A 72,089-nucleotide genomic window follows, 5' to 3' on the forward strand; every position below is an offset into this window, starting at 1 on the left:
AGCTATTCAATTAGTTTGGTTTAAACTCTATTTATTTAAAAGATGTTTAACTATTCAAAAAATTCAACTATTCTACAAACTGGAAGTACATATCACAAGATTAGACCAGATCATATGCTCCTGAGGGATATCCCCAAGGCCCTAGGAAAGGGAGGAGTGTATCACAGCAAATGCTTTCCCCCCAGAACATCCATATTATTGCTGTGTCTCAGATATTTCTAATACTATTGGCTGCTGAGTCAGTATGGACCTGCTGAAGAGTTCTTTCTTGTTCTGAGACCCACTCAAAATTTGTATTCTTCTCCCATTTGAGTAGGTCTATCTGTGTATAGTATCTTTTCAACTTTGTAGGATTTTAAGATGTTTGGAAATAAATTCAAACAAGTGCTTGAATTGCTGTATCACAGTGTTAAGCTACGATTTAGATAATAAGCCATATATCACATTTTTTCTGACCAAGATGATTAATTAATAGTAGTGGTAGTGGAGAGTAAACAATGTTTTAATATTATTAATACATAAAATTAAAAATTTTAATCCCATTTCTTTAGTCTAATTCTTTTTGAATTTCTCTTTTCATGTTTTATAATGCATAATATTTTAGTATAGTGGTACACCTATCTAATTTGTAGGTAAGAGTATATATATTTAGGACATACTACCAATGATCTTATTAGTATCAATGTACACCAAAATGGTTTGAAATATCTCCTCTACCGAAGCCATCAGCAGATGAAAGGTAGTTGAAAACAAAAGAGCAGATGAGCTAATATGGGGAAAAGTCTAGAATGAAAGAAGAGGGAGGTCAAGGATACAGTCAGAAAGGAGCATCATTCAGGGCAAAGAGGGAAACATGTCCTAGTGTAAAACACTGAGATGCAGCAATCAAGGACAGAGGCAGAGAGCATTACCGTAAGAAACCAGAGAAGACTTTAATAGTACCAAACACTACAGTTGGTTAGGAAAATAATTAGATATTCTTTGGAGGTGGCATTTAAAGTTGGTTGTGTCCTTGAAGAAGGTTTTAGTAAACTGGCAGAGCAGAGAAAATAAATGATAAGGAATCAAATAGGACAATTTCCAATCTATTTTTCTTTTCTTTTTATATTACCTGTTGGGTCTCCTTGTATTATGTATGAGTAAGCTTCAGCCACTCCAGTTTACTGTCCCTTTTTAAAATTAGATCTGACTGTTTTCCGAGTCCAGGCTTTTATACATGGCTCCCTCAACCTATTGGTTTGCCTCGTTCTTCTCCAATTATTATCCTGATAATCCTATAAAGTTAGGATTATACTTGGAATTATACTTCCACTTGAAAACCTTTCTTTCTTCCTCCTGGTCACCATTCCCTTCCCTCAGTATATTTTTATATAACATGTTTACACTTTTTTTAGTATTACAGCCCAAATTGCACACTAGTTATCAATGAAAGTGACTTTCCTTCTCCCCACTAGATGATGAGCTTCTTGTAGGAGCCATATATAAAAACTAAGAACTTATCTCCACCATTTTCACATCCTGTGCCACAGTCCCCATTGTCTTTTCCAATACTCTACATACAGAAAGTACTTGATAAAAGTTGAACAGAATGGAAATGTTAGCAGTTAGTGCAGCAGGTATTGAAGATCTAACTCAATTTGTTGATAGTTTCTCAAAAAGGTTCATGACATGATTGGTGACAATACATGGAACCAATTCAATGCAGAGTGAAGGACTGATGTGAAGGAGTTGTTGAGCCTAGCTAAACACCCCACACATTTTTTTTCCTCTCTAAATGCTAATCATCTTTATAAACCATATTAATCTCTCCAATAACTGTCCAAACTAACCCAAGACTCTCTTTGGCTTATTTTACATTTTATGCACGGGATAATGAACACCATTCTAAACATGATGTAAGTTACATAAGAATCAGCAAGGTGATCATCAAATGACTTAGTGACTTTAGCAAAGATCATTTACTTTAACCTCATTGTCTCACAGGTCATCTTTAATTTATGTCACAGAGTTAATATGTTTTGGGAGCTGAATCTCCCCATAGAAATATACTGACATCATCGTAGGGAAGTCCCATAAGCATTTGATGGAAAAGTTTAGTTTTGCATTATAAGAAACATAATTATTGACACTGACTTCTTAGTCTCCTAGATTTTCATTCTTTTAATCCCAAATGTTTTTGAGACTATAGTTAATATCTTGAAATTCTACAAGATATACCACCATTTAAAAAAAAAAACCTGATATTGTAAGACTCTTCTCAGAGCACTCAGGTAAAGGAAGTATTCAAATTTATCTTTACCTTTACTATTAGCATCCATAAGTATTGATTAATCTGAATTAGTTAGCCTATATACATTGTTCTCCGCTTTCAACTTCTCACCTTTCTAGCTCTTCTCACAATTGAAGGCTATTTTAACTTAGTTTGTTTAACTATTTAAACTAAGTTTATGGTGACTTTTCCTGGATTATAAGGTATATCTTCAAAACATACAGTTAAGAATGCAGTTTAATTCAGAAACAATTCTAGATTGTTGTGCGTATATAGGGTATGCTTGAGAATGCAGGAAGTAAAAATCAGTGTGGTCTGGTGCATTTAGTTAAAACTTTCTTAAGTAACATTGTATGTAAACTTTGCTCTACATAAAGAAGAAGAGGACTGAGATATCTGGGAAAATAGACAGGAATGATGGGGTGGATAAAATCAGTTTTTATAGAAATGGATCTGAGGTGAAAATATACAGACATTTACTTCCTTGGAGAACCAAAGTAATTTTCTTAAAGGATGAAAGTCTTATTCTTAAACTTTTGTGATCTTCATACAATTCCTAAGATAGAAATTTAATACTTGTTGAATGTTATTTTCAGGCATTCACTCCACCAGGAGAGTATATGGAATCTTTGTGCTCAATTACAAAAATGTGTATACATGAAAATTGATGGTAAATTTATTTTAAGGATCCTTAATACAAAAATTGAAACTGAAATTCTTTGTCATCAATGAACCAAATATGAGTATGCAAGATTTTTACACTATTCATACATGAATTCATGAAGACAAATATTTTCCATCGTAAGCATTCTTCTTGCAATTACAAAAATATTCATGGGAATGTTGATTTTCAGAATTGAGGTTATAAAATGACATGTTAGGGGAATGACTATCCCCTAGAGGTTTGTGTGCCTGTATCCAGAGATAGTAAGGGGAGTTTGGAGAAGCTTCTCTCTTTGCTATAAAAAGAAAAATTTGGAAATAAAGTTATACACATTCTAAATTAGAATCTTACATCTCCAGAATTCCTATCTCAACAGAGAAGGTGGATATGACTGAAAATAACTACTCCTTGACCACCGAATTTATCCTCATAGGATTTACAGATCACCCAAAGTTGAAGAGCCTCCTGTTTGTGGTGTTTCTCACTATCTGTGTGATCACTATGGTGGGGAATCTGGGCCTGGTGGCATTGATTTTTATGGAGCATCATCTTCACACACCAATGTACATCTTTCTGGGCAACCTGGCTCTGATGGATTCCTGTTGTTCCTGTGCCATTACCCCCAAAATGTTAGAGAACTTCTTTTCAAAGGACAAAACAATTTCCCTCTATGAATGCATGGCACAATTTTATTTTCTCTGCCTTGCTGAAACTACAGACTGTTTTCTCCTGGCAGCAATGGCCTATGATCGCTATGTGGCCATATGCAGCCCACTGCAGTACCACACCATGATGTCAAAGAAAGTGTGCATTCAGATGACCACAGGGGCCTACATAGCTGGAAACCTGCATCCCGTGATTCAGGTAGGGTTTCTATTTAGGTTAACTTTCTGTGGGTCAAATCAAATTAATCACTTTTTTTGTGATGTTTTTCCATTATACAGACTTTCCTGTGTTGACCCTTACATCAATGAATTGATGCTATTTATCTTTGCAGGTGCAGTTTTAGTCTTCTCTGTTATCATAGTCCTAATCTCCTATCTCTGCATCCTTTTCATGATTTTCAAAATGAAATCCAAAGAGGGAAGAGGCAAAGCCTTATCTACTTGTGCATCCCACTTTCTCTCTGTCTCAATATTCTATGGTTCTCTTCTCTTTGTGTACATTCGACCACATTCAGTTAAAGAAAAGGATGAAGATATACCTGGTGCTGTTTTTTATACTCTAGTGATCCCTTTATTAAACCCTTTTATTTATAGTCTAAGAAATAAGGAAGTAATAAATGCTATGAAAAAGGTTATAAAGAAAATTTTATAAAATTTTAAAGGAAGAATCATCCCCTGTGGAAAATTAATTTAAATTTGAAAAAAATGATTTTCAAAATCATGGAATATTGAGAAAGTAAAAAAGTACCACTTTGTTCATAAAATATTCAATTACAAATACAAGTAAGTATAGGAGTCAAAATATTCAATTACAAATACAAGTAAGTATAGGAGTCAAATAAATAAGTTCTGCAAGGAGAGATTCTGCTACACTGTATTCCAAAATCTTAGCTACTAGCTCCCTTTAAGAATGAATTAAATAATTATTCTTGAGGTCACAAAAAGATTAGCTAAACTATTAACTAATTCCTTCAAAGAGTAATAAGTTATAATTTTCAACAAATACAACAAATATTAGGGATACAAGTGAGTATATGTAAAGATCACCTCCATTTAATATTGTTGACAAATTTCTGGAATTCCAAAGCATAATCTTACAAAGTCTGGTACATTCTATGTTCTCAAGAATTTATCCCTTCTTAAACTACAACATCTGTCAGATGTACACTGTATGTATTTGATTCCCAATTTTCTTTGAGTCTTTTTCATGAGAGTATATTTGAATATTAATTCACATGGAATATCTGCTCTGAAAAAGAATATTTTCATCCTTGTGGCACCTGGGTGGCTGTCAGTTAAGCCTCTGCCTTTGGCCTGGGTCATAATCTCAGGGTCCTGGGATCAGGCCCCACGTCATGTTCTCTACTCATCAGGGGGCCTGCTTCCTTCTCTCTCTCTGCCTGCCTCTCTGCCTACTTGTGATCTCTCTCTCTCTGTCAGATAAATAAATAAAATCTTTAAAAAAAAAAAAGAATATTTTCACCCTTAAAAGGAGAAATTTTGTTATACATCATTAGCCACAATTAAAATTATTAAAGACAAGAAAAGAATACTACTAAAGATTTATAATTAAAAGAGACTACTTTGATCTTTAGTGTTCATCAATTTTACTCTCATCTTTTCTGAAGTAGTGTGTCTGTATACTTGTGATTTATCAATCTCTAGATGAAATAGATGGTATTCATCCAGAAATCCTTATAGATTTGCATATTTTTATATAGTTTGATTAGGTGTCCATCAAAAATGAAGTGCAATTTTGAATACATTGTACATAATGTAGGTACTTATTCCAATGTAAACTACTGATACATTAATAGCATTAAGAAAAAGTTGGAGATGCTGTAAGCATAAATGAGGCACAAAATAGTAAAAATTCTAAATATCTAAACATAAATATTTATTGATCACTTTCATTTACAAATATAAATGAAGAAGTAATTTACTGAAAATGTGTTTTCTGCTAGGCACATAGCTACACCTTAAATAGATATTACCTATTACCTATCAACTTGTTAGATATAATTTTTCATGAATTTTCTCAATAAAAATCCTCATACTTTGAAACATTGAGTGACTTGCTCAAGTTCAACCAGGTGATTCAGACTGAGCTCGAATTTGTATCAGTGTTGCTTGGAACTTTAGGAAATGGGGAGCCTTGTTACATGGGATATTTCGTCCGTATGCAGGATCAGAAGTAAAATGTGCTTTAGAAGTGATTTGTAGAAAATAATGTTTGGAGGAAAAAAGGAACGAGTATGACCACAGTCAATATTTATGGAAATAAGTGTGACAGTGGGAACTGGGAAGAAGGAGGTGAACCATGGACAGAGTCACAGAGCTGACAAAACTATCCTTAACAGGTGTTGTGGAATATGGGAAGTAAGGATGGAAGGGAATTAGGTTACTGAGAATCTTAAATGCCAACCTAAGGAATCTGAATTTATCTCAGAGGCGTCTGATACTGAATTCTTCCTAGAACCAGGTAATATGACTCTATTTTTCAAGAAAACTAATCTGGCAATTGATTGGGAAGGAGGCTAGAAACAATGAGGCTAACTGCCAGAATTCATATATTAGATGATGAGAGCTGACACTGGAGGATGAAAGGGGAGGAGGGCACAGATATAAGCAACATTTTAAAGAAAAAATAGCAAACTGTGACTACCCAATAATAAAATGAAGGCCTGTCTTCTTCCTGTGAGTACCAACCTAGTTATGACTGATTTTCTATCACTAATACTCAAAAAGATACCTGACGCATTTGGCCATTCATTAGCCATTTCTGCTAATATATTTTAATATAATCATTTAATTTAATATATGACATGTCTGTTATTTTTATTTTTAAATAAGTCAGTGAATATTTTTAATTTCTTGGTTTTAATTTCTAATATTGTAAATACTTTTAGCTGTAACTCACAAACACAAAGCTCTACAGGGTCTTAAATACATTTTTAAAAAGCATTAAAGGAATCCAGATACCTGAGTTCAATGAATGCTGTTTCTTTGTATCCACTCTCTGTTTTAGAAGATACTTTTGGTTATCAGATTCACATTCTTTGGTCCCTTTCCCTTTTCAAGGGGTACCACAAATTCTGTTTATGTATTTCTGTGCCACCTGCTTCCAACCCTTACCAACACTGAAGCCTAGAGGTCTGTTAAGGGAAGAGTTGGTGGCTTACTTGGGCCCAGTGCGTCAACAGAGGTAATTTTGTGAAAGTTTCTGGGTTATATGTTTCCTTTATTTTAAAAGAGATCTACAAGAAAAGGTAGTCTTTCTTCCTCTGAATGTCATGCTGTGTGGATATGAAATCTGGCACAGTCCAGAACCATTTTGCTATCAAAAGAGAAACCAGCCTGGACACACACAAGTCAACACACAAATGAGGGCATAACTGAGGGAATCACAGAGAAGCAGACCCAGGGCCTCTGGAATTAACTATCCCTTCTCATTTCAAAGTCCAGTAGATCTTCTTACCATTAAACTTGTTAAAAAATGCTTTTATTACAATTGAATAAATATTAATAGACACATTCATGTCTCTTGCCTCATCTGTCATTTTTGCTTTATTTCAAATTAATTCACAGACACCCTTTTAACTTGAAAATAACTTTTCATCAGTATCCATTTAACTACTCAACATATCTATCACATTTTTTACTTTTATTTCTATATTTTAATTTTCTACAACCCCACAGGAAAATGGAGAACAAAGAGGTTTCAAAATTTGTCCACAGAAATATTAAGGCAAGCTCAGGGATCAATTTAGAGATCAAATTGCCTTTTACAAAATCCATGTTCTTAACCACTAAGTCATGTTATACACAACATAGAGAAGTGAAAGTAGCAAGAGAGGAAAAATTACAAGAAACTAAGCTGTTAAGTGGATAGAGAAATAGGGCAGAGGATCCAGAAAAATGTGAATCAGTGACATTTTCCTCCAGATTTTTTTTGAAAAATTTCAAACCTACAGAAAAGTTGAGAGAATGTACATGAATTTTTCTAAATCAAGATGATTAATTGTTAAACTTGTACCACTTTTGCCCAATAATACATCTGCAAATGTGTATATACATGTATTTAATATACATATTTATGTCTATACATATAAATATAAGATTATGACAATTTATCCATTAATTCTCAAACGTACATCTCAAAATAACAAAGAGATTTCCTACATTGTCCTATCATTTTTTAAAGGATTTTGTTCATTTATTTGAGAGGGAGAGAGAGAGAGAAAGAGGGAACACAAGTGGGAGGGGGCGAAGCAGGAATCCTAGTGCTTGGAGTCTGATTCCAGGACTCCAGGATCATGACCTGAGCTGAAAGCAGACCTTAACTGACTAAGCCATCCAGGTACCGCATCATATCATTATTATCCTTAAGAAATTTAGCATCATCTAATATGATGTTCATATTGAAATTATTCCCAATTTTCCCAAAATTATCCTTCCTAGCGATTTATTTTTTCATCAAGAATTCAATTAAAGGCCATTATTTGCTTTATTATCATTCTTTAATCTCCTGTAATGTAGAACAAACTTCTTGCCTTTTTTTTTCCTTTCATGACATTTAAAAATTTTTAAATATTTGTGTCAGACATCATTTAAAGTATCCCACCATCTCTATTTTTGTGATGTATCCTCATGATTAGATTAAATTAAATAATTCAGCAATCACGGGTATACTGTTTTCTTCTCCCATCATGAGGCCTATCACATCAGCTTTTCTTGTTAACTGATGCTGTTCACCGGTTACTTCAGTTAGGTGGCACCCTCAGCAATAGGATAAAGATAACTATTTCCTTGCTAATAAAATCTAATCTTTAGGGTGATACATTGAGGTCATATGAATTTCTTGTTCCCTAATAATTTTTCATCAACAGTTTTAGCATCTCATGACTTTAATTTTTTGAATCAATTATTTTCATTGGAAGAAGAAAACTGGTGATTGTTTTCCCCCAAGTGTTCTCTGGATTCATTCTGAGAAACAAAAACTTTACCTCAAAGATTCTCATTCATTTTTAAAAGTTTTTCAAACAATATTGATTTATAGAAAGTAATATAATATAGAGAATTCCCATATATGACATACCCACTTTCCTATGTCATTAATATCCTACATTAGTATGGTACTTTTGCTAAAATTAATGAGCCAATATTGATACATTGTGATGAAGTGAAGTTCATACTTGATGCAGATTTCCATAGTTTAATCTAGTGTCCTTGCATTGAGAATCCCATTCAGCATGTCACTTTATATGTAGTCATCATGACCATTTAGTAATCAGGTGTCTGTGATAGTTTTTCAGACAATCCTTGTTTTTGATGTCCATGATAAGTTTTGAGAAGCACTAATCAGGCATTTTGTAGAATGTCCCTGAACTGGGATTCTTCTGACGTTTTTCTCATGATTAGACTGGCGGGGGGCGGGGGGTAGCTTTTTAGGAGAAAAGCCACAGAGGTAAATCACCATTTTCTTTACATCCTACTGGTGGCAAATACTGTCCTCATCACTTGTAACTCTTTTGATGTTGAACTTGACTACCTGGTTGAGGTAGAGTTTGCCAGGTTTCTCCATGGTGGAACTGCTCTTTCTCCACCTTCTCTTACTGTGTTGGGTAAGGAAGAAGTCACTATCCACAGCCCACACTTACAGAGAAGTGAGAGATGGATCACCTCCATGGGGCAAAGTGTCTATATAATCTGGAATTCTTCTGCATGGAAGATGTGTCTATTCACCTCACTTATTTATACATTCAATCCTCTATTTACATGAGTATAGAATCATGGATATTTATTTTATACTTTGATAAAATTAAATACTACTCCATTAATTCTGGTGCTCAAATCATTCTAGCTTTGGCCACAGGGAGCTCTTTCCATGGGTTCCTGTGTCCCTTTGGCATACATCCATCACTGTGTATGCAGGGGAAGTTTTGTGTTTGTTCTTTAGCTTTGATTTTTTCCTCTTCCCTCCCTCCTTCCCTCCCTCCCTCCCTCTCTTCTTCTCTCTCTCTTTCTCCCTCCCTCTCTCTTCCTCCTTCCCTCTCTTTCTTTCTTTTTTTTATTTATTTATTTATTTATTATTTATTATTATTTTTCTCTTCTTTTTTCTATTTTCTGGCATTACAAGATGTTCCAGGCTCATCCTGCATATTTATTTCCTACCCTAGTCACCACATCAGCTATTTCTTCAAGTAGACTCAATTCCTTTCATTGGAAAATGGTATTAAGAACCAAATTCTGAGACATAGGTATGCTAATTGTTTCTGCAATGTCACTGCTCTGGGTCCTGTCAGCTGGCAGAGTTGGGTATGTGTGTGTGTTCCTATCATTCCATATTCTTGCCAACAACTGGTATCTTTTATCTATTTTTTAAATTTCAGATTTCTTTTATGTTATGCCCTTTATAGTTTTAATTCATAATTCCCTATGGCAAATAATGTGGAGCATATTTTCATATGCTTATTTACCATCTGTATTTCTTCTTTGGTAAAATGCTTGTTCAGGACTTTTGTCCAATTTTTATTCGATTCTTTGCTTTTTGTTCATTGTTTATCAACAAACAACAAACAACTTGGATTTTCTTATATAAGTCTTTTATTAGAAATGTGTTTTTCTGGAACTCCCAGAAGCCCATGCTGATGCACTTACTGCTGGCTTTATTTCTCTGTGGGTCTGTGCATTTCTTCTCATTCTCTTTCTCCTTCATCCTTTGGATTGCATACTCTCTGTTGATATAACTTCAAATTCACCAATCTTCCGGCTATCAGTTTAAATCTACAGTTGAACTTCTGTGATATTTTTTAAATTTTAGTTGTACTTTTCAATTACAGAATTTCCACGTTTCTTTATACTTTCTCTTCCTTCATAGTCTATTTCACATAACATTGCATTCATACCTTCCTTATTTAATTTAATCCTGGTTTCCTTTAGTTCTATGAACACATTTATCATGATTATTTATTTTATTTTTTAAAATTTCTTTTCAGCAAAACAGAATTCATTGTTTTTGTACTGCCTCCAGTGCCCCATGCAATACGTGCCCTCCATAATACCCACCACCTGGCTCACCCAATTTCCCACCCCCTGCCCCTTCAAAACCCTCAGATTGTTTTTCAGAGTCCATAGTCTCTCATGGTTCACCTCCCCTTCCAATTTCCCTCAACTCCCGCTCCTCTCCATCTCCCCATGTCCTCCATGTTATTTGTTATGCTCTACAAATAAGTAAAACCATATGAAAATTGACTCTTTCTGCTTGACTTATTTCACTCAGCATAATCTCTTCCAGTCCCATCCATGTTGATACAAAAGTTAGGTATTCGTCCTTTCTGATGGAGGCATAATACTCCATAGTGTATATGGACCACATCTTCCTTATCCATTCGTCCATTGAAGGGCATCTTGGTTCTTTCGACAATTTGGTGACCGTGGCCATTGCTGCTATAAACATTGGGGTACAGATGGCCCCTCTTTTCACTACATCTGTATCTTTGTAAATATCCACTATGCAATTTCTCGGTCATAGGGAAGCTCTATTTTTAATATCTTAAGGAATCTCCACACTGTTCTCCAAAGTAGCTGCACCAACTTGCATTCCCATATTAAGTTTTTTTTTTTCCTGTTAAATGCAATATATTAGTACCCTTATAGGCAGTTTATGTTCTCTGCTAATTTTTCAGTATCTCATGACTTTTTTGTTGCTGTTGAGAACTTGACATTTAAGATAATATACACTGTAGAACTCTGGATATTCATTCATTCTTGGATCTTGTTATATCTTTGTTTATTTTTTTAGGAATTGGGTAGATATTTTGTGTGTGTGTGTGTGTGTATGTGTGTGTGTGTGTGTGTGTGTGTGTGTGTGTGTGAAGTCCATTTCTCTGCAGTGTAAAGACTCCAGTGTTGCTCTTAGAGGATGCAGTATGCACACAGTCCCTTGGGATGACCATGGTTTTATCATAGGTCCTCTTCTATCTTTCTTTGACCACAACCAGCTGTTAGGTCCCATTAACTCCTAGCAATAGAACAAATAGAACAAGCACTCTCTTCCTCTCTCTCAAATGACTTGGGGAATAAGTTGTTCTACATTCATAAGCAATTAAATTTGGGCCCCTTTGAAGCATGGTTTGTGAGGATAATGTTTGAGAGTCTTTCTAAATAGAAGCAAACTCCTCCCATTTGCTCTTGCATTTTTCCAGGCAAACCAGCAGGATGTTTCACCAATGGTTCCACCAATCTTCTCCTAATCATCTTTTGCCAATAAAGTTACTTTCTTTGAGGGACACATTGGCGGTTGCTATACTTGACTAATGAATCATTGAACACTACGACAATAACATGATGTACTACATGCTGGCTAACTGAACATAATAAAAAATTTAAAAAAAAAGAAATGAATCTCTTCTGAAAGGATATAAAAATATTTATTCACATTATTTAATGAGATAAGGAATCATTAAATTAAGATGTTCAAACATGTTTCTCAAATTACCATAAAATTCATACTTAGAAAAATCTGAAAATTATGTTTTAACTTTGGGGGTTGCTATCAAAGATTAGGTGAAAATAAAATTACAAAATTTGATTTGAAACTGATTTTCTACTATTAGTTTTAATAAAAAATAGTCAAATATCAGCAAATTCATATGGTTCTACCTAATTAGAAGCAAGAGACAGCTGGAAAACTAATTTTCACACCAAACGAAACAACCCACCCCATGTGTTGTAACAAATAAAATCTTTGCAAGAGAGGATGACTTCAGCTATTGTGATATGTGATATGAAATACCAACCACAACATATATTAAACATGAGGATTTATAGTGCCAGCATTCCATGCTTCAGGTTGCTACCAGTAAGGCTGTAACTCACGAGGTCCAATATGCCTGACTTTCCACAGTGCATATTAAAGGCTGATGTTGGACTGACATTCACAGACAGTTTGCGGGTTACAAGGGGTAGGGACATTGTCCTAAATAAATAACTTCCTAATACAAAAATTCCATGTTAGTAACTTTAAAACCCCATGCCCAAGTGCTTTGCATCTTTGTTTAGGTTTTCTGCCTTCCATGGAAGGTAATGAAAGGCATGATACTTGAAGAGTGAGGAAGAGGCAGAAAAGTGAGTAAGCAGCAACTGCATAGGCAATAATCAGCTGCAGAGGAGTACTGGCTCTGCTGTAAGTCAGAAGCAGACTTAACTATTTCTGTGCTATAGAACACAAACATCCATAGCCTTTATATGACTTTTTAAAAAACTAGCCACTTTAAATAGGACACACAGGGTCATAAAACTCCCCTGAAAACATGTTTTTAAAACTCTGAAACATAATGGATAAAGAGGCTCTTCTTTTCTTTTTTTTTTTTTTAAGATTTTATTTATTTATTTGACAGACAGAGATCACAAGTAGGCAGAGAGGCAAGCAGAAAGAGAGGAGGAAGCAGGTTCCCTGCTGGTCAGGGCTCAATCCCAGGACCCTGGGATCATGACCTGAGCAGAAGGCAGAGGCTTTAAGCCACTGAGCCACCCAGGTGCCCCGGCTCTTATTTTCTAATGGGGCAAGGAGTTCCCATATTTTTTGGTAGATAAAACAGAGACTCCAGAAACAAGGCATTTTCTGAAGAACCACAGAGACACTCGTTCAGAATCCTGTACTTCTTTATCCTAAAATATTGAGATTTAAATCAACTCAGATGCGATATATTATTGAGTTTCTTCTTATTTTTTTATTTTATTTAAAAAAAGACAGATTTAGGATATTATAATAAATTATTAAATTTCATTTTTTAAAAATCTGTCAAGTCTACAGTAGTGGAATAAATAAATAAGAATTTTAAAAATTCAATGTTTATAGACATTTTATTAAAAAATAACTGAATTAAAAGATATTAAATAATGTTGATACACACCAGGAAGGAATTTAGACAAGGAAGGCATGTCATTTCACCACAAGAAATAAAAACCTTAGTTGTAAATCAATGAGAACCCAAAACTTTAGGTCTTTTGGTAGGTTTTCCAAGCTCCAGAGGGTCATTATGGAGGAAACTTCTTAATGGTACTGAGCTAGAATAAATAAGATAGGAGTTGGAAAATTTTACTCTGTGACCCCAAAGTAGTTTTGGAAAGAAAGTACTCTTAATGAGCCTGATGTGTGAGGAGGCAGGGAGCAAAAATCCAAAATGGTTTGGTTGTACTGAAAATCCTACTGATGTTAAGGAAAGCTAAGAAACAAAAAAACAAAAAACAGAAAAAGTGAAGTAAAATAAGGTTAATCCTCTTCTTTGGCTGAATTGGAATTCTTACAGTTTACAAAGTTAAAATTTCAAGTAAACACTGTATTTTTCACTTCCGTTCTTGTAGACAGACACAGTTTGGTTAAACAGCTGCCATACTTCACCTTGAATAAAGCTGTATGCACATATTTGGGGAAAAGGATCTTAGATAATCTCCTTATTTTATATTGCTTAAGTCTTTGAAAAGAGCATTAATGCTCTGGTTGGCTGACTATCTACAATGGCAAAGTGACCATAGGTTCTGACAACAATAAGAGGTTTCTCAGAGACACTAAAGAATTTCTAGTTCAACAGATAGTTATTTACTGAAAAGTCTAACAGACTTCAGTAGACGTTTTTGGATCAATCTCCCACTATCGGTTTTCTTTCACAAATGTGTGGCAAGTGTCTACCCATTTTTTGCTGTCTGGACTCTAAACCCAAATTAGTTTGTTTAAAAGATGGACTTATTTGGAATAATCCACATACATTTTAGTGGTATTAAGAAACAAATGTCTGTGAATAAATAGAATGGATTTTCAGGATAAAATAGAATATCCACAAAGAAAAAAAATTAAATTAAAAACAATGGGGGGGAGACAAAGGGAAATATTAATATTGAGAAATAACAAAAATGGCAGTTGCAAAGCAGGCAGCTTCCCACCCATTCCACATGAAATGCTTTCATTAAGGTTTACTCTTTCCTGTTGGTATGAGCAACCCAGATGAAAAGAGCAGAAGCCATGAACTGTAAGGGAGCTGAGACGCAAGCCAGGCAGAAGAACCATTCAAATTCCCCAGACACCTTCTCAGACAGCTCTAGCTTCTGGTGGAGTAGTTCAGTTCCAGCATCATAACATCTTACTGAGCCCAGTGTAAACAGATGTTGTAGGAAAACAAAACATAACTAGGTAAGAGCATAGTAAGAGCTTTTCAAGCGACAGAGCAGGGCATCAATATGTGATTGTTTAAGAATTATGACTCTTTGTCTCTATGGAAACAGGAAGAAGATAAAAGGTTTGTATAATGACAAGACTCACCTGCAATAAGATGGAGAATGCCTGTGGCAATGGTGGGATACCAACTCTGGCAAATGCAAGCACAAAGTCCAGTCACAGCCCTAAAGCACATCAAATCTAGATTAAAAATGGTGAAAGGAACTGGAAATGCCAAAGATCTGATTTTGAAAAAGAGAAAAGAAAGATGTTACCATGATTTCAGACAGTTTTTTCACAATGACAGTTTCATGGGCTAATTAGATCTTTTCTCAAGAAGTGAGAAAGGAAGGGCCCCTTGATGGTGCAGTTGGTTGAGCATCTCACTCTTGATTTCTGCCCAGGTGATGATCTCAGGGTCCTGAGAAGAGCCCTGTGCTGGGTTCTATGCTTAGCGGAGAGTCTGCTCAAGATTCTCTCTCTTTTTCCCTCTGTCCCTCAACCTGCTCATGCTCTCCCTTCTTCTCTCTTTCTCTCTAAAATATTTTTTTCAGCTACTGATCTTAAGTTGTTTTTTTTCTTTAATTTAATTTCTTTTCAGTATAACAGAATTCATTGTTTATGCACCACACCCAGCGCTCCATGCAATACGTGCACTCCATAATACCCACCACCAGGGTCCCCCAACCTCCCACCCCCACCCCCTCAAATCCCTCAGATTGTTTTTCAGAGTCCACAGTCTCTCATGGTTTATCTCCCCCTCCAATTTCCCTCAACTCCCTTCTCCTCTCCATCTCCACATGTCCTCTGTGTTATTTCTTATGCTCCACAAATAAATGAAACCATATGATAATTAACTCTCTCTGCTTGACTTATTTCACTCAGCATAATCTCTTCCAGTCCCGTCCATGTTGCTACAAAAGTTGGGTATTCATCCTTTCTGATGGAGGCATAATACTCCATAGTGTATATGGACCACATTTTCCTTATCCATTCGTCCATTGAAGGGCATCATGGTTCTTTCCATAGTTTGGTAACCGTGGCCATTGCTGCTATAAACATTGGGGTACAGATGGCCCTGCTTCTCACTACATCTGTATCTTTGGGGTAAATACCCAGGAGTGCAATTGCAGAGTCATAGGGAAGTTCTATTTTTAATTTCTTGAGGAATCTCCACACTGTTCTCCAAAGAGGCTGCACCAACTTGCATTCCCACCAACTGTGGAAGAAGGTTCCCCTTTCTCCACATCCCCTCCAACACATGTTGTTTCCTGTCTTGTTAATTTTGGCCATTCTAACTGGTATAAGGTGATATCTCAATGTGGTTTTAATTTGAATCTCCCCGAGGGCTAGTGATGATGAACATTTTTTCATGTGTCTGATAGCCATTTGTATGTCTTGATTGGAAAAGTGTCTGTTCATATCTTCTGCCCATTTTTTGATATGATTGCCTGTTTTGTGTGTGTTGAGTTTGAGGAGTTCATTATAGGTCCTGGATATCAACCTTTTGTCTGTCCTGTCATTTGCAAATATCTTCTCCCATTCCGTGGGTTGCCTTTTTGTTTTTTTTACGGTTTCCTTTACTGTGCAGAAGCTTTTGATTTTGATGAAGTCCCAAAAGTTTAGTTTCGCTTTTGTTTCCTTTACCTTTGGAGACAGATGACATGATTCTTTATATGGAAAACCCAAAAGACTCCACCCCCAAACTACTAGAACTCATACAGCAATTCAGCAATGTGGCAGGATACAAAGTCAATGTGCAGAAATCAGTGGCTTTCTAATACCCTAACAATGAAAATACAGAAAGGGAAATTAGAGAATCGATTCCATTTACTATAGCACCAAGAACCATAAGATATCTGGGAATAAACCTAACCAAAGAGGTAAATGATCTGTACTCAAGGAACTACAGAACACTCATGAAAGAAATTGAAGAAGACACAAAAAGATGGAAGACCATTCCATGCTCTTGGATAGGAAGAATAAACATTGTTAAAATGTCTATACTGCCTAGAGCAATCTATACTTTTAATGCCATTCCGATCAAAATTCCACCAGTATTCTTCAAAGAGCTGGAGCAAATAATCCAAAAATTTGTATGGAATCAGAAGAGACCCTGAATCGCTAAGGAAATGCTGAAAAACAAAAATAAAACTGGGGGCATCACGTTACCTGATTTCAAGCTTTATTACAAAGCTGTGATCACCAAGACAGCATGGTATTGGCATAAAAACAGACACATAGACCAGTGGAACAGAGTAGAGAGCCCAGATATGGACCCTCAACTCTATGGTCAATTAATCTTCAACAAAACAGGAAAAGATATACAGTGGAAAAAAGACAGTCTCTTCAATAAATGGTGCTGGGGAAACTGGACAGCTATATGTAGAAGAATGAAACTCGACCATTCTCTTACACCATACACAAAGATAAACTCAAAATGGATAAAAGACCTCAACGTGAGACAGGAATCCATCAGAATCCTAGAGGAGAACATAGGCAGTAATCTCTTTGATATCAGCCACAGCAACTTCTTTCAAGATATGTGTCTTCAATTTCTTTCATGAGTTTCATTGTCAATTTGGATACCTTTTATTCTCTTTGTTGTCTGATTGCTGTTGCTAGGACTTCTAATACTATGTTGAACAAGAGTGGTGAAAGTGGGCATCCTTGTCTTGTTCCTGATCTCAACAGGAAGGCCGCAAGCTTTTTTCCCATTGAGAATGATATTTGCTGTGGGTTTTTCATGGATAGATTTTATGAAGCTCAGGAATGTTCCCTCTATCCCTATACTTTGAAGCATTTTAATCAGGAACAGATGCTGGATTTTGTCAAATGCTTTTTCTGCATCAGTTGAGAGGACCATGTGGTTCTTTTCTCTTCTATTATAGATTTGTTCTGTCACATTGATTGATTTGCGAATGTTGAACCACCCTTGCAACCCAAGGATGAAATCCACCTGGTCATGGTGGATAATCTTTTTAATGTGCTGTTGGATCCAAATTGCTAGGATCTTGCTGGGAATCTTAGCATCCATCTTCATCAGGGATATTGGTCTGAAATTCTCCTTTTTGGTGGGGTCTTTGCCTGGTTTGGGGATCAAGGTAATGCTGGCTTCATAATAAGAGTCTGGAAGTTCTCCTTCTGCTTCAATTTTTTAAACAGCTTCAGCAGAATAGATGTTATTTCTTCTTTGAAAGTTTGGTAGAATTCCCCCCCGGAATCCATCAGGTCCCAGGCTCTTGTTTTTTGGGAGGTTTTTGATCATTGCTTCAATCTCATTACTAGATATTGGTCTATTTGGGTTGTCAATTTCTTCCTGGTTCAATTTTGGAAGTTATAGTTTTCCAGGAAGGCATCAATTTCATCTAGGTTGCTTAACTTACTGGCATTAAACTGTTGATAATAATTTCTGATGATTGTTTCTATTTCCTTGGTGTTAGTTGTGATAGCTCCCTTTTTGGGGTAGCAATTCTCATATCAGATAAATTGGGTTTTAACCTAAAGACTGTAGTCAGAGATACAGAAGGACACTACATAATTCTTAAAGGGATGTCCACCAAGAAGATCTAACAATTGTAAATATTTATGCCCCCAATATGGGAGCATCAATTACATAAGAAAACTGTTAATCAAAATGAAGAGTCATATTGATATGAATACATTAATAGTAGGAGATCTTAACATGTCACTCTCGGTAATAGACATATCATACAAGCAGAAAATCAATAAAGAAACAAGAACATTGAATGACACATTGGACCAGATGAACCTCATAGATATATGGAACATTCCACCCCAAAACAGCAGAATACCCATTCTTCTTGAGTGCACATGGAACCTTCTCCAGAACAGACCACATACTGCATCACAAATCAGGTCTCAACCTATACCAAAAGATTGAGATTATTCCCTGCATATTCTCAGATCACAATGCTTTGAAGCTGGAGCTCAACCAAAAGGAAAAGTTTGTAAAGAACTCAAACACCTGGAAACTAAAGACCACCTTGCTTAAGAATACTTGGAGCAACCAGGAGATCAAAGAAGAACTTAAACAATTTATGGAAACTAATGAGAATGAAGACACTTTGGTCCAAAACCTATGGGATACAGCAAAGGTGGTCCTAAGTGGGAAATACATAGCCATCCAAGCCTCCCTCAAAAAAAGAGAAAAACCCAGAATACACCAACTGTCTCTACACCTTAAAGAACTGGGGAATCAACAACAAATTAAGCCAGCTCCACACAAAAGAAGGGAAATAATCAAGATTAGAGCAGAGATCAATGAGATAGAAACTAGAGATACAGTAGAACGCATCAATGAAATTAGAAACTGTTTTTTTTTTTGAAAGAATCAATAAGATTGATAAACCATTGGCCAAACTAATCCAAAAGAAAAGAGAGAAGGTGAAAATTAATAAAATAAATTTAAAATCTTTTTTTAAAAAAAGTGAGAAAGGAATACTTTAATATTGGGGATTCTTTTTTAAAGCACTTTGTTCAAAAAGATGCTACCCGATAAAAGTAAAAGCACACTAACAGTTAATAATTACTGAGGCTCACTGTGTCAGGACTGTTCTGCACATGCTTTGTGTATTAATCCTCCCTGAAGCTCTATGAAGGATTTATATATTTTATAAATGAGGGCACTGAGGCAAGAGATACAAATAACTTGTACAAGGTAACACAGTAAGTGGTATATCCAGCATTTGAAGTAAAACCTTCTGGCTCCACTTGCAAATAAATCTATATCCTTATAGGATCTCAAGGCAGGAATAAGAAGTTAATGAATGGTGATTATAAAAATTCTGTTGAAAGAATATACATAGAGCATAAAGCAGAGGATTTCAGCACTCAATAAGTGGCAACTTTAATTACCATAATTTCCTCAAGAACATGGGAAGATAGCTGATGACTTTACAAACCAACCCCTCCCATTTTTACATTATTTTAATTATTAGAAATGTCTTAATATCAACTCTAAACCAAATTTGATTTTCTAGGCCTCATTTAACTTTTTTGGAACTACACAAGTCTTTTCTCCAGTTTCCCTTCAAACTCTGTCAATAATAAACTTCTTCTTATATACTTGCAATACAAAATTGAATACCTTGAATAACATGGTTTAAGTGTACAGGCTGACATATATGCAGATTTTTAATAGAACAGTACTGTAAATGTATATTCTATTCCTTATGATTTTCATAGTAACATTCTTTTCTCTCTAACTTACTTTATGTAAGAATACAGCATATAATTTCATAATATACAAAATATGTCTCAATTGACCATTTTATGTTATTGATAAGGCTTCTGATCAACAGTAGGCTGTTCGTAGTTATGCTTTGGGGAAGTTAAAAGCTACATGTGGAATATTGACTAAGTGAAAGAGACAGTGCTCCTAACCCTTACATTTTTCAAGGGTCAACTCTATTTGCCATCTTTATTCAATGCTTCTTCTCATGACATTGTCATTCTACGCATAAGCTCCAGAAAGTCTCTATGGCCTGAATATCAGGTCCAAATATGAAGACATTATTTCCTAGGTAGTCGGACCATCAAAGAACAGAATGCTCCTAATAAATATTTTCATTATTATGATACCTATACTTTTGTTACTACTACAAAAGACTGGATTAACATTTTTCATAGTCCTGAACTTTGACACATATAGAGCGTGTAATCAACTTTTTTCAGATATCCCTATCTGAACTCAGGAACGGAAATGTTTATCTCAAATATAGAAATTTATTATTTATCTAAATTTAATAGTTGAGTACAGATTCTTTGCCTCTTTGGTTAGGTTTATTCCAAGGTACCCTATAACAATTGTAAATGGGATTGACTCCTTAATTTCTCTTTCTTCTATCTTGCTGTTGGTGTATAGAAATGCCACTGATTTCTGTGCATTTATTTTATATCCTGACACTTTACTGAATTCCTGTATGAGTTCTAGCTGTTTTGGAGTGGAGTCTTTTGGGTTTTCCACATGAAGTATCACATCATCTGCAAAGAGTGAGAATATAACTTCTTCTTTGCTGATTTGGTTGCCTTTTATTTCTTTTTGTTGTCTGATTGCTGAGGTGAGGACTTCTAGTACTATGCTGAATAACAGTGGTGATAATGGACATTGCTGCCATGTTCCTGACCTTATTGGAAAAACTCTGTTTTTCTCCACTAAGAATGATATTTGCAGTGGGTTTTTCATAGATGGCTTTGATGATATGAGGTATGTACCCTCTATCCCTACACTTTGAAGAGTTTTGATCAGGAAAGGATGCTGTACTTTGTCAAATCCTTTTTCAGCATCTATTGAGAGGATCATATGGTTCTTGCTCTTTCTTTTATTAATATATTGTATCACATTGATTTGCAGATACTGAACCAACCTTGCAGCCCTGGAGTAAATCCCACTTGGTAGTGGTGAATAATCCTTTTAATGTACTGCTGGATCATATTGACTAGAATTTTGGTGAGCATCTGTGATCCTCATGGACATTGGTCTGTAATTCTCCTTTTTGGTGGGGTCTTTGTCTGGTTTTGGGATCAAGGTAGTGCTGGCCTCATAAAATGAGTTTGGAAATTTCTCTTCCATTTCTATTGTTTGGAACAGAGTCAGGATAATAGCTATTAATTCTTCTTTAAATCTTTGGTAGAATTCCCTTGGGAAACCATCTGCTCCCGGTCTCTTATTTGTTGGGAGATTTTTGTTGACTGCTTCCATCTCCTTCCTGGTTATGGGTCTGTTCAGGTTTTCTGTTTCTTTCTGGTTCAGTTTTGGTAGTTTATACATCTCTATGTATGCATCCATTTCTTCCAGATTGTCAAATATTCTGGTGTATAGTTGCTCATAATATGCTTTTATAATTGTTTATATTTCTCTGGTTTGGTGTTGGTTGTGCTCTCTCCTCTTTCATTCATGATTTTATTTATTTGGGTCCTTTCTCTTTTCTTTTTGATAAGTCTGGCCAGGGGGTTATCAATCTTATTAATTCCTTCAAAGAACCAGCTCCTAGTTTCATTGATTTGTTCTATTGTTCTTTTGGTTTCTACTTCATTGATTTCTACTCTGATCTTAATTATTTCTGTTTAGGTTGAGGCTTTCTTTGCTGTTGAGTATAGGCTTTCTTTGCTGTTCTTTCTCCAGGTCCTTCAGGATTTGGGCTTTCTTTGCTATTCATTCTTCAGCTCCTTCAGGTGTACGGGTAGGTTGTGTACTTGAGACCTTTCTTGTTCTATAAATTACTCATGAAAGAAATTGAGCGAGATACAAAGAAATGGAAGGACATTCCATGCTCATTGACTGCAAGGACAAATATTGTGAAAAGGTCTATGGTACCTAAAGCAATCTACACGTATAATGTAAACCCTATCAAAATACCACATTTTTTTTTTTTTACCACAGAAATGGAACAGATAACCTTAAAATTTATATGGAATCAGAAAAGACCCCAAAATAGCCAGAGGAATGTTGAAAAAGAAAACCAGCATTGATGATATCACAATGCAGACTTCATGCTCTATTACAATGCTATAATCATCAAAACAGTATGCTACTGGCACAAAAATAAACTCATAGATCAATGGAACAGAATAGAGAGCCCAGAATTGTACCCTCAACTCTATGGTCAACTAATCTTTAACAAAGCCAGAATAATATCCAATGGAAAAAAGGCAGCCTGTTCAACTAATGGTGTTGAGAAAATTTGAAAGCCACATGCTTTCAATTAAACTGGACTATTTCCTTACACTACACACAAAAATAGACTCAAAAATGGATGAAAGACTCAATGTGAGACAGGAAGAAATCTATCAAAATCTTTGAGAAGAACACAGGCAGCAGCTTCTTCGACCTCAGCTGCAGCAACTTCTTCCTAGAAACATCACCAAAGGCAAGGGAAGAAGGGGAAAAAATGAACTATTGGGACCTCATCAAGACCAAAAGCTTTTGCAAAGCAAAGAACAAAAAAAAAAAAAAAACAGTCAACAAAACCAAAAGACAATGAAGAGAATGGGAAAAGATTTTTGCAACTTAAATATCATATAAAAGGCTAGTATCCAAAATCTATAAAGAAGTTATCAAACTCAATACCTAAAGAGCAATTAATCCAATCAAATGGGCAGAAAACATGAGCAGATATTTTGGCAAAAAGACATCTAAAATGGCCAACAGATACATGAGACGGTGCTCAACATCTCTCAGCATCAGGGAATTACAAATCAAAACCACAGTGAGATACCATCTCACACCAGTCAGAATGGCTAAAATTAACAAGTCAGGAAATGACAGGTGCTGGAGAGGATGCAGAGAAAGGGGGATGCTTTTACTGTGATGTTGGGAATGCAAGCTGATACACTCTGCAAAACAGTATGAAGATTCCTGAAAAAGTTGGAAATAGAGATACCCCATGGCCCATCAATAACACTATTGGCTATTTACCCTAAATCTGAAGGGGCACTTATAGCTGAATGGTTATAGTAGCAATGTCCACAATAGCCAAACTATGGAAAGAACCTAGATGTTGATCAACAGATGAATGGATAAAGATGTGGTATATATAAAATGGAATAATATGCATCCATTAAAAAAAAGCCACAAAATCTTGCCATTTGCAACGTTGTGGATGAAATGAGTATGTGTTATGTTAAGGAACATTAGTCGGTCAGAGAAAGACAATTATCATATTATCTTTCTGGTGTAGGGAATTTGAAAGGCAGGGTGGGGGTTCATGGGGGGAAGGGGAAAAAATGAAATAAGAAATGACTGGGGAGGAGAAAAATCATGTTAAATTTTAAAAAATTTTAAAAAGCTATTGGTTTCATCACATAAATCTCTTTCCCTCAGAGAAGATGGAAAGATCTTAGTAACTCATGGGCACAAACTTTAACTGACTATTTTTCCTAGATGCCACTGAGGGAAGAGAGGAGGAAAAAACCTTATTACAAGGAGCACTGTTCTATTAGGGGAAAAAAAAAAAGAATATGAAGAGAAGATTCAGGTGTTGCTGATCATGATGCATTTACTTGTTATCAAGAACAGAAAGTAAAATTTCTTTGTACACTAAAAATAAAATAAAATATTTAAAATTTAAATATTTAAAAATATTTAAAATAAAATAAAATAAAATATAAAAATAAAATAAATTTTCCCTTTAAAAAATGGCCCACTATTGACATCTTTTAAAAAAAATTTTTTTTAAATTTATTTTTAGCATAACAATATTCATTGTTTTTGCACCACACACAATGCTCCATGCAATCTGTGCCCTCTCCAATACCCACCACCTGGTTCCCCCAACTCCCCACCCCCCGCCTCTTCAAAACCCTCAGATTGTTTTTAAGAGTCCATAGTCTCTCATGGTTCACCTCCCCTTCCAATTTCCCTCAACATCTTTTGGGGACGTCTGTAGTCTGTCATCCAATGTGTTCACTGCTTCTCTCAACTCCATATTTCTAATTTGGTAAGTATGTATCTAACTTTAAAATATATTATCAACAGAACAGCGTTCACTGCAATATCATTAGAGATCTTATTCCAAGTTGATGCAATGTACTGACTCATCTAGGTCAATAACAGAGATCAACAATTGGCAGATTTATTTTCTTTTTCCCTCAACTGTACTGCTGAGATCAATGTACTCACAGGTCTGAAGCAGATGGATCCCTCTGCAATGGTTTCTAAGATCAACAAGTTTCTCCACAAACTGCTCATTAAGTATGAAACTCATGCATGGTCACCACATCACATGACTCTGCAACACGACTAACAATACTGCTTGTTGTTTGAATTATAAACCTTTAACAAAAATCCCTTTCTGTAGTTACTCTCTGAAATAAAAAGCGATATAGAGAGATGTTCCCAGAGGACAACAACCTCTTTGGCCTTGAGTGACACACAGGATTCACTGATGCTCAATGAATGCCAGTGGTTCTCAGGCTTAACTCATGGGCACAAGGAAAGAAAAGAAAAGTTGGAGCAGTAAAATGAATGAGAATAGATATGCAAAAAGACTAGGAAGGTGGAGAAGACAAAGACGTAAATAAATAGGACCTTTGATTGTCTTTGCCAAAGCTGCTCCTCAAACCACCCTCTTACCCATTTCAGTTAATGATAAATCCATCCTTCCAGTTCTAGTTCTTTCTAGCTCATCCTTCTGGTTTTCAAATGGAGAGTAATTGTCTGTAATGATAGCAATGGCTTAGCTCTAAACCTAGGGGCCTGTGCTGTGATTTGCCTAGAGACCAGCCTAAGTCCCCTAAAAGCATCCTTATTTCTCACTATGCCTTCAACTACCATTAGTTTTGGTGGATCATGTGACCCAAGGAGTAGAGCACCTTGTACAGCTGTTTACACCTTTGTAAATCCTTCTCCTGTTCATATTCACACTTAAAACTAATAGCTTTCCTGGACACTTGGTAAATGGGTTGGTATAATACACCCAAATGAAGGTGACATTGGATCCAAATCCACAGACCCCAAAAGGTGCCTTACCTTTCGGTTGGTTGTAAGAGGGCCAGATGCAGCAACTTATCCTTTAAACATCTTAGAAGAGATGTCTCCCCATGATCCATTGCTGGATTGCCTAGATATAAGAGCCTTGAATTTTTTGAATATATTTCTCAACTTCTGGTACACAAGTGTCTACCAATAGGTCTACAGTTGCTGCTTCATAAGAAATAAATGTGATAGCTTATGGCAGGGAAAGAAGACGAAGGTCCTCGAATAAATATTTGAAAATCATGTATCTGATAAGAGCCTCATAAGCAGAATATAAGAAGAATCTCAAAGCTAAAAAGTAAGAAATATATCTCAATTTAGAAATAGAAAATATTTCAGTAGACACTTCTGTAAACAAGATATGCAGATATCAAACAGAGACATAAAAATATGTTCAACAAAATTCATCATTGGGAAAATGCACATGACTATAGTGAGATACACTGGCCCACCATTTAAAATAACTAAAGTTGAGCGGCACCTGAGAGGCTCAGTTGGTTAAGCATCTGCCTTCTGCTAAGGTCATGATGTCAGGGTCCTGGGATTGAGTCCTGCATCCAGCTCTTGCTCAGTGGGGTGTCTGCTTCTCCCTCTCATGCTTCCTCTGTGCTCTCTCTCTCTTTCTTAAATAAATAAATAAATATCTTCAAGAGAATAACTAAAATTGAGAAGACTTCCAATATTGAAAGCAACAATATAGACTTTTGTACACATAGATGGACCACAATATGAGGTGAGAGATAAATACACAAAATTGAAGAGAAGAATTAATTTTATTTATTTATTTTTTAAAAGATTTTATTATTTATTTGACAGACAGATATCACAAGTAGGCAGAGGCAGAGAGAGAGAGGAGGAAGCAGGCTCCCTGCTGAGCAGAGAGCCCAATGCAGGGCTCAATTCGAGGACCCTGGGATCATGACCAGAGTTGAAGGCAGAGGCTTTAACCCACTGAGCCACCCAGGTGCCCCAAGAAGAATTAATTTTAACTCACATTTGGATTATGTTGAAATTTCTGGTACACATATTGCTTATACACCCTCCTACTGAGTTTTGACAGGGCTTCTATTTTATCTATGTAGTTTATTTCCCCCATTTTCTTTGGCTTTCACAAGCAAAGACTAAGCACACAATAAATGATTTATGACTTCACCAAAATATAAGCCCTTTGTTTCCCCCTAGCTGCCATCAAGTCCCATGTGGAGGTTAAGCACTTTTACTCCTCTTTAGATCCTAAATGAAAATGTTGCTATTTGTACATTGTACTCTTTTGACACATATAATGTCATTATTTTCTGAGTGAACATTATGTCACTTCTCTCTTCATGCTGAAAGGTAAATATGAACACCTTACCACCATGTTCAAAATATCTCACTAGTTGTCCTTAAAGGTGGGAGCAAGAACAAAGGGCCTGACCTAGCCTCCAGACCCCATGTGAGCCCAACCATGTTGGTCTTTCTCATCCTATCTGGCTCCTCTTGCTTCTCTTTGGATGCCAGCTACATTTACCACTTTTCTTTATGTGCTTCTCCAATGATCTAGCTCTGAGACCATCTAGGCCCTCCAAGGATGGAAGGCCCTAAAGGTGGCAAATGTCCAGGTCATCACATTGTTAATGAAGACTTTGGACATCCTCCCTGACCAATCAAAAGAGAATCTGCATTTTAGGAAAATTCCTAGGAAATTCACAGGCATTAATATTTGAGAAGCATTGATATATGGCACCTCCTACTATGGTCCTTTGTACCTCTGTGAAGTAAGATTTCTCACCTATTTACAAATGAAAGTATGAAATTCAATGTAGTTCTGGAACATGACCTGCATTTTGCAAGAGAAGGACACCTGTATTTGAGTTTCCCCTGAAGGGAATGCAGAACTTTGGCCTCATTAAAATCATGTATGATTGGCTCAGATGTGATCATACTAATCAAAGCCCTCAGAGCATCAAAATTTATACATGGAAATTTGCATAAATATGTCAGAGGTGTCATTAGTAGTGGAGAATAGGGGCATAAAATATAATATTGATGATGACTTGATGTTTATGATTTCAGAGTCTATAATGCCCTATGAGTTACCTGGACTTTTCACACATGTTCAAGTTTACATTGTCCAGAAGAACAATTTAGTTTTGTCCTAAAGGGAAGCCTTAGGTGCTATTGGGAAAATTTTAGTTCTTCATTCCTTCCCATTCTGGCAAAAAGCCCACAGTTGTACAATTGACTGTGTTGTGCTTGAAACAAATTGGTGTAAACAACATTCTCCTGAGCTTGTTAAAGGAAGCCTCCAAAGTGAATCAGTGTGCAAGAAGTTACTACACATGTTATGATCGTTTCAGTGCTACTCTATTTCTTATCTCCTTTAGAAAACCTAACACTTCAAAAGAATTTTCTCAATTTCTTATATGATATGGGTAAGAGAGAAATGATTACTATAAAATTCATTATTTTTTATATATAAATTTGATATACTCTTACATTTATAATAATTGTACATTGGGTTTACAAGAGCCAATAAGCCAGGTGAGTAGTGGAAAAACAATAGTGAATAATTTACTTATTAAATTTTAATTACTATCCTCTAGTAAGCAAAATAGCTGTAAGACTGAATTACTCCCTTTAACAATGTTTTATTATTTCTTAACATGTCTCTAAGGAATTTATAAGTGTTCATGAACAAGAGTGTTAATTTAAACTACATTAAATATCATTCCATAGTGATTCCTACATAAGCAATCTTTCTGCTTCTTCTGATTAAAAGCTCCATTGTGTCTAACTGATCACATCTTCTGATTCAAACTTTTAAGGTGAGTCAATTGTATATTAACTCTTTCCTAGTTCCCATTTTTGACAAGCATTTCATTGACTATTTATATACAAATGGGCAGTAGGTACTCCTTCACTTCTCTTTCCAGCATTTATAGCTTAATAAGTACCCACACAAATTGAATTTGAGATTTTTTCATTATTTAGTGATTTGGAATTGCCTAGAAAGGAGTTTTTTTTCCAATAAAAATACCTTTATCTTCTCCCATTCCGTCGGTTGCCTCTGTTTTCTTGACTGTTTCCTTTGCTGTGCAGAAGCTTTTGATTTACCCCAAAGATACAGATGTCGTGAAAAGAAGGGCAATCTGTATCCCAATGTTTATAGCAGCAATGGCCACAGTCACCAAACTGTGGAAAGAACCAAAATGCCCTTCAAAGGACGGATGGATAAGGAAGATGTGGTCCGTATACACTATGGAGTATTATGCCTCCATCAGAAAGGATGAATACCCAACTTTTGTAGCAACATGGATAGGACTGGAAGAGATTATGCTGAGTGAAATAAGTCAAGCAGAGAGAGTCAATTATCATATGGTTTCACTTATCTGTGGAGCATAACAAATAGCATGGAGGATATGGGGAGATGAAGAGGAGAAGGGGGTTGAGAGAAATTGGAAGGGGAAGTGAACAATGAGAGACTATGGACTCTGAAAAACAGCCTGAGGGTTTCGAAGGGACAGGGGGTGGGAGGTTGGGGGAACCAGGTGGTGGGTATTAGAGAGGGCTCGGATTGCATGGAGCACTGGATGTGGTGAAAAAATAATGAATACTGTTATACTGAAAATAAAAAAATAATAAATAAATAAATAAATAAATAAATAAAAATAAAAACACACATACACACAAAAATACCTTTATCATGTGAAATTAGTAGCTTTCTTATTTCTATCACCTGTATTCCACTCCATTCTGCCTCAATTTTATTCTGCGAAAACACTGGTAGAGGAAAAGATGTTCTCAATAAAACCTTAAGTATTTCTGGAAAAAGTCAGTCCTAATCACTGTTATAGCAAATGTGAAGCAACTTTTAAATGTTAAAAACCTTTCAGGCAGTGCTAATATATTTATGAGCAAAGTTTATGATGTAAGATTTAACCAGAAAATCTGTTACATAAACATATTCCATGGAAAAATAAATTTGGAAATTTGAATAAAATAAGGAAAGAAAAGATTCCTATTGTTGACAACTTTAAGCAACACCCAGAGTTAAAGTAAACATTTATCCCTAAATCCTGGGCCTTTATTTTTTTGTTGTCCATAGTCTTTCTCTGATATATTCTCTTTTTCTTTTAAAGATTTATTTATTTATTTTAGTAAGAGAGAGAGAGTGCAAGTAGATAGAAGGGCAGACAGAGAGAGAGAATCCTCAAGCAGATGCCCTACTGAGTGCATAGTCCAATGTGTGGCTTAATCCCAGGAATCTGAGATCATGACCTGAACTGAAATTGAAAGTCTGCCTCTTAACCCACTGAGCCACCCAGTCACCCCTGATAGATTCTTAATCTTTCTTTTCTGTGTCTTTCCCACACTCATCTAGCCATGTGTCTATTCTTCTTTGCCTATTTCTGTGCCTGCATCTTGTGATCTTCACCCATCCAAATATCTCCTTCTGCTGTCTTCTTTCTTCTTTTTATGGCTTTCTCTCCATTTCTCTCTTTTGAAAAATTTTAATAAAGCAATATCAAGGAAAGATGTTCTATTTGTCCACCTGCAGTAGACGTATAAGAACTGTTGTCCATACTCTTGGAATATTCAGTCTTGCTCCTCTTCTCACTGTCGTCCAGTTGTTTCCCACTCACTGCTCATTATGTTCTGGCCTCCACTGCATCACATGACAGAAACTGCTCTCACTAAGGGCATCTCTTATTTTCCATGCTTAATCACACCTGTTCACTCCTTATCCTACCAGAGAATTTATTTTAGTGATTGGTACCATAATTTTCTTTGACGTTCTTGACTATCTTCCACTCTTTGTGTTCATGACACCCATCTTGATCATTCTGCTCAGTATCCTTTCCTGGTCTCTCCCTGTCTTTATTCACTGCCAGTCAGAACTATTAGTTTCAACAAGATATATATTTTTTGGAATGGAATCTAACATGGAAATGCTGGGAAATTAAAGGACTCTGCTGAGAAAAAATGGGCAGGAACAAAAGCAAGCATGGCCGTCTGCCAATAGCAAAAATTATATTCCAACATTGACTCCATGAGGGCTGTTGTCACCACTGCTATGTGAGAATTCCACTGTTCACATGGACAGAGTCACTGGTATGGATGCAGGGTGCATTTGCTGGGGCCTTCATATTGTGCCTTGGCTGCCTTTGCAATTCAGATTATCTTTTGTCCTTGTCCCTTTTCCCCCCTCATTCCAAATTTCAACTCTAGGGTGAGTGATGTAGAGTTGTCAAACCTACATCATGTCTCCTCACCCTAGATGTCAGAGAGATAGGAAAGTCAACTATAGCACTTTTGGGTCCTACAATGGGTGGTAGAGTTTGCTGATTCAAAATTCTGTGGTAGAAAAGAGGATCAGTTTGGCTATCTAAAGGAGATATATATCTCTCTAAAGGAGATATACATTGTCAGTTTAGTTATTCACCATTCTCTTCACTTTATGTATTCTCCAATAGATAGGTCATATATAACTATGCCTTCAGTCTACCGCAATGATTTTCAATTCATGATCTGCAGTAGACTCAAACTACAAAGTACACATGCACTGGATGTCCATAAACTGGCCACGGCATCTGAGTTCTCACTCAAATTTTGATGAGAATCTATGAAAGTTGCCAAGTGATGCCAAGTGAAGATTCCATTCTTCACTGACTAACCCTGCAATGTCAGAGGCACTGCCTCTACCTTCTGAAAACTTTCCATCTGTCTCTTCATCTTCCCACCAATCTCAGTGTCATTTCAAATATAGATTATCCATGTCACATGTGTTTGTGTCACCTATAGTTCAAATAGAACACAGATTCTTAGCTTTAATACTTGACTCACTAAATCAATGTCTACAGTAAAACCTCAAATATATATTTTTCATAAAACTTTCCTCAGAATGTGTGATCTAGACATTTAATTCAAAATATACATTTGATGTTTTACTATAGGTTCTGTTTTGAGAACACTGAATATAGTAACGTTTTTACAAGTATTCCTGACCTGAATTTCAAACTCTTTGCAGACTATTTTCTACACCTCCATATATTCACTTTAAAAAGAATTTACTGTTCTTTTCTCTTAGTTTCAGTCCTTGCTTATTCCCTAATGAATAATGTTCATGATCCTCCACATGCCATTTAACTCATTGTATTACTGAGACCCTTCAAGATCCTTTTCCCTATACCCTCCACCCACATCCCAAACATAAAATTTCTAAATTATTCAGATCCTATCCCATAAGTTTAGGATGTACTACAATGTCTTTCATTTTTCCAATTCTGTTCATTGCTGCACATTTTAAAAATTGAAATAATTGCACTCATTTCAAAGCCCTCAAAATAGATTCCAATCAACAGAGAGGCAATACACAAAATTGAGATGATATTTTGATGTGCATAATTTTATTTCAACTCTCCTTTCCATATTTTCATGTTATAAATTGAGTGACTTTTTTCCAATTTCCTAAATGTCATTTCAGGCAATACTCCATGAGGATATGGAAAAAGAAAATGGAAAAGGACTTGGAAATGCAACATTGCTGACAGATTTGATTCTCACAGGATTCACATATGAACCACAGTGGCAAATCCCCTTGTTCCTAATGCTCTTGGTTATCTATCTTCTCACCATTGTGGGGAACCTTGGCCTAAATGCTCTTATATGGAATGGCTCTCAGATTCACATCCCCATGTACTTATTTCTTGGGAGTTTGGCATTTGTGGATGCTTGGGTATCATCCACAGAATCCCCCAAGATGCTGCCCAACATTTTTGCCAAGACCAAAATGATATCTCTTTCAGAATGCATGATACAATTTTTTTTCCTTTGCAGTGAGTATAACAGTAGAATGCTTTCTGCTGGCAAAAATGGCATATGATTGCTATTTGGCCGTTTGCAACATTATCCAGTGATTATGTCAAATACACTGTGTATCCGCTTGTTAGTTTTGTCACTTTTAGGTGGCTTTCTTCATGCCATAATTCATAGTTCTTTCTTATTCAGATTCACCTTCTGCAATTCCATCATAGTGCATCACTTTTACTGTGACATTATACCACTGCTTAAGATTTCTTGCATCGACCCTTCTATCAAGTATCTGATAGTATTTATTTTTGCTGGGTCAATGCAGATGTTCACCATTCTGATAGTTATTGTCTCCTACAAACTAGTTCTCTCTACAGTCTTAAAAAAGAAGTCTCTACAAGGCATAAAGAAAACCTTTTCTACCTGTGGAGCCCATCTCTTATCTGTCTCCTTATACTATGGGGCTCTTGTCTTCATGTATGTGCACCTCATATCTACACAATCAGAAGACCAAGATATGATGGACTCTTTATTTTACACTATCATAATTCCCTTGTTAAATCCAATTATCAACCGTTTAAGAAATAAGGAAGTCATAGATTCATTGAGGAAAATATTGAAGAGAACTTCTTAGAATTCACATTATTATCTGTACTCGTTTTACTAGAATGACAAACTGTACAGATTACATACTTGCTAGGTGTTGATTAGTGTTCATTTTTTGCAGTTGTAATTGTCCTAATGTTTAAATGATTTAAGGGGAGATTACAAAACAAATATATGTATATGAAGTCAAAGATAGAGGGAATTTTAATCAAGTGTTCATGACACAAAAATAATTTATAAGGAAACAAAATATTTCACATGCTTGCATGTTTCAATGTGGCTTCATAAATGCATTAAGCATTGAAATAGGGTAATTACTCTAAAAAAGAATTTGAATATGATATATCTGACAACCACACAGCTGTGTACCCCAAAGATTCACATTACATTCATTCCACATTGGAGTCAGGGTTGTATTTGAGTGAACAGAGACCAAAAAGTATAACTAGCGATCATTTTTCAGGTTCACCTTTACCCTTCCTCTCTCACCACTGATTAGCTACACCATTCTACTGTTATAATTAAGCTCTTCACACTAAGACTGCTCTTTCTGCCATTTGCTGTAATCCTGTTATTTCTACATCCTGTTAATATTCTTTCTTCCAAAAGATTGACTAAATAATATCCCACTTTGGCAACTTTTTATGGATTGTCATATCTACCAGATTATTATATATGTCATATATAACTCGAACTCTATATGCATATGCATATTTTATTTATATGTATGTATACAAAATGAATGATATACAAAGATACCTACATACATATTATATAGATTGTATATATTCCTGGCAAATTATATATTAGCTATGTGTTGATTAGTATGTTGTTGTTATTATACAAATTATTATAAGTTATAATACAAATTATAAGTTATATACAAGTTATAATTAATTATATTATAATTAATATTATATATAAATATATAAAAATAATATTACAATTAATATTAATTATATTAATATTAATTATAATATAATATAAGTTATAAGTTATTATACAAATTTTAAAGATTTTACTTATTTATTTGAGGAAGAGAGATCACACAGAAGTGGGGGAGATGGACAAAGGGAGAAGTGGACCCTCCACTCAGCAGGGAGCCCAATGCAGGGCTATATTCCAGGACTCTGGGATCATGATCTGAGCCAATGGAAGACCCAAATGAGCTTAACCAACTGAGCCAGACAGATGCCACTATTGTTGTTGCTGTTGTTGTTGTCTTAAAGTAGGCTCCACACCTAGTGTGGGACCCAACACAGGGCCTGATCTAATGACCCTGAGATCAAAATCTCAGGTGAGATCAAGAGTCAGAAACCCAACTGACTGAGTCACTTTGATGCTCTTGTGTTGACTAGTTTTAACCAATTTTTGCAGTTATAATTGCTCTAGTGTTAGTGACTTCAGTCCTAAAGTCTTTTTATGCACAACTTTAATATCTGTGTATGTTTGTGGACATATACACTTGTTCTCCCTGGCATTACTTGAGATTCATCCCCCCAAAACCTTGATTTCATTCTGAAGTCTCCTAAAACACGCCTATGGAGTCTGTGTTATACTGATATGAGTTACTGAAATTCTTCTGGATTCTTTGTTCTTAGGTACACTATTTTGTTGATATAGGCCTTTCTACAAAGAATCCTTTCTGAATTGCACCCACCTTCACTTATAATTGAAATGGATCCTATCTTTAAGATCTGTCTTAAATGTTACAGCTTCCTTGATGTATTTCCAGATTAACTCAAAGAGGTATTGTTTGAGGCATTGTATATTTCCTTTATTCTTTTAGGTCACTAATGCTCTTAGGTAATACTTATTTTTAGCTTATGAACTTCCTTAGATTACACTTTAGAAGTCCTAGTACTCTTCCAATCTTTTGCAGTGTTTAGCACAGTGGCTAAAACCCATGAGTTAGTAAATAACTATTTACAAAACATGTAAATTGAAAATGAAACTGACAGCACAAATATTTCAAATAAAGTGAAAATGCATCACTCATTCTCATACCGTAGTGAGTCTTGGGTGATTACTAGGCCTGGAATGCGTGCGACATGCCAGTTCACCTTCTTGAACTTCTTCCAGGACAGTCACGAGTATCATACACCTAAAGTGAATCATTCATATTCTTCTTATTATGAGAATTAGCCCCAGGGACAGAATACAGCACAACCTCAGGGAGAAGCTCTTCAATTAGGTGTTTGTTTAAAGATACAAAACAGGAAAACATTTAAAACAAATATTAATATGTATTCCTGGAGTTTCTGATCACAAGATTAGACTAGATCAACTGCTATGTGTTTTTTTGTCTGAGCGATACCTTCAAGTCCAGGGAAAGGGAGTGAATACAGCAGAGTCCAGACATTGTTACTACTTTTCACTAGAGAATCCATGTTATTGCATAGGTCCGTGGTTTAATTCTTATTGTTATATTACATTTCCATTGTGCTGATTTTTTTTCTTAAATTATCTACATTTTTTGGAAGAAGCAGAGGAAGATAAGCCGTGTAGAGTTAAATTATGGAAAATCACACAACTTCACAGAAGAGGAAAAGAGAAGTCCTGGATCACAAAAGTAAATTTAGAGACTTCAGTGACTCCATAAAGCATAATAACATTATATCGTAGGAGTTCCAGAAGAAAAAAAGAAGAAAACAAAGTACATATATTCCCTCATGGAAATCTTTCAGATTTACAACTGGCAGAACCTGTTTTCTCTTTGGCCACCAGAGCCCATTCTGTCCTCCTTCAGGTGAGGTCAGAAGTGGCAGGGAACTGATGACACATCTCCCCACCAAGATCAGACCTCAGCCAATATTTATGTAGAACTGCTGTACAGTTCAGTCTTGAACAACACAGGTTTGAATTGCAGAGTTCCACTTATATGTGGATTTTTTCAATAACTACATACCGTACTACAAATGCATTTTCCTTTTGTTTTTTTTACTTATGTAATTTTATTTTTTAGAATTTTATATTTTGTGTTCCAGGTTCATTGCTTATACACCATACCCAGTGCTCCATGCAATACATGCGATCCTTAATACCCACCACCAGGCTCAACATCCCCCTAATCCTCTACCCTTCAAAACCCCCAGCTTCTTAGAGTCCACAATCTCTCATGGTTTGTACAAAGATACAGATTTACTGAGAAGAAGGGCCATATGTACCCCAATGTTACTTATGATTTTCTTTTTTTTTTTCCCTCAAGTAGTCTTTTTAAAAAATTTCTTTTCAGTGTTCCAGAATTCATTGTTTATGCAACATACCCAGTGCCTCATGCAATACTTGCCCTCCATAATACCACCAGCAGGTCACCCAACCTCCCACCCCCCTCCCATCCAAGTGTTATTTGAGCAAATTCTACCTGAAAACTTCCACAATCAAGGGAAGAAAACAGACATTCAAGTCCAGGGGACATATAGACCCCCCACAACATCAACAAAAACAGGCCAACACCAGCACATACCAGTTAAATTTGCAAAATATAAAGAAAAAAATCCTAAAAGCAGCAAGACAAAAGAAGTCTTTAACTTAAAAGGGAAGAGAAATAAGGTTAGCAGCAGATGTCTCCACAGAAACTTGACAAGCCAGAAGAGAGTGGTAGGATGTATTCACTCTACTGAATGGGAAAAATATGGAGGCAAGAATGCTTTATCTAGCAAGGCTATCATTCAGAACTGAAAGTAACAAAATTAAAGGAGCTCATGATCACTAAAGCAACCCTGCAAGGAATATTAAAGGGAACTGTGAGGGGAAGAGAAAAACCAAAAGCAACAAAGGCTAGTCCGGAAAAGAAAATCTCCAAAAACAATGACCAAAAAAAAAAAAAAAAAAGTAATGAAATGGCAGAAAATTTCTATCAATAATTACTCTCAATGTAAATGGACTAAATGCGCCAATCAAAAGAGATAAGTTTTGTTTCTTAAATCCCACATGAGTGAAATCATACTTTGTCTTTCTCTGACTTATTTTGCTTAGCATAATACACTCTAATTCCAACATAGGGGAAGGGAAGGAAAAATAAAATAAAATAAAAACAGAGAGGGAGACAGACCATAAGAGACTTTTACTACTGATAACAAACAGAGGATTTCCTGGAGAAGGGGGTGTTACCAGGGGGATAGGGTAAATAGGTCAAGGACATTAAGAAGGGCATTTGATGTAATTAGCCCTGGGTGTTATATGCAACTGATGAATCACTAAATTCTACCCCCCCAATTAATAATACATTACATGTTAACTAACTTGAATTTGAATAAAACAAAAAACGTAGACCAAGGTATCAGAATAAATTTAAAGAGACACATCCATATGTTGCCTACAAGAGATTCATTTTAGACCTAAAGATACCTGCAGATTGACAGTGAGGGGATGGGGAAATATTTAGAACACAAAAGGATGACTAAAGAAAGCTAGAATAGCCATACTTTACCAGGAAAACTAGATTTTAAAACAAAGACTGTAAAAAGAGATGAAGAAGGTGACTGCATCCAAATAAAGGGATCTATCCAACAAGAAGATCTAACAAATGCAAATATTTATGCCTCAAATTTGGAAGCACCCAAGTGTATAACACAGTTATTGACAAACATAAAGGAATTCATTGGTACTAATAATAGTAGGGGGTTTTAACACCCCACTTACAGGAATGGGCAGATCATCTAAGTAGAAAATCATTAAGGAAACAATGGCATTAAATGACACAGTGAACAAGATCAACTTACCAGATATATTCAGAACATTTCATTCTAAAACAGCGGAATACATGTTCTTTCTAAGTACACAAGGGGCATTCCCCATAATAGATTACATACTAGGTCCCATATCAGGCTCAATAACTACAAAAAGACTGTGGTCATACCATGCCTATTGACAGCTATGAAACTTGAAGTCAATCTCAAGAAAAAATTTGGACAGGCCACAAATAAATGGAGGATAAAGAACATCCTACTAAAGAATGAATGCATCAACCAAGAAAAAAAAAGAATAAGTTAAAAAGTGCATTGAAACCATGAAAAACGAAAACACGATGATCCAAAACCTTTTGGAAGCAGAAAAAGAGGTCATAAAAGGTACGTATATAGCAATGCATGCCTACATCAGGAAGCAAGAAAAGTCTCAAATACACAACCTAATCCTAAACCTAAAGATGCTGGAAAAAGAACCACCAATGAAGCCTAAAGCCAGTGGAAGAAGGATATCATAAAGATGTGAGCAGAAATAAATGATATCAAAATGAAACAACCTAGTAGAACCGATCAATGAAACCAGGAGATGATTCCATGAAAAAAATTAATAAAATTGATAATCCTCTAGCCAGACTTAACAAAAAGAAAAGAGAAAGGACCCTAGTAAATAAAATCACTAATGAGAGATGAGGAATCACAACCAACACTACAGAAATACAAACAATTAAGAGATATTATTGAAAATTATATGCCAAGAAATTGAGCAATTTGGAAGACATGGATACATCTCTAGAAGCATATAAATACCAAAACCAAAACCAGAAGAAATAGAAAACCAGAACAGGCCAATAACCAGGAAAGAAATTGTATCAGTAATCAAAAATCTCCCAGCACACAAAAGCCTGGGGAAGAAGGCTTTACAGGGGAATTCTACCAAATACTTAAAGAAGAGTTAATACCTATTCTTCTCCTGCTATTCCAGAAACAGAAATGCAAGGAAAACTTTGGAACTCATTCTATAAGGGCAGCATTACCTTGATCCCAAAACCAAAGACACCACTAAAATGGAGAATTACAGATCACTATCCCTAGTGAACATGGGTGTAAACAATTCTCAACAATATAATAGCAAATCGAATCCAACAGGAGATTAAACAGATCATTTGCCACAATCAAATGGGATTTATTTCTGGGTTACAAGGGTGGCTCAATATTTATGAATCAATCAACATGATACACCACATTAATAAAAGAAAGGACAAGAACCATAAAATCCTCTCAATAGATGCAGAAAAAGCTTTGGATAAGGTACAGCATCCTTTCTCAATAGAAACTTTCAGCAAAGTAGGGATATAGGGAATATGCCTCAATATCATAAAGGCCATATATGAACAACCCAAGATAAAATCATCCTCACTGGGGAAAAACTGAGAACTTTTCCTCTAAAGTCAAGAGGAAAACAAGGATGTCCAATCTCACCACTATTGTTTAACATGGTACTGGAAGTCCTAGTGTCAATGATTAGACAACAAAAAGAAATAAAAGGCTTCCGAACCAGCAGGGAAGAAGTCAGGCACTCACTCTTTGCAGACAACAAGATACTCTGTGTAGAGAACCCATAAGACTCCATCAAAAAAATGGCTAGAATCGGTATATGAATTCAGCAAAGTCACAGAATGCAAAATCTACATACGGAAATATGTTGCATTTCTATAAAATTATAATTAAGCAGCAGCAGTATAAGTAAAGAAACAAATGCCATTTTTAACTGCATCAAACCATAGGATGCCTAAGAGCAACCCTAACCAAAGAGGTACAGTGTACTCTGAAAACCTTTAAACACTTCTGAAAGAAATTGAAGATAACATAAGGAAATGAAAAAAACATTACATGCTCATGGACTGGATAAACAAATATTGTTAAATTGTCTTTACCACGCAAAACAATCAACTCATTTAAGGCAATCCCTATGAAAGTACCAGTAGCATTTTTCACAGAACTAAAACAAACAATTATAAAATTTGTATGGAACCACAAAAAGACCCCAAAAAGCCAAAGCAGTCTTGAAAAAGAAAAGCAATGCTGTAGGCATCATGATTCTGGACTTCAAGCTATATTACAGAGCAGTAGTGATCAAGTTAGTATGGTACTGTTCCAAGAATGGACACATAGATCAATGGAACAGAATAGGGAACACAGAAATGGATCCAAAACTATATGGTTAACTTATCTTCAACAAAACAAGAAAGAATTGTAATGGAAACAAGACAGTCTCTTCAACAAGAGTTTTCAGGAAAACTGGACAGCAACATGTAGAAAAATGAAACTGGACCATTTTTATATAGCATACCCACAAAAAAATTCAAAATAGGTAGCAGCCCCAAATGTGAAACAGGAAACCATCAAAATCCTCAAGGAGAACACAGGCAATGACTTCTTTGACATCAACTGTAGCAACTTCTGTTTTTTTTTTTTGTTTTGTTTTGTTTTTTTATTCCTGAGAAAGAGAGAGAGAGAAAGTGTGTGAGAGAGAGAGAGATTGAGTAGGGAGAGGGACTGAGGGAGAGAGAGAATCCTCAATCTGACTCCTTGCAGAGTGTGGAGCCTGACATGGCACTCAATCCCAGGGCTGTGAGATCATGACCTGAGCCAAAATCAAGAGCTAGCCACTTGACCATATAGAGTTGAAGGTTCATTTCTGGGGCAGTAAACAATAAGTTTTGGAGAGGATATGGAGAAAGGGAACCCTCTTACACTCTTGGTGGGAATAATCAGTTAAGTATCATGTAAATCAGGAAAAGAAAAAAAAATCAAATCTATTTAAAAGACCTAGAAAAGTTCTCATGGATTTGGGAGTGTCTGCATGGCTCAGTCAGATAAGCTTCTGCCTTCGACTCAGGTTATGATCCTGAAGTCCTGGAACCAAGCCCCAGGGCCCCATGTCCATCTCTCTGCTCAGCAGGGAGTCAGCTTCTCTCTCTCTTTCTATTTCCTCTGCTCCTCCCCCCCATTCTCTCTCTCAAATAAATAAGTAAAATCTAAAACAAAAACAAAAACAAAAAAAATCCTTAAAAAATGGATTTGGTTTGAACTCTAAAAAGAGAGCATTGCAAGTTCCTGAGCAGTAGACTTCATTTTTTTAGTCATCCAACAAATATTGTTTACACAACCACAAAGTATCATCTTTCGTGGTGTTAGAAATGTAGGAATGAACATAACAGAAATCCCTATAGCTAATTGTAGCAGCTGGCAACAAGTGATGGTTAGAGGCAACTCTATGTTGTCTATGTTATATATATTCTATATATGGTATTTATATTAATTAAATTTTATTAATGATACAGTATATTTATATGAATAATGGAGTGAAGGGGGAAAGCAAGGTAAGAAGGATAATGTAACTGGGGAGAACTGAAAAGAACAGAGCACAACTCAGTAAATCATATGGGTGGCTAAAGGGTGATAACAAAGTCTCCACGAGGGTTTTGCAATACATGGAACAAATTCAACTCAGAGTGAAGGAGTTGATGAGCCTAGCTAAACCTCCCACACCTTTGTTCTCCTCTCTAAAAGCTAATTATCTTTTATAAACCATATTAATCTCTCCAGTAACTGTCTAAACTGACCCAAGACTCTTTGGCTTATTTTACATTTTATACACAGGATAATGAACACCATTCTAAACATGATGTCAGTTACATAAGAATCAGCAAAGTGATCATCAAATGACTTAGTGACTTTAGTGAAGGTCATTTACTTTAACCTCATTGTCTCACAGGTCATCTTTAATTTGTGTCACAGAGTTAATATGTTTTGGGAGCTGAATCTCCCCATAGAAATACACTGACATCATCATAGGGAAGTCCCATAGCATTTGATGGGAAAGTTTAACTTTGCATTTGTAAGGAATGTAATTATTGACACTGACTTCTTAGTAGTCACCTAGATTTTCATTTTTAATCCCAAATGTTTTTGAGAGCATAATTTATATCCTGAAATTCTACAAGACATACCACCATTAAAAAAAGCAATCTGATGTTGTAAGACTCTTCTCAGTGCACTCAGGTAAAGGAAGTACTCAAATTTATTTTTACTTTTGCTATTAGCATCCATAAGTATTGATTTATCTGAATTAGTTCTGAGATTTCAACTTCTCACTTTTTTAGCTCTTCTCACAACTGAAGGCTATGGCAAATTAGCATGAGATTTAAACTCAGTTCATGCTGACCTTTTCTGATTATAAGGTATATCTTCAAAACATACAGGTAAGAGTGCAGCTTAATTCTGTTAAATAATTCAGACAAGTATATTGAAAGTTAATTCTAACATAGCTGAATAATTAAATGGCTTATCTTTAGTACTTTAAAACAAGAAAATAAAACATTCTACCTGTGCCTATATTTTGATGTTTTCATTATGGAAAAATAAACCCATTTTGAACGGAGAATTTACATAATTATACACATTGGTCAAAATATCCTAATGGATCCCTATGTCATCATAGAAAATAGCCTTTGAGGTAAAACAAAATTTGTCTTTGAAAATCATATTTAAATTTTTAAAAAATTTATTCTTTTGATAGAGAGAGGGGCAGACACAGAAAGCTCAAGCTGGGGGAGAGGGGGAGAGAGGAAGAAGCAGACTCCCTGCTGAGCTGGGAGCCAGACATGGGGCTCAACTGGAGGACCTGGAGATCATGACCTGATCTAAAGGGGGACACTTAACCATCTGAGCCACCCAGGAGCCCCATCTCAAAAATCATGTTAAGATTTTTTTTTCTTTTTCTAAGTAGTATAAAACTAAAATATACAGGCAAGCTTATTTTTACTGGATTTCAAACTACTGTGATATACATCAGAAAATCTTATATAAGTTTCTTAGGAAGCAGGAAAATAGTGGATGCGTCAATTCAGATAAGAAAATGATATAAAACTTTTTTAATGATTGATTTCCAAGAATTTCCATTGTAGGCTCTTGTTCAAAATTAGCAGTCATAATTTGCAGAAAGCAAAGAGATCATTAAGGATCAGTGGTAGTATACTGACAAGTTCACCTATCTCAGGTGATTGAAGCTAGGACTGGAATCAGTACCTTTTTCCTCTATAACACAAACAACTCTAAGTCATAACTAAACTCAAATGTCTACAGTTCTAATAACAAAACTGTGCATGCATATAGGGAAAAAGCCATGTATATTACACACAAGCAATTCTGGCTGCATATATAGTATATGCTTGAGAATGCAGGGAGTAAAAATCAGTGTGGTCTGGCGCATTTAGTTAAAACTTTCTTAAGTAACATTATATGTAAACTATTCTTTACATAAAGAAGAAGAGGATTTATATATCTGGGAAATATCAACAGGAATGATGGGATGACAAAATCAGTTTTTATGGAAATGGATCTAATCCTAGAGAAGGTGATGAAAGAGGTGAAAATATACAGATATTTACTTTCTTGGATAGCCAAAGTAATTTTCTTTAAGGATGAAAGTCCTATACTTAAACTTTGTGATCTCCCTACAATTCCCAAGATGTAAATTTAATATTTCTTGAATGCTATTTTCAGCCATTCACTCCACCAGAAGAGTATATTAAATCTTTGTGCTCAGTTACAAAAATGTGTATATATGATAATTGATGGTAAATTTATTTTAAGAATCTTTAATACAAAAATTGACAATGAAATACTTTGTCAACAATGTACAAATATGGGTATGCAAGATTTATACACTATTCATACATGAATTCATGAAGACAAACTTTTTCAATTGTAAGCATTCTTCTTGCAATTACAAAAATATTCACAGGAATGCTGATTTTCAGAATTGAGATTGTAAAAATGACATGTTAGGGGAATGACTATCCCCTAGAGGTTTGTGTGCCTTCATCCAGAGATACTAAGGGAAGTTTGAAGAAGCTCCTCTATTTGTTGTAAAAAGAAAAAGTTAGAAGGAAAGTTATATACACTCTAAATTAGAATCTTATATTTTCAGAATTCCTCTCTCAACAGAGAAGGTGGATATGACTGAGGATAACTACTCCTTGACCACTGAATTTATCCTCCTAGGATTTGCAGATCATCCAGAGTTGAAGAGCCTCCTGTTTGTGGTGTTTCTCACTATCTATGTAATCACTATGGTGGGGAATCTGGGCCTGGTGATGTTGATTTTTATGGAGGGTCGTCTTCACACACCAATGTACGTCTTTCTGGGCAACTTGGCTTTGATGGATTCCTGTTGTTCCTGTGCCATTACCCCCAGAATGTTAGAGAACTTCTTTTCTAAGGACAAAACAATTTCCCTCTATGAATGCATGGCACAATTTTATTTTCTCTGCCTTGCTGAAACTACAGACTGTTTTCTCCTGGCAGCAATGGCCTATGATCGCTATGTGGCCATATGCAGCCCACTGCAGTACCACACCATGATGTCAAAGAAAGTGTGCATTCAGATGATCACAGGGGCCTACATAGCTGGAAACCTGCATCCCATGATTCATGTAGGGTTTCTCTTTAGGTTAACTTTCTGTGGGTCAAATCAAATTAATCACTTTTTTTGTGATGTTTTTCCGTTATACAAGCTTTCCTGTGTTGACCCTTATATCAATGAATTGATGCTATTTATCTTTGCAGGTGCAATTCAAGTCTTCTCTATTATAATAGTCCTAATCTCCTATCTCTGCATCCTTTTTATGATTTTCAAAATGAAATCCAAAGAGGGAAGAGGCAAAGCCTTATCTACTTGTGCATCCCACTTTCTCTCTGTCTCAATATTCTATGGTTCTCTTCTCTTTGTGTACATTCGACCACATTCAGTTAAAGAAGAGGATAAAGATATACCTGGTGCTGTTTTTTATACTCTAGTGATCCCTTTATTAAACCCTTTTATTTATAGTCTAAGAAATAAAGAAGTAATAAATGCTATGAAAAAGGTTATAAAGAAAATTTTATAAAATTTTAAAGGAAGAATCATCCCCTGTGGAAAATTAATTTAAATTTGAAAAAAATGATTTTCAAAATCATGGAATATTGAGAAAGTAAAAAAGTACCACTTTGTTCATAAAATATTCAATTACTAATACAAGTAAGTATAGGAGTCAAATAAATAAGTTCTGCAAGGAGAGATTCTGCTACACTGTATTCCAAAATCTTAGCTACTAGCTCCCTTTAAGAATGAATTAAATAATTATTCTTGAGGTCACAAAAAGATTAGCTAAACTATTAACTAATTCCTTCAAAGAGTAATAAGTTATAATTTTCAACAAATACAACAAATATTAGGAATACAAGTGAGTATATGTAAAGATCACCTCCATTTAATATTGTTGACAAATTTCTGGAATTCCAAAGCATAATCTTATAAAGTCTGGCACATTCTATGTTGTCAAGAATTTATCCCTTCTTAAACTACAACATCTGTCAGATGTACACTGTATGTATTTGATTCCCAATTTTCTTTGAGTCTTTTTCATGAGACTATATTTGAATATTAATTCACATGGAATATCTATTCTGAAAAAGAAGAATATTTTCATCCTTGTGGCACCTGGGTGGCTGTCAGTTAAGCCTCTGCCTTTGGCCTGGGTCATAATTTCAGGGTCCTGGGATCCCCCCTTTCTCTGCCAGCTGCTCTGCCTACTTGTAATCTCTCTCTGTCAGATAAATAAATAAAATCTTTTTTAAAAAAAAAGAATATTTTCACCCCTAAAAGGGGAAATTTTGTTATTTACTTTTTTGCCACAATTAAAATTATTAAAGACAAGAAAATAATACTAGTAAAGATTTATAATAAAAAAGACTTTTTATCTTTAGCGTTAGTCAATTCTACTCTCATATTTTCTGAAAGAGTGTATCTGTATATTTTTGATGTATCCATCTGTAAAAGAAATAGATGGTATTCATACCAAAATCCACATAGATTTGGATATTTTCATATATTTTGATTAGGTGTCCATCAAAAATGAAGTGCAATTTTGAATACTTTAATCTTAATGAAGGTGTTTTTCTCTTTGATATTACTTATCATGTTTGTTACTAGGAATTCCACCCACCTGTATTTATTCCAATGTAAATTACTGATAAATTAATAGCATTAACAAAAAGTTGGAGATACTGTAAGCACAAACAAGGCACAAAATAATAAAATTTCTAAATCTCTAAACATAAATATTTATTGATCACTTATATATACAAATATGAATAAGAATAATTTACTGAAAACATGTTATCTGCTAGACACAAAGCTACACCTTAAATAGATATTACCTACCAACTGGTTAGATATAATTTTTCATGAATTTTCTCAATAAAAATCCTCATACTTTGAAACATTGAGTGACTTGCTCAAATTCAACCAGGTGATTCAGATTGAGCTCAAATTTGTATCAATGTTGCTTGGAAGTTTAGGAAATGGAGAGCCTTGTCACGTGGGATATTTAGTCCTTATGCAGGATCAGAAGTAAGGTGTCCCTTAAAAATGATTTTTAGTAAATGATGTTTGGAGGAAAAAAGGAATGAGTATGACCACAATGTTTATGGAAATAAGTGTGACAGTGGGAACTGGGATGAAGGAGGTGAACCATGGACAGGGTCACAGAGCTGACAAAACTATCCTTAACAGGTGTGGAATATGGGAAATAAGGATGGAAGGGAATCAGTTTACTGAGAATCATAAATGCCACACTAAGGAATCTGAATTTATCTCAGAGGCATCAGATACTGAATTCTTCCTAAAACCAGGTAGTATTATTGTATTTTTCAGAAAACTAATCTGTCAATTGATTGGAAGGAGGCTAGAAACAATGAGGCTAACTGCCAGAATTCATATATTAAATGATGAGAGCTGACACTGGAGGATGAAAGGGGAGAAGGGCACAGATATAAGCACATTTTTTTAAAGAAAAAGTAGTAAACTGTGACTACCCAATAATAAAATGAAGGCCTGTCTTCTTCCTGTGAGTACCAACCTGGTTGTGACTGATTTCCTACCACTAATACTCGAAAAGGTACCTGACACATTTGGTCATTCATTAGCCATTTCCATTAATATATTTTAATATAATCATTTAATTTAATGTATGACATGTCTATTATTTTTATTTTTAAAGAAGTCAGTGAATATTTTTAATTTCTTGGTTTTAATTTCTAATATTGTAAATACTTTTAGCTGTAACCCACAAACACAAAGCTCTACAGGGTCTTAAACACATTTTTTAAAAGTGTAAAGGAATCCAGATACCTGAGTTCAAATAATGTGTTCCTTTGTATCCACTGTCTATTTTAGGAGATACTTTGGGTTGTCCGATTCACATGCATTGGTCCCCTTCCCTTTTCAAAGGGTACCACAAATTCTGTTTTTGTATTTCTGTGCCACCTGCTTCCAACCCTTACCAACACTGAAGCCTAGAGGTCTGTTAAGGGAAGAGTCGGTGGCTTACTTGGGCCCAGTGAGTCAAAAGAGGTAATTTTGTGAAAGTTTCTGGGTTATATGTTTCTTTTATTTTAAAAGAGATTCACCAGAAAAGGTCAGCTTTCTTCCTCTGAATGCCATGTTTTGTGGATATGAAATCTGGCACAGTCTACAACCATTTGCCACCAAAAGAGAAGCCAGCCTGGAGATGAAGTCAACACACTAATGAGGTCATAACTGAGGGAATCACAGAGAAGCAGACCCAGGGTCTCTGGAATTAACCATCCCTTCTCATTTCAAAAATACAGTAGATCTTCTTACCATTAAACTTGTTTGGAAGTAATGCTTTTATTACAATTGAATAAATATTAGCAGATACATTCATGTCTCTTGCCTCATGTCATTTTTGCTTTATTTTAAATTAATTCACCCACACCCTTTTAACTTGCAAATAACTTTCATCAATATCCATTTAACTACTTAACATATCTGTCGAGTTTTTTACTTTTATTTCTATATTTTAATTTTCTACAAGCCCACTGAAAAAATGTGAGACAAAAGGGGTTTCATAATTTGTCCACAGAAGTATTAAGGTGAGTTCAGGGATCAAATATAGAGATCAATTCCAAAATCCATGTTCTTAACCACTAAGTCATGTTATACAGAACATAAAGAAGTGAAAGTAGCAGGAGAGGAAAACTTACAAGAAACTAATGTGTAAGATGGGCAGAGAAATAGGGCAGAGGATCCAGAAAAATGTGAATCAATGACATTTTCCTCTAGATTTATTCTTAAAAATTTCAAACCTACAGAAAAGTTGAATGTCCATGAATTTTTTAAAATCAAGATGATTAATTGTTAACCTTACACCACATTTGCCCAATATCACATTTGCAAATGTGTATATATACATATTTAATACATGAATTTATATCTATATGTACATATATAAGATTATGACAGTTTATCCATAAATTTCTCAACATAAATCTCAAAAGAAAAAAGACAATTCCTACATTGCCAAATCATTTTTTTTAAGGATTTTGTTTATTTATGTGAGAGAGTGAAAGAGAGAGAGAGAGAGAGGGATCATGAGTGGAAGGAGTAGAAGCAGAAGCCCTAGGTGCTTGGGGTTTGATTTCAGGACTCCAGAGGATGATGACCTGAGATGAAGGCAGACACTTAACTGACTCAGCCATCCAGGCATCCCATCATGTCATTATTATCCCCAATAAATTTATCATCATCTAATATGGTGTTCATATTAAATTAAAATTATTCCCAATTTTCCCAAAATTGTCCTTTCTAGCAATTTATTTTTTCATCAAGAATTCAATTAAGGGCCATTATTTGCTTTATTATCATTCTGTAATCTCCTGTAATGTAGAATAAATTTCTTGCTTTTTATTTCCTTTATGACATTTAAAAATTTTTAAATATTTGTGTCAGACATCATTTAAAGTATCCCACCATCTCTATTTTTGTACTGTTTTCTTCTCCCATCATGAGGCCTATCACATTAACTTGTCTTGTTAACTGATGCTGTTCACTGATTACTTCATTAAGGTGGTCCCCTCAACTCTATGATAAAGGTAACTTATATCCTTGCTATTAAAATCAATCTTTAGGGTGATATATTAAGGTCATGTGAATTTCTTCATGTGAAGATTCATGTGAATTTCTATTGTTCATAATTGTCTATTGTTCACAAATTCATGTGAATTTCTATTGTTATCTAATAATTTTTCATCAACAGTTTTAGCATCTGATGACTTTAATTTTTTGAATCAATTATTATCATTGGAAGCAGAAGACTGATGATTGTTTATCCCCAAGTGTTCTCTGGATTCATTCTGAGAAAAAAAACTTTACCTCAAAGATTTTAATACATTTTTTAAAGGTCTTCAAACAATTTTGATTTATAGAAAATAATAAAGATAGTATAGAGAATTCCCTTATATGACACATCCATTTTCTCATGTCATTAATATCCTGCATTAGTATGGCGCTTTTGTTATAATTAATGAACCAAAATTGATACATGATGATGAAGTGAAATTCATACCTGATGCAGATTTCCATAGTTTAATCTATTGTCCTTGAATCCAGAATCCCATTCAGCATGTCACTTTATATGTAGTCATCATGTCCCTTAAGTCGTCAGGTGTCTGTGATAGTTTTTCAGACAATCCTTGTTTTTGATGTCCTTGGTAAGGTTTGAGAAGTACTAATCAGGCATTTTGTAGAATGTCCGTGAACTGGGATTCTTCTGACGTTTTTCTCATGATTAGACTGGAGGGAGAGCTTTTTAGGAGAAAAGCCACAGAGGTAAATCACCATTTTCTTTACATCCTACTGGTGGCAAATACTGTCCTCATCACTTGTAACTCTTTTGATGTTGAACTTGACCACCTGGTTGAGGTAGAGTTTGCCAGGTTTCTCCATGGTGGAACTGCTCTTTCTCCACTTTCTTTTACTGTGTTGGATAAGGAAGAAGTCACTATCCACAGCTTACACTTACAGAAAAGAGAGAAATGGATCACCTCCATGGGGCAAAGTATCTATATAATCTGGAATTCTTCTGCATGGAAGATGTGTCTATTCACCTCACTTATTTATACATTCAATCCTCTATTTACATGAGTATAGAATCATGGATATTTATTTTATACTTCGATAAAATTAAATACTACTCCATTAACTCTGGTGCTCAAATCATTCTAGCTTTGGCCACAGAGAGCTGTTTCCATGGGTTCCTGTGTCCCTTTGGCATACATCCATCGCTGTGTATGCAGGGGAAGTTTTGTGTTTGTTTGTTCTTTAGCTTTGATTTTTTTCTTCCTCCCTCCCTCTCTCCCTCTCTCTCTTTTTTTCCTTTCTTTCTCTCTTTCCTCTTTCTTTCTTTCTTTCTTTCTTTCTTTCTTTCTTTCTTTCTTTCTTTCTTTCTTTCCTTTCTCTTCTTCCTTCCTTCCTTCCTTCCTTCCTTCTTCTTTTTTTAATTTTCTGGCATTACAAGATGTTTCAGGCTCATCCTGCATATTTTTTTTCCACCCTACCCTACCCTATCCTATTCACCACATCAGCTATTTTTCCAAGTAGACTTAATTCCTTTGATTGGAAAATGGTATTAAGAACCAAAATCTGGGGGGCACCTGGGTGGCTTAGTGGGTTAAGCCACTGTCTTCGGCTCAGGACATGATCTCAGGGCGCTGGGATTGAGTCCCGCATCGGGCTCTCCGCTCAGCAGGGAGCCTGCTTCCCTCTCTCTCTCTCTCTCTGCCTGCCTCTCTACCTACTTGTGATCTTTCTCTGTCAAATAAATAAATAAAATCTTTAAAAAAAAAAAAAAAGAACCCAAATCTGGACCATAGGTAAGATAACTGTTTCTTTTTTTCTTTTCTTTTTTTTTTTGTATTACTTCTTTTTTTTTTTAATTTTCAGCATAACAGTATTCATTATTTTTTCACCATACACAGTGTTCCATGCAATCGTGCCCTCTATAATACCCACCACCTGGTACCCCAACCTCCCACCCCCCGCCACTTCAAACCCCTCAGATTGTTTTTCAGAGTCCATAGTCTCTAATGATTCACCTCCCCTTCCAATTTCCCCCAACTCCCTTCTCCTCTCTATCTCCCCATATTCTCCATGCTATTTGTTATGCTCCACAAATAAGTGAACCATATGATAATTGACTCTCTCTGCTTGACTTATTTCACTCAGCATAATCTCTTCCAGTTCAGTCCCTTTTGCTACAAAAGTTGGGTATTCATTCTTTCCGATGGAGGCATAATACTCCGTAGTGTATATGGACCACATCTTCCTTATCCATGCGTTCATTGAAGGGCATCTTGGTTCTTTCCACAGTTTGGCAACCGTGGCCATTGCTGCTATCAACATTGGAGTACAGATGACCTTTCTTTTCACTATATCTGTATCTTTGGGGTAAATACCCAGGAGTGCAATTGCAGGGTCATAGGGAAGCTCTATTTTTAATTTCTTGAGGAATCTCCACACTGTTCTCCAAAGAGGCTGCACCAACTTGCATTCCCACCAACAGTGGAAGAGGGTTCCCCTTTCTCCACATCCCCTCCAACACATGGTGTTTCCTGTGTTGTTAATTTTGGCCATTCTAACTGGTGTAAGGTGATATCCATTCTGAGTTTATCTTTGTGTATGGTGTAAGAGAATGGCCGAGTTTTATTCTTCTACATATAGCTGTACAGTTTTCCCTGCACCATTTATTGAAGAGACTGTCTTTTTTCCACTGTATATTTTTTCCTGTTTTGTCGAAGATTAATTGACCATAGAGTTGAGGGTCCATATCTGGGCTCTACAGAACATTCATGAAAGAAATTGAAGAAGACACAAAAATATGGAAGACCATTCCACGCTCTTTGATAGGAAGAATAAACATTGTTAAAATGTCTATACTGCCTAGAGCAATCTATACTTTTAATGCCATTCTGATCAAAATTCCACTGGTATTTTTCAATGAGCTGGAGCAAATAATCCAAAAAATTTGTATGGAATCAGAAGACACCCCGAATCACTAAGGAAATATTGAAAAACAAAAATGAAACTGTGGGCATCACGTTACCTGATTTCAAGCTTTATTACAAAGCTGTGATCACCAAGACAGCATGGTATTGGCATAAAAACAGACACATAGACCAGTGGAAGATAACTGTTTCTTCAATGTCTTTTCTTCTGGGTCCTGTCAGCTGGCAGAGTGAAGGTATGTGTGTGTGCTCCTATCATTCCATATTCTTGCCAACAACTGGTATCTTTTAAAATTTTTTAGATTTCTTTTATATTATGCCATTATTGTTTTAATTTGTAATTCCCTATAGCAAATAATGTGGAACAGATTTTCATATGCTTATTTACCATCTGTATTTCTTCTTTGGTAAAATGCTTGCTCAGGCCTTTTGTACAATTTTTATTGGGTTGTTTCTGTGCTTCCTGTTCATTGTTTATCAACAAACAACAAACAACTTGGATCTTCTTATACAAGTCTTCTATCAGAAATGTGTTTTTCCTGGTACTCCCAAAAGCCCGTGCTGATGCACTTACTGTTGGCTTTATTTCTCTGTGGGTCTGTGCATTTCTTCTCATTCTTTTTCTCCTTCATCATTTGGATTGCATACTCTCTGTTGATATAACTTCAAATTCACCAATCTTCCTGCTATCAGTTTAAATCTAGAGTTGAGCTTCCACAGTGACTTTTAAGATTTCAGTTGTACTTTTCAATTACAGAAATTCCACTTCATTGTTTCTTTATAGTTTCTCTACATTGATAGTCTATTTTACATAACATTACATTCATACCTTCCTTTCTTTTATTTAATCCTGGTTTCCTTTAGTTCTATGAACACATTTATCATGATTATTTTTAAGGTTTTTTTTTTTCCTGTTAAATCCAATATATTATTACTTTAACAGGCAGTTTGTGTTCTCTGCTAACTTTGTGGTGTATAGGTAACACTTTTTCCCTATCTCACGACTTTGTTGTTGTTGAGAATTTGGCATTTCAGATAATACATTATAGAACTCTGGATACTCATTCATCCTTGGATCTTGTTATATCTCTGTTTATTTGTTTAGGAATTGGGTGGATATTTTGTGTGTGTGTATGTGTGTGTGTGAGAGAGAGAGAAGAGAGAAAGAGATAGAAAGATAGAGAGAAGTCCATTTCTCTGCAGTGTAGAGACTCTGATGTTGTTCTTCAGAGGAAGCAGTGCGCACACAGTCACTTTGGATGACCATGGTTTTATCATACGTCCTCTTCTATCCTTCTTTGACCACAACCAGCTGTTACGACCCATTAACTCCTAGCAATAGCATGAGCACTCTATTACTCTCTCTCAAATGCCTTGGGGAATAAGTTATTCTACTTTCATAAGCAATTTAATTTGGGCCCCTTTGAAGCATGGTTTGTGAGGATAATGTTTGAGGGTCTTTCTAACTTGAAGCAAGTTCCTCCCTATTTTCTCCTGCATTTTTTCCAGGAAAACCAGCAGGTTGTTTCACCAATGGTTCCACCAATATCCTCCTAATCATCTTTTGCCAATACAGTCACCTTTGAGGGACACTTTGGCGGTTGCTATACATGATTAATGAATCATTGAACACTACAACAATAACTTATGATGTACTACATGCTGGCTAACAGAACATAATAAAAAAGGTAAAAAAAAAAAAAAGAAATGAATCTTTTCCTAAAAGGATATAAAAATATTTATTCACATTATTTAGTAAGATTAAGAACCATAAAATTAAGACTTTCAAACATGTTTCTTAAATTACCATAAAATTCATACTTAGAAAAATCTAAAAATTATGTTTTAACTTTGGGGGTTGCTATCAAAGGTTAGGTGAAAAAAGATTAACAAAACTTGATTTGAAACTGATTTTCTACTATTAGTTTTAATAAAAAATAGTCAAATATCAGCAAATTCATATGGTTCTACCTGATTAGAAGCAAGAGGCTGCTGGAAAACTAATTTTCACATCAAACGAAACAACCCAGCCCATATGTTGTAACAAATAGTCTTCGCAAGAGAGGATGACTTCAGCTATTTTGAAATGTGCTTGAAATACCAACCACAGGGGCGCCTGGGTGGCTCAGTGGGTTAAGCCTCTGCCTTAGGCTCAGGTCATGATCTCAGGGTCCTGGGATCAAGTCATGCATCAGGCTCTCTGCTCAGCAGGGAGCCTGCTTCCCCCTCTCTCTGCCTGCCTCTCTACTTACTTGTGATCTCTGTATGTCAAATAAATAAATAAATAATCTTAAAAAAAAAAGAAAAGAAATACCAACCACAACATATATTCAACACCAGGGCTTATGGTGCCAGCATTCCATGCTTCAGGATGCTACCAGTGAGGCTGTAACTCACAAGGTCCAATAGTACCTGACTTCCACAGTGCATATTAAAAGCTGATGTTGGACTGACATTCACAGACAGCTTTGGGCTGACAAGAGGCAGGGACATTGTCCTAAATAAATAACTTCCTAATACAACAATGCCATGTTAGTCAATAATTTTAAAACCCATGTTCAAATGCTTTGCATCTTTGTTTAGGTGTTCTGCCTTCTACGGAAGGTGATGAAAGGCATGATACTTGAAGAGTGAGGAAGAGGTAGAAAAGTGAGTAAGCAGCAACTGCATAGGCAATAATCAGCTGCAGAGTAGTACTGGCTCTACTGTAAGTCAGAAGCAGACTTGATTATTTCTGTGCTATAGAACACAAATACCCACAGCCTTTATATGACTTTTTAAAAATCTAGCCACATTAAACAGGACACACAGGGTGACAAAAATATGCTGAAAACATGTTTTTAAAACTCTGAAACATAATGGTTGAAGAGGCTCTTATTTCCTAATGGGGCAAGGAGTTCCCATATTTTTTGGAATGTAAAACAGAGACTCCAGAAACAAGACATTTTTTGAAGAACCACAGATATACTTGTTCAGAATCCTGTACTTCTTTATCCTAAAATATTGACATTTAAATCAACTCAAACGTGACACACAATTGAGTTTCTTTTCATTTTTTTATTTTATTTTAAAAAGGACAGATTTAGGATATTATAATAAGTTACTAAGTTACATTTTTAAAAACCTGTCAAATCTACAGTAATGGAATAAATAAATAATATTTTTTAAAAGTTCAATGTTTATAGACATATTTATTAAAAATGACTGAATTAGAAAATGTTAAATAATGTTGATACACACCAGGAAAGGATTTAGATAAGGAAGGTACTTTATTTTACCACAAGAAATAAAAACTTTAGTTGTAAATCAATGAGCACCCAAAGCTTTAGGTCTTTTGGTAGGTTTTCTAAGCTCCAGTGGGTCATTATGGAGGAAACTTCTTCATGGTACTGAGCTAGAATAAATAAGATAGGAGTTGGAAAATTTTGCTCTGTGACCCAAAGTAGTTTTGGAAAGAAAGTACTCTTAATGAGCCTGATGTGTGAGGAGGCAGGGAGCAAAAGTCCAAAATGGTTTGGTTGTACTGAAAATCCTACTGATGTTAAGGAAAGCTAAGAAACAAAAAGACAAAAAACAGAAAAGGTGAAGTAAAATAAGGTTAATCCTCTTCTTTGGCTGAATTGGAATTCTTATAGTTTACAAAGTTAAAATTTCAAGTAAACACTGTATTTTTCGCTTCCATTCTTGTAGACAGACACAGTTTGATTAGACAGCTGTCATACTTCACCTTGAATAAAGCTGTATGCACATCTTTGGGGAAAAGGATCTTAGATAAGCTTCTTATTTTATATCACTTAAGTCTTTGAAAAGAGCATTAATGCTCTGGCTGACTGGCTATCTACAATGGCAAAGCGACCATAGGTTCTGACAACAATGAGAAGTTTCTCAGAGACACCAAAGAGTTTCTAGTTCAACAGATAGTTATTTACTGAAAAGTCTAACAGACTTCAGTAGATGTGTTTGGATTAATTTCCCACTATCGGTTTTCTTTCACAAATGTGAGGCAAGTGTTTACCCATTTCTTGCTGTCTGGGCTCTAAACCCAGATTAGTTTGTTTAAAAGATGGACTCAAATTCAGAATAATCCACATACATTTTAGTGGTATTAATAAACAAATGTCTGAATAAATAGAATGGATTTTCAGGATAAAATGGAATATCCACAAAGAAAAAAAAATTAAATCAAAAACAATGCAGGGGGGGAGACAAGGGGAAATATTAATATTGAGAAATAACAAAAATGGCAATTGCAAAGCAGGCAGCTTCTCACCCATTCCACATGAAATGCTTTCATTAAGGTATACTCTTTCCTGTTGGTATGAGCAACCCAGATGAAGAGATCAAAAGCCATGAACTGTAAGGGAACTGAGACACAAGCCAGGCAGAAGAACCATCCAGATTCACCAGACACATTTTCAGGCAGCTCTAGCTTCTGGTGGAGTAGCTCAGTTCCAGCAACATAACTCAGTGAGCCCAGTGTACACAGACCTTGGAGGAAAACAAAACTTAACTAGATGAGAGCATAGTAAGAGATTTCAGGCAACATGACAGGGCAACAATATGGGATTGTTTCAGAATTATAACAAATAACATGGAGGACAAGGGGAGATGGAGAGGAGAAGGGAGTTGAGGGAAACTGGGAGGGGAGGTGAACCATGAGACACTATGGACTCTGAAAAACAATCTGAGGGTTTTGAAGGGGTCGGGGGTGAGAGGTTGTGGGAACCAGGTGGTGGGTATTAGGGAGGGCACGGATTGCATGGAGCACTGGGTATGGTGCAAAAACAATGAATACTCTTATGCTGAAAAGAAATAAAAAATTAAAAAAAAAGGATTATGACTCTCAGTCTCTAAAGAAACAGGAAGAAGATAAAAGTTATGTATAATGGTAAGACTAACCTGCAAGGAGATGGAGAATGCCTGTGGCAATGGTGGTGGCAACCCACCACAAATATCAAACTCTGGCAAACGGAAGCACAAAATCCAATCACAGCTCCAAAGCACATTAAATCTAGACAAAAAAGGTGAAAGGAACTGGCAAGGCTGAAGATCTGATTTTGAAAAAAAGGAAAAAAAAGATATATTACCACAATTTCAGACAGTTTTTTCACAATGACAGTTTCATGGGCTAATTAGATCTTTTCTCAAGAAGTGAGAAAGGAAGGGCCCCTTGATGGTGCAGTTGGTTGAGCATCTCACTCTCGGTTTCTGCTCATGTGGTGATCTCAGGGTCCTGAGAAAGAGTCCTGTGATGATTCCATGCTCAGCAGGGAGCCTGCTTAAGAGTCTCTCTCTTAACCAATGTGATACAATACATTAATAAAAGAAAGAAGAGGGATGCCCGGGTGGCTCAGTGGGTTAAAGCCTCTGCCTTCGGCTCAGTTCATGATCCCAGAGTCCTGGATCAAGCCCCATGTCGGGCTCTCTGTTGAGCAGGGAGCCTGCTTCCTCTGCTCTCTCTGCCTGCTTCTCTGCCTACTTGTGATCTCCATCAGTCAAATAAATAAATAAAATCTTTAAAAAAATAAATAAAAGAAATAACAAGAACCATATGATACTCTCAACAGATGCTAAAAAAGCATTTGAAAAAGTACAGCATCCCTTCCTGATCAAAACTCTTTAATGTGTAGGGATAGAGGACACATACCTCAATATTATCAAAGCCATCTATGAAAAACCCATCACAAATATCATTCTCATGGAGAAAAACTCAAAGCTTTTCTGCTAAGGTTAGGAACATGAAAGGGATGTCCATTATCACCACTGCTATTCAACATAGTACTAGAAGTCCTAATCTCAGCAATCAGACAACAAAAAGAAATTGAAGGCATCCAAATTGGCAAAGAAGAAGTCAAACTATAACTTTTTGCAGATGATATGATTCTATATGTGGAAAACCCAAAAGACTCCACTCCAAAACTGCTAGAACTTATACAGGAACTCAGTAAAGTATCAAGATATAAAATCAATGCACAGAAATCAGTTGCATTTCTCTACACCAACAACAAGACAGAAGAAAGAGAAATTAAGGAGTCAATCCCATTTATAATTGCACTCAAAACCATAAGATACGTAGGAATAAACCTAACCAAAGAGGCAAAGAATCTATACTCAGAAAACTATAAAGTACTCACGAAAGAAATTGAGGAAGACACAAAGAAATGGAAAAATTTTCCATGCTCCTGGATTGGAAGAATAAATATTGTGAAAATGTCTATGCTACCTAAAGCAATCTACACATTTAATGCAGTTCCTATCAAAATACCATTGATTTTTTTTCAAAGAAACGGAACAAATCATCCTAAAATTTATATGGAACCAGAAAAGACCTCGAATAGCCAAAGAGATATTGAAAAAGAAAGCCAAAATTGGTAGCATCACAATTTTGGACTTCAAGCTCTATTACAAAGCTTTCATCATCAAGACAGTATGGTACTGGTACAAAAACAGACACACAGATCAATGGAACAGAACAGAGAGCCTAGAAATAAACCCTTAACTCTATGGTCAACTAATCTTCAACAAAGCAGGAAAGAATGTCTGGTGGAAAAAAGATAGCCTCTTCAACAAATGGTGTTGGGAAAATTTGACAGCCACATGCAGGAAAATGAAATTGGACCATTTCCTTACACCACACACAAAAATAGACTCAAAATGGATGAAGGACCACATTGTGAGAAAGGAGTCCATCAAAATCTTTGAGGAGAACACAGCAGCAACCTCTTCGACCTCAGCCACAACAATTTCTTCCTGGGAACATTCATTGCCAAAGGCAAGGGAAACAAGGGCAAAAATGAACTATTGGGATTCCATCAAGATCAAAAGCTTTTGCACAGCAAAGAAAACAGTTAATATAACCAAAAGACAACTGACAGAATGGGAGAAGATATTTGCAAATGACATATCAGATAAAGGACTAGTATCCAAAATATGTAAAGAGCTTAGCAAACTCAATGCCCAAAGAAGAAATAATCCAATCAAGAAATGGGCAGAGGACATGAACAGCCATTTCTGCAAAGAAAACATCCAGATGGCCAACAGACACATGAAAAAGTGCTCCATATCACTCACCACCAGGGAAATACAAATCAAAACCACAATGAGATACCACCTCACACCAGTCAGAATGGCTAAAATTAACAAGCCAGGAAATGACAGATGCTGGCGAGGATGTGGAGAAAGGGGTACCTTCCTACACTGTTGGTGGGAATGCAAGCTGGTGCAACCACTCTGGAAAACAGCATGGAGGTTCCTCTAAATGCTGAAAATAGAGCTACCCTACAACCCAGCAATTGCCGTACTGGGTATTTACCCTAAATATATAAAATGTAGTGATCCGAAGGGGCACGTGCACCAGAATGTTTATAGCAGCAATATCCAAAATAGGCAAATTATGGAAATAACCTAGATGTCCACCAACAGATGAATGGATAAAGAAGAGACGGTATACACACACACACACACACACACACACACACACACACAATGGAATACTATGAAGCCATCAAAAGAAATGAAATCTTGCCATTTGCGACAACGTGGTTGGAATGAGTATATTATGCTCAGCAAAATAAGTCAATCAAAGAAAGACAACTATCATATGATCTCCCTGATATGAGGAAGTGGAGATGCAACATGGGGGGTTAAGGGGGTAGGAGAAGAATAAATGAAAGAAGATGGACTCGGGAGGGAGACAAACCATAAGAGACAATCTCACAAAACAAACTGATGGTTGCTGGGGGGAGGGGGGTCGGGAGAGGGTGGTGGGGTTATGGACATTGGGGAAGATATGTGCTATGGTGAGTGCTGTGAAGTGTGTAAACCTGGTGATTCACAGACCTGTACCCCTGGGGCTAAAAATACATTATATGTTTATAAAAAAATTAAAAATTGATTAAAAACAAAAGAATTCTCTCTCTTTCTCCCTCTGCCCCTCCCCCTGCTTATGTTATCTCTCTCCTTCTCTGTCTCTCTAAAATAAATTTTAGAATCTTTTTTTTTTAAATAGTGAGAAAGTAATACATTAATATTGGGGAGTCTTCTTTATTTTTTTAAAGATTTTATTCATGTATTTGACAGAAATTACGGGTAGGCAGAGAGGCAGGCAGAGAGAGAGAGGAGAAAGCAGGCTCCCTGCTGAGCAGAGAGCACCATGCAGGGCTCGATCCCAGGACCCTGGGATCATGATCTGAGACAAAGGCAGAGGCTTTAACCCACTGAGCCAGCCAGGCACCCCAGGGATTCTTCTTTAAAGCACTTTGTTCAAACAGATGCTATCCGATAAAAGTAAAAGGACACTAACAGTTAACAATTACCGAGGCTCACTCTGTTAGGCACTGTTCTGCACATGCTCTGTGTATTAATCCTCCCTAAAGCCCTATGAAGGATTTATAAATTTTATAAATGAAGGGAATGAGGCAAGAAGTACAAATAACTTGTACAAGATAACACAGTAAATGGCAGATCCAGCATTTGAAGCAAAACCTTCTGGTTCCTCATACAAATAAGTATATAACCTTATAGGTTCTCCAAGACAGGAATAAAAAGTAAATGAATGGTGATTGTGAAAGACTTATTGAATATATACATAAGGCATAAAACAGAGGATCTCAGCAATCAATAAATGGCAGCTTTAATTACCATAAATATCTCAACAACATGGGATGATAGCTGATGACTTTACAAACCAACCCCTCCCATTTTTACATTATTTTAATTATTGGAAATGTCTTAATATCAACGTTAAACCAAATTCAACTTTCTAGGGCTCGATTTATTTTTTGGAACTACACAAGTCTTTTCTCCAGTTTCCCTTCAAACTCTGTCAACAATAAACTTCTTCCTATATATTTGCAATACAAAATTGAATACCTTGAATAATATTGTTTAAGTGTACAGGCTGACATATATGCAGATTTTTAATAGAACAGTACTGTAAATGTATATTCTATTCCTTATGATTTTCATAGTAACATTCTTTTTTCTCTAACTTACTTTATGTAAGAATACAACATATAATGCTCATAATATACAAAATATGTCTCAATTGACCATTTTATGTTATTGGTAAGGCTTCTGATCAACAGTGAGCTGTTCGTAGTTATGCTTTGGGGGAGTTAAAAGCTACATGTGGATTTTTGACTAAGTGAAGGAGACAGTGCTCCTAACCCTTAAATTATTCAAGGGTCAACTCTATTTGCCATATTTATTCAATACTCCTTCTCGTGACATGGTCATTCTATGCATAAGCTCCAGAAAGTCTCTGTGGCTTGTATATTAGGTCCAAATATGAAAACAATATTTCCTAGGTAGTCTGACCATCAAAGAACGGAATGCTCCTAATAAATATATTCATTATTTTGATATCTATACTTTTGTTAATACTGCATAAGACTGGATTAACATTTTTCATAGCCCTGAACTTTGACTCACATAGAGCTTGAAATCAACATTTTTCAGATATCCCTATCTGAACTCAGATTACTGAAATGTTTATCGCAAATCCAGTAATTTACTACTTATCTAAATTTCCTATATAAGTAAAGATTTTTTTTGCCTCTTTAGGTAAGTTTATTCCTAGGTATCCTATAGCTTTAGGTGCAATTGTAAATGGGATTGATTCCTTAATTTCTCTTTCTTCCATCTTCCTGTTGGTGTATAAAAATGCAACTGATTGCTGTGCATTGATTTTATATCTTGACCCTTTTTACTGAATTCCTGTATGAATTCTAGCACTTTTGGAGTGTCGTTTTTGGGTTTTCCACATTGAAGTATCACATCATCTGCAAAGAGTGAGAGTTTGACTTCTTATTTGCTGACTTATTTGCCTTTTATTTCTTTTTGTTGTCTGATTGCTGAACTAGGACTTCTAGTACTATTTGGAGTAGCAGTAGTGATAGTGGACAGTCCTGCTGTGTTCCTGACCTTAGGGGAAAAACTCTCAGTATTTCCCCATTGAGAATGATATTCGCTGTGGGTTTTCAAAGATGACTTTGATGAAATTGAGGTATGTACCCCATATTCCTGCATTGTGAAGAGTTTTGATCAAGAAAGAATGTTGTACTTTGTCAAATATTTTTCAGCATCTACTGAGAGGATCATATGATTCTTGTTCTTTCTTTTGTTAATGTATTATATCACACCGATTTGTGGATGTTGAACCAAACTTGCAGTCCAGGAGTAAATTTCACTTGGTCGTGGTGAATAATCCTTTAAATGTGCTGTTGGATCCTATTGGATAGAGTTTTGGTGAGAATTTTCACATCAGTGTTCCTCAAGGATATTGGTCTGTAATTCTCCTTTTTGGCGGGGTCTTTGTCTGGTTTTGGGATCAAGGTAGTGCTGGCCTTATAAAATGAGTTTTGAAGTTTCCCTTCAATTTCTATTGTTTGGAACAGACTCAGGATAATAGCTTTTAATTCTTCTTTAAATCTTTGGTAGAATTCCCTTAGGAAACCGTCTGGCCCTGGTCTCTTGTTTGTTGAGAGATTTTTGTTGACTGCTTCCATCTCCTTCCTGGTTATGGGTCTGTTCAGGTTTTCTGTTTCTTTCTAGTTCAGTTTTGGTAGTTTATATGTATCTAGGTATGCATCCATTTCTTCCAGATAGTCAAATTTTCTGGTGTATAGTTGCTCATAATATGCTCTTATAATTGTTTATATTTCTTTGGTGTTGGTTGTGCTCTCTCCTTTTTCATTCATGACTTTATTTATTTCATTCATGACTTTATTTATTTATTTATTTGGGTCCTTTCTCTTTTCTTTTTGATAGGTCTGGCCAGGGGTTTATCAGTCTTATTAATTCCTTCACACTTGATCTTAACCAAAAGGCCGAGAAGTAATTATTATTAATTCCTTCAAAGAACCAGCTCTTAGTTTTGTTGATTTGTTCTATTGTTCTTTTGGTTTCTATTTAATTGATTTCTACTCTGATCTTAATTACTTCTGGTTTAGGTTGAGGCCTTCTTTGCTGTTGGGTTTAGACTTTCTTTGCTGTTCTTTCTCCAGGTCCTTCAGGATTTGGGCTTTCTTTGCTATTTATTCTTCAGCTCCTTCAGGTGTAGGGTTAGGTTGTGTACTTGAGAACTTTCTTGTTCTATAGATTACTCATGAAAGAAATTGAGCGAGACACAAAGAAATGGAAAAACATTCCATGCTCATGGATTGCAAGAACAAATATTGTGAAAAGGTCCATGGTACCTAAAGCAATCTACACATGTAATGCAATCCCTATCAAAATACCACCTTCCCCCCACCTAAAGAAATGGAATAACCCTAAAATTTATATGGAACAAGAAAAGACCCCAAATAGCCAGAGGAATGTTGAAAAATAAAGCCAACATTGATGGTATCACAATTCATACTTCACACTCTATTACAAAGCTGTCATCATCAAGACAGTATGCTACTGGCATAAAAATAGACACAGAGATCAATGGAACAGAATAAAGAGTCCAGAATTGGACCATCAACTCTATGGCCAACTAATTTTTGACAAAGCCAGAATCAATATCCAATGGAAAAAAAGCAGCCTCTTCAACAAATGGTCTTGGGAAAATTGGACAGCCACATGCAGAATTATGAAACTGGACCACTTCCTTATACCACACACAAAAATAGACTCAAAAATGGATGAAGGACCAATGTGAGACAGGAATCCATCAAAATCTTTGAGGAGAACACAGGAAGCAACCTCTTCGACCTCTACTGCAGCAACTTCTTCCTAGAAACATGCCAAAGGCAAGGGAAGAAAAGGCAAAAATGAACTATTGGTTCCTCATCAAGTTCAAAAGCTTTTCCTTATCCATTCGTCCGTTGAAGGGCATCTTGGTTCTTTCCACAGTTTGGTGACCGTGGCCATTGTTGCTATAAATATACACTATGGAGTATTATGCCTCCATCAGAAAGGATGAGTACCCAAATTTTGTAGCAACATGGATGGGACTGGAAGAGATTATGCTGAGTGAAATAAGTCAAGCAGAGAGAGTCAATTATCATATGGTTTCACTTATTTGTGGAGTGTAACAAATAGCATGGAGGACATGGGGAGTTAGAGAGGAGAAGGGAGTTACGGGAAATTGGAGGGGGAGGTGAACCATGAGAGACTATGGACTCTGAAAATCAATCTGAGGGGTTTGAATTGGCCGGTGGGTGGGAGGTTGGGGTACCAGGTGGTGGTTATTATTGAGGGCATGGATTGCATGGAGCACTGGGTGTGGTGAAAAAATAATTAATACTGTTATGCTGAAAATAAATAAAAAATAAATTTAAAAAAAAGATCAAAAGCTTTTGCACAGCAAAGGAAAAAGTCAACAAAACCAAAGGACAACTGGCAGAATGGGGAAAGATATTTGCAAATGACATATCAGACAAAAGGCTAGTATCCAAAATCTATAAAGGACTTATTAAATTCAACACCTGAAGAACAAATAATCCAATCAAGAAATGGGCAGAAAACATGAACAGACATTTCGGCAAAGAAGACATCCAAAATGGCCAAGAGACACATGAAAATGTGCTCAACAGTGGTCAGCATCAGGGAACTACAAAGCAAAACCACAATGAGATACCACCTCACACCAGTCAGAATGGTTAAAATTAACAAGTCAAGAAATGACAGATGTTGGCAAAGATGCAGAGAAAGGGGAACCTTTCTACACTGTTGGTGGCAATGCAAGCTGATGCAGCCACTCTGGAAAACAGTGTGAAGATTCATGAAAAATTTGAAAATAGAGCTACCTCACTGCCCAGCAATCACAGTACTGGCTGTTTACCCTAAAGATTGAAATGTAGTGAACTGAAGGGGCACGTGCACAGGAATGATGATAGCAGCAATGTCCATAACAGCAAAACTATGTAAAGAACCTAGGTGTATATCAACAGATGAATGTATAAAGATGTGGTGTGTGTGTGTGTGTGTGTGTATAAAATGGAATAATATGCAGTCATTAAAAACCCCCACAAAATCTTGCCTTTTAAATGTTTTGGATGGAACTAGAGGGTACTATGCTAAGCCAAATAAGTCAATCAGAGAAAGACAATTATCATATGATCTTTCTGATGTGCAGAATTTGAGAGGCAAGGTAGGGGTCCTAGGGGGAAGAGGGGGAAAAATGAAATAAGATGCGACTGGGGAGGGAGAAAAATCATAAGACTCTTAATCTCAGGAAACAAAGTGAGGGTTTCTGAAGATGGTGGTGGGAGAGGGATGAGGTGGCTGGATTATGGATATTGGGGAAGGTATGTGCTATGGTGAGTGCTGTGATTCATGTAAGACTGTTGATTCACAGACCTGTACTCCTGAAGCAAATAGTGCATTATATGTTAATTAAAAATTTAAAACAAAGCTGTTAGTTTCATCACATAAATCTCTTTACCTCAGAGAAGTTGGAAATATCTTAATAATTCATGGGCACAAACTTCAATTGACTATTTTTCCTGGATGCCGCTGAGGGATGGGAGGAGGGGAAAAAAACCTTATTACAAGGTGCACTGTTCTAATAGGGGGGAAAAAGAATATGAAGAGTAGATTCAGGAGTTGCTGATCATGATCCATTTACTTGTTACCAACAGACAAAAGGTTGATATCCAGGATCTATAAAGAACTCCTCAAACTCAACACACACAAAACAGACAAGCATATCAAAAAAAATGGGCAGAAGATATGAACAGACACTTCTCCAATCAAGACAAACAAATGGCTATCAGACACATGAAAAAATGTTCATCATCACTGGCCATCAGGGAGACTCAAATTAAAACCACCTTAAGATACCACCTTACACCACTTAGAATGGCCCAAATTAGCAAGACAGGAAATAACATGTGTTGGAGGGGATGTGGAGAAAGGGGAACCCTCTTCCACTGTTGGTGGGAATGCAAGTTGGTGCAGCCACTTTGGAGAACAGTGTGGAGATTCCTCAAGAAATTAAAAATAGAGCTTCCCTATGACCCTGCCATTGCACTCCTGGGTATTTACCCCAAAGATACAGATGTAGTGAAAAGAAGGGCCATCTGTACCCCGATGTTTATAGCAGCAATGGCCACAGTTGCCAAACTGTGGAAAGAACCAAGATGTCCTTCAATGGAGGAATGGATAAGGAAGATGTGGTCCAAATACACTATGGAGTATTATGCCTCCATCAGAAAGAATGAATACCCAACTTTTGTAGCAACATGGATGGGACTGGAAGAGATTATGCTGAGTGAAATAAGTCAAGCAGAGAGAGTCAATTATCATATGGTTTCACTTATTTGTGGAGCATAACAAATAGCATGGAGGACAAAGGGAGTTAGAAAGGAGAAGGGAGTTGGGGGAAATTGTAAGGGGAGGTGAACCATGAGAGACTATGGACTCTGAAAAACAATCTGAGGGGTTTGAAGGGGCTGGGGGTGGGAGGTTGGGGGAACCAAGTGGTGGGTATTGGAGAGGGCATGGGTTGCATGCAGCACTGGGTGTGGTGCAAAAACAATGAATACTGTTACACTGAAAATAAATTTAAAAAATTTTAAAAAGAGAACAGAAAGTAAAATTTCTTTGTAAGTTAAAAATAAAATAAAAATTTACTCTTTAAAATGGCCCAGTAATGACATATTTTGGGGATGTGTATATTCTTCATCCAATGTGTTCGCTGCTTCTTTCAACTTCATATTTCCAATTTGGTAAGTTATTATCTAACATTAAAGTATATTATCAACAGAACAGAGTTTACTGGGATACCACTTATTCCAAGCTGAGGCAATGTACTGACTCATCTGGGTCAATAACAGAGATCAACAACCAGCATATTTATTTCCTTTTTCCCCCAACTGTACTGCTGAGATCAATGTACTCATAGGTCTGAAGCAGATCAATCCCTCTACTATGGTTTCTAAGATCAACAAATTTCTCCATGAACTGCTCATTTGGTGTGAAACTTACGCACTTTGTGACTACATCAAATAAATCTGCAACACAAATATCAATGACTGCTTGTTGTTTGAATTATAAATCTTTAACAAAAAATCTCTTTCAGTAATTATTCTCTGAAATAAAAAGTGATATAGAAAGATGTTCCCAGAGGACAACAACCTCTTTGGCCTTGAGTGACACACAGGATTCACTGATGCTCAATGAATGCCAGTAGTTCACAGCAGTAGGCTTTAAAGTCATGGGCAGAAGGAAGGAAAAGAAAAATTGGAGCAGTAAAATGAATGAGAATAGATATGCAAGAAGCCTAGGAAGGCGGAGAAGACAAAGACCCAAATGAACAGGAACTTTGATTTTCTTTGCCAAAGCTACTCCTCAAACCACCCTCTTACCCATTTCAGTTAATGATAAATCCATCCTTACAGTTCTAGTTTTTTCTAGTTCCATCTTTCTAGTTTTCAATTGGAGAGTAATTGCCTGTAGTGATAGCATGGCTTAGTTCTAAACCTAGGGGCCTGTGCTGTGATTTGCCTACAGAGGCCTGCCTAAGTCCCCAAAAAGTGTCCTTATCTCCCACTATGCCTTGAACTACCATTAGTTTTGGTGGATCATGTGACCCAAGGAGTAGAGCACCTTGTACAGCTGTTAACACCTTTGTAAATACTTCTCCTGTTCATAGTCACACTTAAAACTAATAGCTTTCCTGGACACTTGGTAAGTGGGTTCGTATAATAGACCCAAATGAAGATGACATAGGATCCAAATCCACAGACCCCAAAAGGTGTTTTACCTTTCTCTTGGTTGTAAGAGGGCCAGATGCAGCAACTTATCCTTTACCTTAGAAGAGATGTCTCCCAATGACCCATTGCTGGATTGCTAGAAATTTCACCTAGATATAAGAGCCTTGAATTTTGTTGAATATATTTCTCAACACAAGTGTCTACCAATAGGTCTACAGTTGCTGCTTCATAAGGAATAAATGTGATAGCTTATGGCAGGGAAAGAAGATCAAGGTCCTTGAATAAATATTTGCAAATCATGTATCTGATAAGAGCCTCATAAGCAGAATATAAGAAGAATCTCAAAGCTAAAAAATAAGAAATATATCTCAATTTAGAAATAGAAAATATTTCAGTAGACACTTCTGTAAACAAGATATGCAGATATCAAACAGAGACACAAAAATATGTTCAACAAAATTCATCATTGGGAAAATGCACATGACTATAGTGAGATACACTGGCTCACCATTTAAAATAAGTAAAGTTGAGCAGCACCTGAGTGGCTCAGTTGGTTAAGCATCTGCCTTCTGCTAAGGTCATGATGTCAGGGTCCTGGGATTGAGTCCTGCATCCAGCTCTTGCTCAGTGGGGTGTCTGCTTCTCCCTCTCATGCTTCCTCTGTGCTCTCTCTCTCTCTCTCTTTCTTAAATAAATAAATAAATAAATATCTTTAAGAGAATAACTAAAATTGAGAAGACTTCTAATATTGAAAGCAACAATATAGACTTTTGTACCCATAGATGGACCACAATATGAGGTAAGAGATAAATACACAAAATTGAAGAGAAGAATTAATTTTATTTATTTATTTTTAAAGATTTTATTATTTATTTGACAGACAGATATCATAAGTAGGCAGAGGCAGAGAGAGAGAGGAGGAAGCAGGCTCCCTGCTGAGCAGAGAGCCCAATGCAGGGCTCAATCCGAGGACCCTGGGACCATGACCAGAGTTGAAGGCAGAGGCTTTAACCCACTGAGCCACCCAGGTGCCCTGAGAAGAATTAATTTTAACTCACATTTGGATTATGTTGAAATTTCCGGTACACATATTGCTTATACACCCTCCTACTGAGTTTTGACAGGGCTTCTATTTTATCTATGTAGTTTATTTCCCCCATTTTCTTTGGCTTTCACAAGCAAAGTCTAAGCACACAATAAATGATTTATGACTCCACCAAAATATAAGCCCTTTGTTTCCCCCTAGCTGCCATCAAGTCCCATGTGGAGGTTAAGCACTTTTACTCCTCTTTAGATCCTAAATGAAAATGTTGCTATTTGTACATTGTACTCTTTTGACACATATAATGTCATTATTTTCTGAGTGAACATTATGTCACTTCTCTCTTCATGCTGAAAGGTAAATACGAACACCTTACCACCATGTTCAAAATATCTCACTAGTTGTCCTTAAAAGTGGGAACAAGAACAAAGGGCTTGACCTAGCCTCCAGACCCCATGTGAGCCCAACCATGTTGGTCTTTCTCATCCTATCTGGCTCCTCTTGCTTCTCTTTGGATGCCAGCTACATTTACCACTTTTCTTTATGTGCTTCTCCAATGATCTAGCTCTGAGACCATCTAGGCCCTCCAAGGATGGAAGGTCCTAAAGGTGGCAAATGTCCAGGTCATCACATTGTTAATGAAAACTTTGGACATCCTCCCTGACCAATCAAAAGAGAATATGCATTTTAGGAAAATTCCTAGGAAATTCACAGGCATTAATATTTGAGAAGCATTGATATATGGCACCTCCTACTATGGTCCTTTGCACCTCTGTGAAGTAAGATTTCTCACCTATTTACAAATGAAAGTATGAAGTTCAGTGTAGTTCTGGAACATGACCTGCATTTTGCAAGAGAAGGACACCTGTATTTGAGTTTCCCCTGAAGGGAATGCAGAACTTTGGCCTCATTAAAATCATGTACAATTGGCTCAGATGTGATCATACTAATCAAAGCACTCAGAGCATCAACATTTATATATTAAAATTTGTATAAATATGTCAGAGGTGTCATTAGTAGTGGAAAATGGGGCATAAAATATAATATCGATGATGACTTGATGTTTATGATTTCAGAGTCTATAATGCCCTATGAGTTACCTGGACTTTTCACACATGTTCAAGTTTACAATGCACAGAAGAATAATTTAGTTTTGTCCTAAAGGGAAGCCTTAGGTACTATTGGGAGAATTTTAGTTCTTCATTCCTTCTTATTCTGACAAAAAGCCCACAGTTGTACAACGGGTTGACTCTTGTGCTTGAAACAAATTGGTATAAACAACATTCTCCTGAGCTTCTTAAAGGAAGCTCCAAAGTGAATCAGTGTATGAGAAGTTACTACACATGTTGTGGTCATTTCAGTGCTACTGTATTTCTTATCTCCTTTAGAAAACCTAACACTTCAAAAGAATTTTCTCAATTTCTTATAAGATATGGGTAAGACAGAAATGATTACTATAAAATTTATTATGCTTTATATATAAATTTGATATACTCTTACATTTATAATAATTTTACATTGGGTTTACAAGAGCCAATATGCCAGGTGAGTAATGGAAAACAAATACTGAATAATTTACATATTAAATCTTAATGACTCTCCTCTAGTAAGCAACATAGATGTAAGACTGAATTACTTCCTTTAACAATGTTTTATTATTTCTTAACATATCTCTAAGGAATTTATAAGTATTCATTAACTAGAGTGTTAAACAATTTAAACTACATTTAAATAGCATTTCATAATGATTCCTACATCGGTAGTCTTTTTGCTTATTCTGATTAAAAGCTCCATTACATTTAACTGATCACATTTTCTCATTCAGACATTTAATGTAGGTCAATTGTGTATTAACTCTATGCTATCTCCCACTTCTGACAAGCATTTCATTGACTATTTATATACATGTAGCAGGAAATAGGCAGTAGGTGCTTCTTCACTTCTCTTTCCAGCATTTATAGCTTAATAAGTACCCACACAAACTGAATTTGAGATTTTTTCATTATTTAGTGATTTGGAATTGCCTAGAAAGGAGTTTTTTTTCCCAATAAAAATACCTTTATCATGTGAAATTAGTAGCTTTGTTATTTATATCACTTGTATTCTACTCCATTCTGCCACAATTTTATTCTGTGAAAACACTGGTAGAGAAAAGGTGTTCTCAAATAAAACCATAAGGATTTCTAGAAAAAGTCAGTCCTAATCACTGTTATAGCAAATGTGAAGCAACTTTTAAATATGAAAAACCTTTCAGGCAGTGCTAATATATTTATGAGCAAAGTTTGTGATGTAAAATTTTACCAGAAAATCTGTTACATACAGATATTCCATAGAAAAATAAATTTGGAAATTGGAATAAAATAAGGAAAGAAAAGATTCCTATTGTTGACAACTTTAAACAACACCCAGGGTTATAATAAACATTTGTCCCTAAACCCTGGGCCTTTACATTTTTGTTGTCTATAGTCTTTCTCTGATACATTCTTTTTTTCTTTTAAAGATTTATTTCTTTATTTTAGGAAAAGAGAGAGAGAGTGCAAGTAGGTAAAAGGGCAGAGTGAAAGAGAGAGAGAGAATTCTCAAGCAGATGCCCCACTGAGTGCATAGTCCAATGTGTGGCTTAATCCCAGGAATCTGAGATCATGACCTGAAGTGAAATCAAAAGTCTGCCTCTTAACCCACTGACTCACCCGGTCACCCCTGATAGATTCTTAATCTTTCTTTTCTGCTTGTATTTCCTACACTTACTAACCATGTGTGTATTATTCTCTGCTTATTTCTGTTCCTGCATGTTGTGATCTTCACCCACCCAAACTTCTTATGCAGTCTTCTTTCTTCTTTTTATGGCTTTCTCTCCATTTCTCTCTTTTGAAAAATTTTAATAAAGCAATATCAAGGAAAAATGTTTTATTTGTCCACCCACAGTAGACTTATAACAACTCTTGTCCAAATTCTTTGAATATTTTAATCTTGCTTCCCTTCTCACTGTTGTGCAGTTGTTTCCCACTCACTGCTCATTATGCTCTGGCCTCTACTGCATCACATGACAGAAATTGGTCTCACTAGAGCCATTTCTCAGCTTCCATGCTTAATCACAGTTGTTCACTCCTTATCCTGCCAGAGCATTTATTTTAGTGATTGGCACCATAATTTTCTTTGACGTTCTTGACTATCTTCCTCTCTTTGTGTTCATTACATTTATCTTGATCAATCTGCTCAGTATCCTTTCCTGGTCTCTCCTTGTCTTTATTCTCTGCCAGTCAGAACTATTAGTTTCAACAAGAAATTAATTTTTTGGAATGGAATCTTACATGGAAATGCTGGTAAATTAAAGGAATCTTCTGAGAAAAAATGGGCAGGAACAGAAGCAAGCATGGTCATCTGCCAATAGCAAAAATTATATTCCAACATTGACTCCATGAGGGCTGTTGTCACCACTGCTATGTGAGAATTCCACTGTTCACATGGACAGAATCACTGGTGTGGATGCAGGGTGCATTTGCTGGAGCCTTCATATTGTGCCTTGGCTGCCTTTGCAATTCAGATTATCTTTTGTCCTTGTCCCTTTTCCCCCCTCATTCCAAATGTCAACTCTAGTGTGACTGATGTAGAGTTGTCAAACCTACATCATGTCCCCTCACTTTAGATGTCAGGGAGCTAGGAAAGCCAACCATAGCACTCTTGGGTCCCACAATGGGTGTTAGAGTTTGCTAGCATCAAAATTGTGTGGTAGAAAGGAGGATCAGTTTGGCTATCTAAAGGAGATATATAACTTCACTTCACTTTAGTATACATTGTCAATTCAGTTATTCACCACTCTCTTCACTTTATGTATTCTCCAATAGATAGGTCATACATAACTATGCCTTCAGTCTACCCAATGATTTTCAATTCATGATCTGCAGTAGACTCAAACTACAAAGTACACACGCACTGATGCCCACAAACTGGCCACTACATCTGAGTTCTCAATCAAATTTTGATGAAAATCTACCCAGTTGCCAAATGATGATTCTATTCTTCACTGACCAACCCTGTAATATGTCATAGAGGCACTGCATCTATCTTCTGAACACTTTCCTTCTGTCTCTT

At 36.0% G+C, this 72,089-nt stretch overlaps 2 protein-coding genes and 4 pseudogenes across 2 annotated transcripts; 4 read left to right on the forward strand and 2 right to left on the reverse strand.

Moving 5' to 3' along the window:
- Positions 1-3,320: 3,320 nt before the first annotated feature.
- Positions 3,321-4,250, forward strand: LOC101678547 (olfactory receptor 5K3-like). Its single transcript, XM_004772995.2, has one exon. It carries the CDS (start codon positions 3,321-3,323, stop codon positions 4,248-4,250), a length of 930 nt encoding a protein of 309 aa, XP_004773052.2.
- Positions 4,251-13,156: 8,906 nt separating this feature from the next.
- Positions 13,157-25,385, reverse strand: LOC101688454 (annotated as a pseudogene).
- Positions 25,386-31,795: 6,410 nt separating this feature from the next.
- LOC101688166 lies at positions 31,796-32,737 on the forward strand (annotated as a pseudogene).
- A 10,683-nt stretch (positions 32,738-43,420) lies between these two features.
- On the forward strand, positions 43,421-44,350 carry LOC101678226 (olfactory receptor 5K3-like). Its single transcript, XM_004772994.2, has one exon. It carries the CDS (start codon positions 43,421-43,423, stop codon positions 44,348-44,350), a length of 930 nt encoding a protein of 309 aa, XP_004773051.2.
- Positions 44,351-55,102: 10,752 nt separating this feature from the next.
- LOC101687882 lies at positions 55,103-66,632 on the reverse strand (annotated as a pseudogene).
- Positions 66,633-69,535: 2,903 nt separating this feature from the next.
- LOC101687593 overlaps positions 69,536-72,089 on the forward strand; it is a 4,461-nt pseudogene continuing 1,907 nt past the window's right edge.

This window comes from Mustela putorius, unplaced genomic scaffold (assembly GCF_011764305.1).
Source record: "Mustela putorius furo isolate JIRA1106 unplaced genomic scaffold, ASM1176430v1.1 tig00003834_pilon_pilon_pilon, whole genome shotgun sequence".
Lineage (NCBI taxonomy): Eukaryota > Metazoa > Chordata > Mammalia > Carnivora > Mustelidae > Mustela > Mustela putorius.

Coding starts and splice junctions, on each gene's coding strand:
- LOC101678226 (XM_004772994.2), top strand. CDS start 43,421: ATGACTGAGGATAACTACTCCTTGACCACTGAATTTATCCTCCTAGGA.
- LOC101678547 (XM_004772995.2), top strand. CDS start 3,321: ATGACTGAAAATAACTACTCCTTGACCACCGAATTTATCCTCATAGGA.